At 30.3% G+C, this 66,917-nt stretch overlaps 2 protein-coding genes and 1 long non-coding RNA gene across 3 annotated transcripts in view; all 3 read left to right on the top strand.

The window, feature by feature from the left end:
* Positions 1 to 399, top strand: part of LOC108452326 (uncharacterized) — a 970-nt gene extending 571 nt beyond the window's left edge. The window contains exons 1-2 of the long non-coding RNA XR_001866374.2: positions 1 to 207; positions 282 to 399. The exon at positions 1 to 207 is cut by the window's left edge and continues 571 nt beyond it. This is a non-coding gene — a long non-coding RNA (uncharacterized LOC108452326). The remainder of the gene's footprint in view (positions 208 to 281) is intronic.
* A 13,448-nt stretch (positions 400 to 13,847) lies between these two features.
* On the top strand, positions 13,848 to 20,125 carry LOC108450154 (chorismate synthase, chloroplastic-like). Its single transcript, XM_017747654.2, has 13 exons — positions 13,848 to 14,165; positions 15,137 to 15,287; positions 15,536 to 15,612; positions 15,698 to 15,756; positions 16,203 to 16,286; positions 16,394 to 16,486; positions 16,881 to 16,961; positions 17,206 to 17,337; positions 17,506 to 17,608; positions 17,778 to 17,872; positions 18,397 to 18,462; positions 19,427 to 19,511; positions 19,754 to 20,125. The coding sequence occupies exons 1-13, from the start codon at positions 14,033 to 14,035 to the stop codon at positions 19,900 to 19,902; spliced, it is 1,308 nt and encodes a 435-aa protein (XP_017603143.1). The 5' UTR covers positions 13,848 to 14,032; the 3' UTR covers positions 19,903 to 20,125.
* A 30,626-nt stretch (positions 20,126 to 50,751) lies between these two features.
* LOC108451671 (probable LRR receptor-like serine/threonine-protein kinase At3g47570) lies at positions 50,752 to 54,420 on the top strand. The gene is made up of 2 exons (XM_017749334.2): positions 50,752 to 53,570; positions 53,704 to 54,420. Exons 1-2 carry the CDS (start codon positions 50,870 to 50,872, stop codon positions 54,117 to 54,119), a joined length of 3,117 nt encoding a protein of 1,038 aa, XP_017604823.2. The 5' UTR covers positions 50,752 to 50,869; the 3' UTR covers positions 54,120 to 54,420.
* Positions 54,421 to 66,917: the final 12,497 nt, after the last annotated feature.

Here is a 66,917-nt window from a genome sequence, read left to right as displayed (position 1 = left end):
GAGGAGCCATGCATGTATTCTATGTATTTCATATTTATATATGTATTCCATGTATTTTACACATATATATGATATACATATATGTATGTATATCAATGAATATTCTTCTTTTGCAGGCTTTTCTTTACTCCTTTGCTTGCTTTCCGGCCTGAAGGACACCATTTTTCTGGTCTTCTATTTTTCCCCTACTTCTCTAAGAATCAAAAGGTACATCAACTTCTTCTTTAATCATTAAATCTGTTTTTAGGTTTTCTTCTCACATTTTCTCGAATTTTTTGCAGAGAATAAAAACATTAAAGACCTTTTGGGAAGATTTTGATTTCTTTTTTTCATTAATTACCAAGTTTCCATGTAAATATTATGAGCTAAATATCAAATTACGCCGCTTTTGTAAGAAAATCTGTAGCTTAATTACAGTGAGAATCTTATTTAATTATTTTTAAAAAAAGTAACTGTTCCTGACAATATGGAAGTTACATAAAACATAACATAAGTTGTCTTATCATTTTTATAATTTGTTATTTAGTACTCTACTCTTGTCTGAAGGATCTTTTATTTGACCTCTGGTAATAATATCATTTTATGTAATTAAAATTAAATAAATGTTACCCATTAATATCAGCTAAAATTAATTTTTATACTAACTAGATTATTTTTTATTAAATTAAGAATAATTAACGCTTTTATTATATATACTCCTTAAACAAATAAAAGTTTCTTTACTTAACAAAGTTTCTCTACCAGGATCATGCCATTAAGCTTAGCAAAATTACAAGTAAAAACAGAAAAATTCTTAGAGATAAAACATGGGTTTATTCATTTCATTCATTTTTGCTTATATTATTTATATTAAATTTAGGTTTGTATGACTGAAAATAAGTTATATAAATAATATATATATTTAGTGACTACCATACTTATACCACATTTTACTTTTCTACAAGAGCTGAAATACTACATTTTCATACCCCTATAAGAGCATTCTTCAAATATATTAAAGAAGGTATACTGCAAATATAATCAAATTTCAAGTGTTTAACAAAAGTGTTTATGATTTTTTTTTTAAAGAAAAATTTTATTAAAATTTCCAATCTTATCAATTATGAAAGTATCCATACTCCCAATGCCTAAAGTTGGAAAAGCCTAAAAGAAAGAAACAATGTTTTGTGCATCTTTATTATATGAACAGTGATTTGGGGGGCAAAAAAGAATTTGAATGCAAAATAAGTAAATGTGAAAATCTATTAGTCATCTTTATTCCTTTCTTGTTCCTTTTCAAACAAAGGAAATGATGAAACCTTTCTGAAAAGAAAAAGAAAATGATGAAACCAAAGTATTTCCTTTTTCCTTTTTATCTTTTTTTAATAAATAAATAAATAGTGTTTATCGTCTGGCCGGGGATTTTAAAAAAAAAAAGTGAAAGAATAATAATGGGCACTCTCTTTATTCTTTTTGGTAAAAAAAAAAAATGGACATTCTAGGGTTTGGCAAAAGTTAAAAAGCAAAGCATTAGTAGTAAAGGGAATCTAATACATGAAATATACAGAGCCCTTTACGTTTTCTTTTTTTTTTTATTTTTTTCCTTTAAATTTGGTAAATGATAATATTAAATAAATGTTAAGATATTAATTGTGAATAATACATTAATGTGGTATAATATAATATATGTAATTACTTTTTGGTGGTATGATTTGTTTGAGTGGAGCCAGTTTCAAAGTGTTTGGTTTGTGATTGGTCAGTAGGGAATAAAGCTATACTGTCAAAGTAAGTCAAAAAGGTGATTTGGGTCAGGCATAATCTTAGGGACCATTTTAAGGAGGTCTCAATTTACTAGATATTTTATTCTTTTCATGATTTCATTCATCTTTTGTTTTTTGTAATGACCAGAGCTAGAGAGTAATTATTATATATATATTAAACTCATGATTTAATCGATTATTATATTAACTTATTATTAATAATTTTGATTTTTGTCAAATAAGAGAAACATAAAATTATCATTTAAAAAATAATTTTATATTAATTCAAGAAATGCCGAGAGTTTTACCTTAAAATGCCAGAGATAATTTGGACTTTTGGGTCCAATATGACTTGGGATTCTGAAGTAGCAAAATATATTAATATATTTTATAATCAAATTTAAATAATATTTTTAAAATAATATAAATTAAATCAATTTAACTCTCTTCAAATGAAAAATATTTTTACTTATCGATCAGATTTTATCAAGGGTGAATTAATAATAAAATTATTTTTTGCTAAAATATTAATTTATAAAAGTTCAATCTTAATTGTTTATGTTGTCTATTTTAACCGAATTTAACCAAAAAAAAAAATCCATTTCACTGTACTTGAATGGTTATTTCAACACTCCTATCTTCCATGACTTAGGATCGATTCTTCATTGCTTTTGAAAAGTACTTTTGAGAAGTGCTTTGGAAAAATTTAAGTGTTTGATATTCTTTGTCAAAAGTATTTTTGAAAAGTAAAATGTCTATTTTAGACATAATATTATAAAGTAACAAATATGTATTTAAATAATGTTCAAATTAGTTAATATTATGATATTTTAGTAAAAATATAAAAATAATTTATTATAACTTATTGTTAATATTTTAATATATAATATTAATTTTAAATATTTCTAAGTAATTAATATTAATTATTTATTAAATTTAATTAGAATATATAAACTATATTTAAATATTTAAATATAATAATTAAATATTTGTAATTAGGTATTGGTACAATTGTATTATTTTAAAAAATATTTTTTATTTTTAATTAATGCTTTTAACACATTTATAAAACTCATATTAAATAACCAAGAAAGAGAACACAAAATAATAGCATCAAACACATTTTAAGTCAAAAAGTACGGTTAAAAAGGTAAAATAACAGCCAAAAATGCTTTTTTGACTGAAAAAGCTAAAATTTACTGCTTTTTCATCTCTAAAAAAGCTCATCCCAAAAGTTAAAAAAGTTGCCCCAATGATATATATTCAAAGTTGCCCCAATGTAATGTATTCTTCATTGCTTTTAAGAGAAAAACACTTTTTTTAGCAAAAGTTCATCCCAAAAGTAATGGAGAACACACCCTTAGATAGAAACTATTTATTCTAGTTTTACAAAGATATGAAATGAGTAAGTATAGAAAACCACTAAGTTTAAACTCGTTAAATGATAAAGTTAAGCTCTCTACTTATATTTTCACTTGTATGTTGAACTCTTACTTATTTGAGTATTTTTTTAAGTGTTTTATACAAAAAAAAAGTTTTTAATTGTGCATAGTAGTTGGGGATGTAAAACAACCATTAAAAATGTATAACTTTATATTTTAGAATTGCAGAAAAAAAGAATGAACCTTAAATACAGAGAATCGAATGAGGCTTCGATTTTTGTTGCGAGATGGTCATTCATACAATAGCTCGCACATTTGGCGAACAGGTTAAATGTGAGAAGAATGGCGATCTGTCAAGTTGGTGAACTATTGAGCAAATAGGTCTTGGCGAACAATTTGACAGACAGTCTAAAGTGGCGGACAACCTAAGTACCAGCCAAAGTGGCGGACAGTCCGAGTGGAAGTCAAAGTGGCGGATAGTCTTGCCACGAACTGGCGCGAAGCTTTTGATAGGTTAAAACAAGTCATCAACTTGTTTAGATTATTTTATTCATCTTTAATTTGATAGGTTAACTTAAACGGTGTTTATTAGACAGAAATCAACCAATGAGTGATCTCATGTACTTAGACATGCCAACTTGTCAAGTTGCAGTTGGTAAAATTTTTCTATTTAAGTGTATATTTGTATGTAAACAAATACATTAAAATGAAAAAAGAAAAAAGAACAGCAAGTCAATTTTGATTGCTAAAGTTTGATCTATCCATCTTTTCTTTCTTAGAAAAAAGAACCAACAATTGGTATCTAGAGCCAGCCGTCTTTGATGGCCTTTGAGTTGTTAAGAAAGAAAGAACAACCTCTGTTTTCTTGTTATTTTTTCTATAATATCTTTAACTAGCTTTACACCTTCTCCACCACCAGTTTTTAATAATGGAAACTACCATATTTGGGTAGTTAAAATGAAGACCTACCTATAAGCTTTATGACTTATGAGAGGTTGTGAATACGGATGTAGAGCCACCACCATTGAGAGCCAATCTGACAATAATACAGATCAGGCAACATAGTGATGATTGTGCTAAAAAATTCAATGCGAAGTCATGTATTCAGAATAGTGCTTTTGATGTAATTTTCACCAGAATTATGGCTTGTGAGACTCCAAAACAAACTTGGGACAAGCTAAAGGAAGAGTTTCAAGGTACAAATAAGATAAGGTAGTAGCAAATTATCAACTTGAAGAGGAATTTTGAGAACCTAAAGATGAAAGAGTCTAAAATTGTTAAACAGTGTTCTGATAGAACCATGGATGTCGTAAACAACATAAGATTGCTTGGAGATCAGTTTTCTGATAGCAGGGTAGTCGAGAAGGTGATCATTACACTTCCTAAGAGGTACGAATCAAAAATATATCTTGAAGACTCGAGAGACCTGTTTGCGATCTCTCTATTAAAGGTGATAAATGATATGTACACTCAAGAACAGAGGAAAGCTACAAGGGAGGAGGAGCATGTTGAAAGAACTTTTCAAGTAAAAAAAAAAAAAGAAGGGAATATTTGAGCTCCTTAAATAAAAAAGAAAAAAACATGGTCAGATAAAATAGAGAAGTCGATAAGAGAGGGTCGAAAAATGAAATATCCATAATGCTCTCACTATTAAAAGACTACTCATTTGGAGAAGTATTTTTGGTACAAACCAAACATACAATGCAAGTCCACCAAGCAATTTGGACACATAAAGAAGGTTTGCAAAAATAAGGCACAAACTCAACAGCCATAGTCACACCAGAATATCCAGCCTTAGGTAGTTGAAGGAAATCATGCTCAAGAGGAGCAAGTGTTCTCAGCCTCTTGTTTTTGCACCTAAAAGTATAGTCGCAAAAGGTTGGTTAATCAACAGTGGATGCACCAACCATATGGCCACAGATGAATGCATTTTCAAAAAGGCTGATAGAAGCTGTATTTCATAAATGAGGGTTGGAAATGACGAACTCATACAAGCCAAAGGCAAATGTGGTATACTAATCAATACGCTATCAGGTACTAAAGTAATTTCAGATGTTCTTTTAGTGTCTGAAATAGATTATAATCTTCTTAGCATTGGTCAACTGCTTGAGAAAAATTATAGTGTTGTTTTCAAATATAATGACTGCACTATATTAGACTTGTTGGGACTAGAATTTATTACAATCTCAATGAAAGATAGGAGCTTTGTATTGGACCAGAGCCTGGCGAACCCAAGAGCTTATATCAGTTTAGTTGATGAAACAAAAACTTTGGTATAGAAGATTGGAAGTTTAAAGTACAAGTTGACATTAGAGTAACAACAAGCTAAAAATGATCATATTTGATAATGGAACCAAGTAAACTTCAGATAAGTTTGAAAGCTACTATGAAAAAGTTGGGATTCATCGCCAACTCATTAACATTTACACTTCGCAACAAAATGGAGTGTGTAAAAAGAAAAACATGACTGCGATGGACATAGCGAGGTGCCTGTTGTTCAGAAGTAAGTTGCCGAAAGATTTTTAGGCTGAGGTAGTAAACACTTCAGTCTATTTGTTGAACAGGTTGCTAACCAAGGCTGTGAAGGAGAAGACTCTATTTAAAGCTTGGTATGGGTATAAACATTTTGTTTCTCATTTGAAAGTATTTGGCTATATTTTGTTCATGTGCCTCAAGTGAAAAGAAGCAAATTGGAGAAGAGATTGCAATTTGAGATTTCTCTTGGTTATAATAGTAATAAACAGGGATATAGAATTTATGATCCATTCTCCAAGAAGATTGTTGTAAGCAAGGATGTCGTGTTCGATGAAGAAAAAATATGGAAATGAGATGTTACTGAAGCTGAAATGTTTAATCAATGAGAGCTTGAGTTAGGGTCGTAACCTGTGGATAATGAAGTTGAAGAAGAATACTTCGATGACATACCGGTTAGGGGTACGCGACTAATTGTTGAAATTTATTAGAAAGTAGAAGTAACAGTTATTGAACCTGCAAACTTTGAAGAAGCTAAAATAACAAAAAGGTTGAAAAGAAACTATGCAAGCTGAGTTGAATATGATTCGCAAAAACCAGACTTAGGAACTTGTTGATAGGCCATCATACAAAAAGGTTATTAGCGTCAAATGAGTGTTCAGAACCAAATTCACTGTCGATGGTTCGCTCAACAGACTCAAGCTAAGGCTGATTGTGAAAGGTTTCAATCAACAATATGTAATTAATTACTTGGAGACATTTGCAACAGTGGCAAGGTTGGATATGATTAGACTATTGATAGTTTTAGCCGCACATAAGGGATGGAAAATCCATCAACTGGATGTTAAGTCAACATTTCTGGATGGTTACTTGCAAGAAGAAATTAATGTGGAGGAGCTTCTTGACTTCATTGTTAAAGAAAAAGAAAATAAGGTATATAAGCTTAAAAAAGCTTTATACGGGTTAAAACAGGCTAGAAAGGCTTGGTACACAAGAATTGATAATTACTTGCAGAAGTTGGGATTTGAGAAAAGCCTTAGCAAGCCAACTCTCTATGTAAAGAAGCTTGAAAAAGTCACATCATTGATAGTCTCTTTGTATGTTGATGACCTGCTGGTAGTTAGGAGTGTGATGATTTGGTGAAGGAATTCAAGCTACAAATGGAGAAAATGCTTAACCTCAGAAAAATGAAATACTTTTTGGGCATAAAAGTGGAACAAGTTCAGGAAGGTATATTCATCAGTTAGCAAAGCTTTGCCTCGAAGATCTTAGAATGGTTTTGCATGGAAAGGTGCAAATCAGCAGGCACGCCTGTGGCACTTGGTGAAAAGCTTATCAACAAAGAAGACTTTGAGAGCTCGATGAGAGGAATTACAAAAGTCTCATTGGTTGCTTGTTGTATTTGACAGTAAGTTGACCTGATATTATGCACGTAGTAGGTTTACTGTCAAGGTTCATGTAATGTTGCAATATGACACATTTTAAGGCTACTAAGAAATGCTAAGATATACCAAAGGAACTGTCAATTTTAAGGTTTGGTTTGCGAAGGTGAACTTATTGAAGCTTGTTGAGTACTCTGATAGTGATTGGGCATGATCAGTAGATGATATCGAAGTACCTCTTGATATTTTTTCTCATTAGGGTTTGGTGTCTTCTCTTAGAGTTCAATTAAGCAACCAATTGTTGTGCAATCAACAGTTGAGGCAAGAGTATATGGTAGCAGCAACAACAATCAACTAATCAATTTGGCTAAGAAAACTTTTAAATGACTTAAATCTTGTACAGGTTGAAGCAATACAAATTTTCTGCGATAATCACTCTGTTGTGGCAATTGCTAAGAATCTTGTCTTCCATGGAAAGAGAAAATATTTCAAGATTAAATACCATTTTGTGAGGAAAATCGAACAGAGCGAAGAAGTCACTCTAGTTCATTGCAATATAGAAAGCCAGCTGGCAGACATTTCTAACCAAGCCTCTTGGAAAAACGAGGTTTAAGAAGCTAAGAAATGAAATTGGTGTTCGCTGCATGAAGGCCAATGAGGAGTGTTGCGAGATGGTCATTTATACAATAGCTCGCACATTTGGCGAGCAGGTTAAACGTGAGAAGAATGATGAACTGTCAAGTTGGCGAACTATCGAGCATATAGATCTTGGCGGACAGTCCAAGTACAAGCCAAAGCGGGGGATAGTTTAAGTACAAGCCAAAGTGGTGGACAGGCTAACCGCGAATTGTCACGAAGCTTTTAATACAAGCTAACAAGTTGTTTAGAAAAACTGTTTAAATTATTTTATTTATCTTTAATTTGATAGGTTAACTTAAACGGTGCTGATTAGACAAAAATTAGTCAATGAGTAATCTCTTGTACCTAGACATATCAACTTGTCAAGTTGCAATTGGTAAAATTTTCCTATTTAAATATATACTTTATATGTAAACAAATGTATTGAAATTAAAAGAAAAAAACAACAAATCAAATTTGATTGCTAAATTTTGATCTATCCATCTTTCTTTGTTTCTTAGACAAAAAAACCAACAAATTTTCGCCCTTTTCAAAACCTCATTTAACTATTGATTTCCATGATTGATATTGTGTTTAAAAATTCAATCTCTTCTATATGAAAATGTCTAAAACTAATCATGTTGAGAATGTTTCAAACCAATTAATATTACGCCAATTACTAATCAAACCCATTAATATTTCTTAGAAATAAATATTAAAAAAAATATTATATTTAAAAAATTGATAAATGAAAAGTCAAAACTAACCAAAAGATTAGATTTTGGGCTTCCAGCATGATTTCATGTTTTCAAAAAGTAAAATTGCATGCATTTTGTATGAAATATTACCCTTTATTTTTCCTTTTCCTTTTGTTGATTATTATGACTTTTACTTTTGAGCTATGGCAGGCACACTTATATAATTGTCTGTCATATCAATAATTGGGTAACTCAACATGAATAGGTCAAAAAGCATTATTTTAATTTATTTTTAAGCCCCTCTTTCTTCTTTTCATTACTTTTTTCTTTTGATTTCACATGCAGATAATGTTTATCTGATCTTAAACAGGAAAAGCCATGGAATATTACAATGTATTTTCCTCTCTCTCTTTTTTCTTAAAAAAATAAAGTAATTAAAGAAACTCTAGTACATTTAATTATAACATCTCAAATTTGCATCAAAATAAATTAAAATAATCCTTGACCTTTAATTTATATATATCTAAATAAATTTTTAGTTTGAATCAATTTTTATTTAAAATAAAGGCTAGTTTGAATACAAATAAAAAATAAGACTTGATTTACATAAATATAAAATATGAAAAGTTGCTTTAAAAGTGAAATAATTCAAAGAATTGTTTTAATATTTTAGTTTGAAAATTGATTTTCTCATTAATAAAATAACTAATCACTTTTGAATTTTTATAATCAAGATAAAGTTGATTGTACTTCACATGCATGCCATTTTTTATATAGGAAACATTTATTGAGAATAATTAAGATCTTGAAAGGTTGGACCAATGAAATTATATCTTTAAAGAACGGAATAGGGTAGATTTTACGGATTTTATTAATGTCAAAAATGTGGGTTCCAACATTTAATTCTATATATTGCTTAAAAAATATCTTTTGATAAATTAAAAGATAATAAATGTTAAATTTTAATACAAAATTTTATAAATATTGAATTTGTTTTAGGAAATTGTTTGAAAAATTAATAAATATTAAATATTAAATATTAAATATAACTATGTTATTTAATAGAAATGAATAATTTTTTAAAATTTTTATTTTAATAATACAATATTTTATATCATTTTGAGTAAAAATTAAATACGGCAAATGCGATTTAAATATCTCAAAATTTTTTAGAGAAAAACGATATGTAGGTATGGTTAATTGGATTAGGAATTTTGCATTGGGCCTTAGAGCCCAAGTGCATTGTTCTCATGGAGAGTAATACATATTGGGCCTTAGATCATTTAAATGTCAATAGTGTGTTTATTTGTTAAAAGCACATTTCTAGTCTCGATCAATATCGAGTGAATTGGTCTTTCTATAAAAAAAAAGAAAAAATTTAATCCTTTTCAAATTTAAAAGTGAGCAGATAACAATAATTAATCACAACAATTAATATTTTTTTATAAATTGTAAATATTTTTATTGGTATAATAACAAATCAAGTACTCAATATCTACATATTCTTTGAATATGTTCTTGATTCTAAAAAAATTATATGAAAAAATATACATGATTTAAAAAGTTTGAAATTAAAAAGAACATATAGACTAACTTTAGTTTCAAAAAATATAAAATAAACAAATGTATAAACATTGAGGGATAAATTTGTTTTATACCAATTAAAATTATATAAAATTGACAAAAATATTAATGTTGTGATTAATTGTCCTTAGATGCTCAGTTTTGAAATTGATGAGGATTAAATTGCTCCATTTTTTTAAATAAGAACCAATTTGTGCAATATAAAATTGAAAGAGACCGGAAAAGCCTTTTTACCCATTAATTTTAATGTTTAGTAAATATCTATATCTATATTTTGTAATATATATATATATATATATGCTTGACTAAATTGGTGTCCTATTAACATCAACTTGAAGGAAAAGGGCTAAAATCCTTTTTGGAAAGCAATAAATATTATTATAAAAGTCTTTTATCTTTTTATATTTTATATAAAATCTATAAAATTCAATTCAACCAACACATAACAAGATTTAAACCTAAGACATCATCAACTCCAACATTTTAACCAAATTCTTATTTGTTTTCAATTATTTTATAAATATATTTGTTATAATAGTTTTTCACCCATATTGTATATAATCTAACTACTTTATAAAAAATTTACAAAGTTGGTGCATGAATTAACTAAACACCGACTTAATTTGAAAAAGATTTAAAAACTCAAATTTTAAAAGTAATAAAATTTTATTATAATAAAATTTATATTTTTCAATTAATTTTATAACTTAATTTTAAATTAAATGGATTAAACTGCAATATTATAAAATAAAAGAAAATCTCAAAATGGCTGGTAAAATTGGTAGATTTAAATTCTTGGGAGGGAAGTTGAATTGTAAGGGTTGACTTTTTATATATTTATATTTATGTTTCCTACAAAAATGCTTTCTTCTAAGCCATAATAACTAACAGATTTAAATTCTTTGGAGGCAACTTCAATTGATTTGATTGAATTTAAGGGCTTTTGACATTCAACTTTGAATGCCACTTTATTCACAACTCTTATGGTGTTTTTAAGGATTCCTTCAATTTTTTTTTTTAATTTCTTCAAATTTTTCTTAAGATCTTGGAAAGGTTTTCTGACATTTCTTAATTTGTGAAGGTGTATTGAATGGTATAGAGTTGAACTCCTTTTATAGTTTCAATTAGAGGTATTTATGAGTCGAATCAAGTTTAAGCATGATATTTTAATATATTTTATGTTTGTTTAAGTTTGGCTTGACTCAAAATCTCGGATTAAAATTTTATTTAAATCTGTTTATATTTATAAAAGACTAATTCAAACCCATTTTAGGCCCAATTTTTTTAAAAATATTTATATTGTTTTATTTTAATATTTAATAAATTTACACATTTTTATTTATTAAAAATTTTATATACTCATCTTAATATTTTTTAATGTTTACATTAGAGTGATATTATATATTTGGTATAAATTTATTTTTTAATGTGTTATAAATTACATAATATATAAAATAACATACTATAAAGTATTATAAACTTAAAACGAGCCGTGCTTGGACCTTTAACATATTTTAAATGGCCTAATTGTTTTGCTCAAGCCCATTTTTCCGATCTAATTTTTTACTCAAACCTTTTCAAATTTTAGGTGGGTCTTTAGATCAGGACGGGGTAGCCCTATTCATGCACAGGTCTAGTTCCAATCAATCAAGTAAAAGATAGTATAATCTCTTCATTTGAGATAAAATAATTTATAAAAATACAATTATTAATAATTATTATTATCTCATATTATTAATTAAACCCTATTAATTTTGATTATCTCATATTATTTTAGATTAATTGAGATAAAATAATTTATAAAAATACAATTATTAATAATTATTATTATCTCATATTATTAATTAAACCCTATTAATTTTGATTATCTCATATTATTTTAGATTAATTGAGATAAAATAATTTATAAAAAATACAATTATTTTAATAAAAGAGTTATAAAATTTCATGTTTTTCAAATATAGAAGAAAGGAAGGCTTGTTTTCAAAGCTGGAAGAATTTATTTTGGGTATTTCTCTTTTTTTCTTAAATTATGTAATATTTTACATTTATATTTTAGAAAAATTTTAGGAATAAATGTTAGAAAAATGTTACTGAAATATCATCATCAGTAACCACCTGAATGGCGAAGTTATTTATAGATTATTCATATTTTAAAAAATTATTTTCCAACAATTTCTATTACAAAATTAAACTATTTTTTTATTTATGAAACTATTTCTTATCATTCAAATTCAATTTAAAATTGTAGTAAGCAAAAATTTAATTACAATTTTTAATAATTACAAGGAGTGTAATTCAATTTAAATTCTATCGGTCAAATAAGTCTAATGAATTATAATTATATAGATTTGTGCGTTTGTTTTACGAAAAATAATTTACGGAAAATATTTTCTACATTTTCATATGTTTGTTTAATGAAAATAACTTAACCAATAGAAAATGACTTATAGGTCGATAGAAAATAAACTCATTTTCCTATAAATTGACTTACTCTTTCGAAAATTATAAGTTATTTTAGAAAACAAAGCTCAATTGGGAGTAATTTTATATTTTATATAAAATTTAACTTGAATTAAGCCTAATATTATTATATTAATTAATATTTTATTTAATTTTTAAAACATTTAAAATGTTAAAATACTAAACATACATATTTAATTATTTATATTATTAAATATAAATAATTATTAATAAAATTTTAAAAATAATTATTTTAACAATTTATTTAATATTACAATTTTATTTTTATAATAAATTTTAACAATAACAAACTTAAATTTGAAAACAACATTCTTAATATATTATAGAAAATATTTATACTAATTTTTAAATAATAAATATATATTACAATTTATAAATATTTAATAATAAATGTTTTACAATATGATTATTTTAATTATATAAATATAAATATTTAAGTAAATCATTCTTTGCTTCATTTATCCCGTCTAACTCTAATGTTTCACTATCTACTCTCGTATATTTAATATATGTAATTTAGATTAAGTTTTAATTAGATATTATTTATTATTAAATTTATATATAATATTTATATATTATACAATATTATTCCTATTAGAAAATAAATTTTGATTCTCAAAATAAAATTCGTATAATATTTTATAACAAATATAATAATATTGTGTTTATTTGACTAATTTTTTAGAAAATGATTTAAAAATTATCAAATAACAAAAAATATTTTACATATAATCATCTAAATATTAACTTCTCCAAAAATTTCAAATCACTTTTAAAAGTCATTTTCCAAATTTCTTTACCAATCAATTGCAACCTTAAATTTATTTAAGAAAGATTAATTAATATTTTTATGGCTTAATATTAAATTTGACCACTAATATTTACATATTTTGTTAAAATAACCCTAATTATATTTTTGAATTTTTTGGCCATCAATTTTGTTTTTTTTCAAGCTGTTTTTTCTAACAAATTTGATGAAAGTACCACTAAAAATAATTACATGAAAAATAAAAATAAAAAATCATCCATGAAATTTAAAAAAACTATTTAAATTTTTTTTCAAAATGAATGCATACGTTTGCTTCTTGAGAGGTAATAATTAATAAATTAAACCGAAAATGTTGAATGTGTGCATTTATTTTGAAACATTTTTAAATAATTATGTTTATTTATTTAAATTAAGAGTTATTTTTTAACTTCATGAATTATTTATTTATTTTCCACATATAATTATTTTATTAAGTTATCTAAGTAATAAATTACATCTCATTAAAAATATTAAAGATATGAAATTTCACATCCCGATTAACTTTTTTAACTGTACTTTCATCAAATTTGTTAAAAAAGTAAGTAGAAAAAAGTTGATGGTCAAAAAAGGCTTAAAATTATAATTAGGATTATTTTGACAAAATATGTAAAAATTAATATCCAAATCTACAATTAAACATTTTTATTAAAATTGATTTTTTTTTTTTTTCAAATGGAGGGTAGTTGAGAATAAAATCCAACCACCAAAGCCTACCAACCCACTCTTCCCTCCCTTCCCCAAAAGCCTTCTATTTCTATTGAATCTTCCAGTTTTATTTGCTCAAATCTCTTCATTTCCTTCCAATTCTACCCTCTTTCTTTTATTTGTTTCTTTTCTTCTCTTAGTTTAATTTTTCAAAGCTGTTATGGCTTCTTCCATTACATCTAAGCCTTTCCTTGGAGCTACTAAACCCAACTCTTCTCTTTCTTCTGATCTTCAAAGACTCTCTTTTGCCTCTCTTCATATCTCAATCAAACCAAGAACCCTCAAAAAGCTTCGTAAGTTTTCTTCTTTTATCTTCAATTTCAATTGGGTTTCTGTATTCTCTTTAAAGATTTGTTTTTGACATTGGGTTTTTTTTTTCTTTTGTTTTTAACTTCGTTTCTTTTTTTGGGTATTGCTTTTTTTTTTAGTTGTTTCTGTTGAAATTAGCAGTTTATTGCATTATTTGGTCTGGGAATAGAGAAAATGATTTTTAATGTTGAATTTGAATTCTTAAAAATTATCAACTTCAAGTTTTGTGTGTATTTTGAACTTAGGACTCAAGTTAATTACGGTTTTGAATTTTGAGCAATACTGATAGACCATTGCCATCAGGTTTCTATATTGTTTGCTGTCATTTTATGTTTTGTTACAGAAATTCTGTTGTTATCATGTAAAAAGACAATCATGAATGTCTATACAATTTTACAATGTTATGTACAGATAAATGGTCACACATGTCGACTTTATGCGATATTTTTGTGTCAGCATTGATCCATCTATTCGACATTTCGGCTGAAGCTTGATTTCAGGTTTAGATGACTGTAGTAGCAATAGAAGTTATGTTAATGTGTTTTGACCTGGGAGATTTTTAAGATCAATAAACACTATAGGCTGAGATGCACGTAGGAATCTATACTTTTACATACCAGTGAATTGATTTGACTCGAGAATTTTCATCATTGAAATCAACACTAACATTTTGCCATTATGTCAAAACATCTTGGAGTGTCTCTAAACTGTGTAATTCGTCTGTGCTTGCATCAGCTTTATGCGGAGTGTAGGAGTTACCGGTTTTCTACATTGAAAAACCAATATTTTTAGGATGTGGTTCTTTTAAGGTTCTGGTAGAAGCTTAAATTTATTAGACATTGCACATCCTTATTGTGTCTTTCTGATTCCTATAATATTTAGAAATAATTTCTACATAAAGAACATTGGGATTGAGTTGAGCTTTTGAAGCCTGACAAAATGTGTTGCCCAACAGAGATACAGGCAGCTGGGAGCACATTTGGAAATTATTTCCGTGTTACAACATTTGGAGAATCTCATGGAGGTGGTGTTGGTTGTATAGTTGATGGATGTCCTCCTAGGATTCCTCTCTCAGAATCTGATTTGCAAGTTGATCTTGACCGAAGGTACTTCATCATGAGAACTTAGCATTATCGCTTTAATCCTATTGCTCACCTTTAGATGAAGATTTGTCCATCCTTGTAGCATCTTTCTGTTCATTTTCATTGCATGTTGATCTAGTGATAGTTCTTGCGAATCGGGTTTCCCTATAAATGAAAGAATGCAGTAGTACAAGTTGTAGTCATATAGCTTTCATCTCAATTGATGCAAATTGCTTCATCATTGTGGGTTAACTGTGAAGAGTTGTTTGCAGGAGGCCAGGTCAGAGCCGAATTACTACCCCTAGGAAAGAGACTGACACATGCCGAATATATTCTGGAGTTTCAGAAGGTTATATATATTTTTAACCCTGGACATTTGATGTTTCTTATCTCCTTTCTTTGTCTTTAAATGGACATTCGTTGACAATCTGCAGGAGTGACTACTGGAACACCAATCCATGTTTTTGTACCAAATACTGATCAGAGAGGACATGTGAGTATATACTTATAATATTTTCTTGGGGGGTCTAAAATGGGAAAACTAAAATGAGGTTTAACAACCCTTTGGTTGGTGTTTTAATTCTGGCATAGAATTTTAAATGATCAAAATCTAGTTTGAATTATCTTTAGAAGTTAATAATGTAATTCGCACCTCTCAAGCCTCATTAAGGAATACTTGGGCTGGCACTGCTTCTGGACAGTGAATGAGACCTCATTAATAAAAGCAATGATGTAACCATATAAACAGTAGTCGTCAAGTAGAGTCATGCGTACTAATTTCAAGGCAATCTAGTGAACAGTTTCAGTTTAGGATCACAGTTTTAACCTGTGAGCTAATTTCAAGAATATCGCATATGTTAGGGACGTTCTCGATTTTGAATTAATTATTTGTTTTTTTGGCTCTAGAAGGATTCTTTAATGATGTCACTCTGCTTTCAGGATTACAAGGAAATGTCGATAGCTTATAGGCCCTCTCATGCTGATGCCACTTATGACATGAAATATGGTGTCAGAGCAGTGCAGGTAATGCCTTTTATTATCATCATTGCAGTACCATGGATTCTGCCATCTCTTTAAGAGATGCAGATTTGTTTATACCCAATTTATCTGATTTCAATTTGTAACTGAAGGGTGGTGGTAGATCTTCTGCCAGAGAAACCATTGGAAGAGTTGCCTCCGGAGCTATTGCTAAGAAAATCCTCAAGCAGTTCTCAGGAACTGAGGTATGTTTCATGCTGGAGGATTGATCTCTCTATTGTTTCTTTTTATATGTGATCATAATTCATTGCATTTGTTCTATGAATTTATAATAATGCCTGTACTTGGTGCAGAGTATTTGTTTAATTTGTTTGCACTTGCAAATGATTAATGTCTGATTTACACTAACAAATCATAAAGGAAAAGGGGGAAAAAAAAGCTAATTCTGAGCCCGACCCTCTGTTCCATGCTGCAAACATCTGTCTTGTGTCAAATGTTTAGAATCACTCTAGCACAGCTTTAACTACATTTTCATGATTCAAATCGTACAAGCAACTCTAGCTTCCATTATTGAGTCATATTTGTCGATTTATCTTTCTGTTTTTTTTGGTTTCTTATTATGGTTCAATTTTTCTTCAGGTTCTCGCTTATGTCTCACAAGTTCACCAGGTTGTGTTTCCAGACGGTCCAGTTGACCATGCTACTGTAACTCTTGATCAGGTTTGAGCTCAGCTCAATTATTTTAGTCTTGATTTCAAACTAATTATGGTTGGTTATGAGAGTTTTTGTTCCCCATTTCCTCTGATTTGGTTTCAGAAGTTCTGAAAGGCATTCATTCCAAGATACATTATGCATTTTGATCTACTTTCACCGTTGTACTTACTCTAGATTGCTACTCCCCTTTCAATACTGATCAATTTATATTATAGCAATTATTTATCCATTTTCAACTAAATGTTGCCAGATAGAAAGTAATATTGTAAGGTGCCCACATCCTGAATATGCTGAGAAAATGATTGCTGCTATTGATGCTGTTCGAACGAGAGGAGATTCTATTGGTGGTGTTGTCACATGCATAGTGAGGAATGCCCCACGTGTATGAACCCTCTCTCTCATATTTGTGTTTCATGTGCATGGCCGGTATTAATTTTCTTGAAGTTTCTGTTTTCTTTTGACCTTAAAATAATGGAAATGCTTTAACTTGTAGCAGCCGGAGTCAAATAGAAGTTTCCTGCAGAACTGAAAATATGTATTTTTGTGTCAGGGGCTTGGTTCACCAGTTTTTGATAAGCTTGAAGCAGAGCTTGCTAAGGCTGTAATGTCATTACCTGCAACTAAAGGATTTGAATTTGGCAGTGGATTTGCAGGTTAAGAGATTTTTTTACTTTTGGTGCTACTGCTGTATTTCATAAAATGCTCTTGAATTGAGTTGGCCAATTGGTGAAAATATGCTCTAAAACTATTACTTGCGAGGTTATTTCTTGGTTACTTCTGTTTCAAGTTTGTTATAACTGCTGGTCTGTAAAATCCTTGCAGGTACTTTTCTAACTGGCAGTGAACATAATGACGAGTTCTTTACTGATGAACATGGAACAGTAAGGACTAGAACAAACCGCTCCGGTGGGATACAGGTAGTTATTTTCTCTGTTATTCTCAGTCTCTCTATCTGTCTGCCTAGTAATGCTTACTTGGAGTCGAGTGTTGGATATGGCATGTGCTCGACAAGGGTGTTAGCAAATTTTAAAATTTTTTCATTTATATAAACATAGTGATATATCTATGTCCGAATATGTTGGGCACAAGTGTTGGACATGATTTCTTTAAGGAAAATGAAGAGTTCAGGTAATATAGCACTTTGTTGGGCTTTCGTCACCAATGTACGAAATACTACCTGTTTATTTGTAGCCTTCAAATTTTTAATTGTTGGGTAAACTGTGTTGCTCGGACTCTTCATTATTCTTTAAGCACTCATTTCCGACAAATATTCGGACATGGATATGTGGATATGACCCTCCAAATACATGAAAAAACTTTCAAAAATTGAACCTACTCGTGTAGGACACATATCCAACGTTCATACCTGAATCCAAGTAATATGGGAGCTAAGTCCATGAGTTGGGTGTGAGAATTGTGAGATTATAATGTTGACTTACAGGGAGGAATATCCAATGGGGAAATTATAAATATGAGAGTTGCTTTCAAGCCAACAGCCACTATCAGTGTAAGTTTGATCTCCTTTTGCCTTCTTATATGCTTTCTGGCTATTATGACTTGTTTTATATATCATTGTAGGATGAGCGATCGATTGAATTGAGTGAAAATTTTTTGAATTAATCAAGTTGACGAGTCTATTTTGTCATTCTAACTCGATTTGAAATTTTTTCGAATTGAGTCGACTAAAATGAAATTCTAAGTCGAGTAGAATTGAGCGAAATTGTTCGAGTGAGATAAAAAATCAAACATGTAAAATTAAAATTTTGTTACAGTATAACTAGTTCCATATTAGAGCTCATAAATTTGAAATGAATTTTTTTCAAAGCAAAATAAAATAAGATACTTTAGTATGCTAAACTTAATCATTAATTAACTTATTTAGTTCCCAAAATTATTATTTTAGAAAAAATTAAAATTTTAACTTTATATATATATTTTAATTTTTATAATTTTTTAAAATATAAAATTTGGAATTTTTATAAATATTTTGAATTTTAAAATTATTTTGAATTTTTTAATTTTTGTTGAAAGATAAATCAATTTGCACATTTTCAAAATTAACAGAGAGGCCTATTAGAATTGTAAAATTCAACTCGGTTCAAACTACTTATTTGAATTTACTCGAATAATTCAAACGACTCGATTTGATTAACTCGAAATTCGAGTTTTTTTTTCAAATCTAATTGAATTTCAATCATTCCTATATCTTATGAGAATTTTTGGGTGCAGTGCTGGGAACAGAATTTTCTTTTTGGGCAAAAAAAGGTAGCTATGTTTAGGACATAGTAATAAAAAAAACCTCTTAAGATTATACAAAATGACAACCATACTCGAAAAACATTATATAATAAAATTTAAGAGAATGGCTAAAAAATATGAAGTAACTATAACAGTTTTGTCGTAAAGAACAAAGTATATTTTGGCTTATTAATGCAGTTAAGATTGGTGTCGTTTTGTGATATTTTCTGCAGAAAAAGCAGCATACAGTGACTCGAGAAAAGGAAGAGATCGAACTGTTGGCTCGCGGTCGTCATGATCCTTGTGTTGTCCCTCGAGGTATTTCTTTGGAAAATGGTTTTCCCTTGCTTTCTTCTCATCTCTGTAAGTTTTAGTTTAGAATCTTCCCATGGTTGCCATTTTCCAAAGACGGCTGGATTCCTTGGAAACTACAATGAATGCCATTATCGAATTTGAAAGTTGTATCAAGCATATTTCATCTTCATATCTTTTACATTATTTTCAAACAATGTATCTCATCTCCAGTTTGCTTTGTCTTTGGTTTAATTTGGACGATGCAGCTGTGCCGATGGTGGAAGCCATGGTAGCAATGGTTCTGGCGGACCAGTTGATGGCACAACATGGACAGTGTAACTTGTTCCCGATCAACCCCGAATTACAGGAGCCTTTGAGCTTTAGTTTCCCCAACTTTGAGCCGGCAAATATCTAAACCTGAATGGTGGCAAAGTCACTGTTGAGTTTTCATAATACCAAGTGTTTTGAATGAGAATGTTGTGGTCTCTATACCCCATTGCTGTTTCTTTTGTATTTGTTATGTGGTTTTCTTGATAATTACATGATAATTTAGTATTTTATATTTACTACTATCTGATTTATTTTCCCCTTAGCTTGTAAACAACTTATAACAGTAAAAAATGTTTAGATTTTTCGTTTCTCGGTGTTTATGTTTGATATATTTGAATATACGAAAAATCTAAACATTTTTCACGTCAATCATATAAATATATATAAATATAAAATATAAATTATTAAATACAAATATAATAATCATATCATATATTAAATGTATACTAATTTTATATTTACTAGTAAGCCTCTCCGTTATACCAGGAATCTTTAAAATGTTAATTGCAATTTTATATATCTTCTATGTTGTGTTTTTTTTAGAAGTGTAACATGTTTTTAAATTGCAGGCAACATTAATTAATTTTATTTAATTAATATTAAACAATTAAATATTAAAGTTAAAATATGGAGAAGTTTTACTTGAATACTACTTGGATTTGAACAAGACTAAACTCAAGTCGTAAAATGGGGAAGAATCATGTAGTTTTATAAAAAATTATTAAACAATTAAAAACAATCTTAAGTTGATTTTTATTAAGTAGTAAATATTTATTTAAATTTTAATAAAAATAAAATTAGTATAATTAATATGATATTATTTTTAGGAATAAATTATGTTAGGATGATCCTAAAAGTATTGTTTTTAGGCACCAATAAAATAGTGCTACGCCATTAAATTTTAAAGATAACAAAGTATTATTATACACTTATCTATATTTACTATCTTCTCCAACTTAATTTAACTTTAAATAAATTACTTAAAATAATTGATTTTTAAATTATAAACAAACATCTTTTCTTCTTTTACAAATTTTAATCATTTTATTTTTTCCATAAGTTAATATTTTTTACAACCAATTTAAAAAAAAATTTGTGCAATTTTTCCATATCATTGACACATACTTTTAGTAATTATTTTATCATGAACCCCAAACCTTGAACTCAAACCCTGATTTAAGGTTTTGGTTTGGGATTTAAGGTTTAAGGTTTAGGATTTAAGATTACGAGTTTGGGTTCAAGGATTTAGGGTTACGTGTTATGAGTTTGGGTTCAGGTTTTGATTTAGGATTCAAGGGTTTGGGGTTACGAGTTTGGTGTTCAAGTTTAGGATTTTGGGACCAGTGTTCGAGATTCTAGATTTAGTATTCGTGGTTTTGAGTTTGGAGTTCAAGGTAAAAAAAAATTACCTAATTTATGTGTTAATCACATGGAAAAAATTGTTGAAATATTATTAAATAATTCGAAATGGACTATGAATAGTGTGGTGGAAAGAGTCCATAAAATAAATTTTCTATGAATGAGTGTATAATAATAATTTGATGTCTTTAAAATTCGATTATGTGACAAAATTTTATTGGTGTCTAAAAACCTTAATTTTTAGAACCATCCTAGTGTAAGTTATTCCCTTGTATTTAAATTGACTCTCTAAGTTAAATTGTTTTTTTTTCTTCTAATAGTAGGTCGTATATAGATATATATATACCAATCTATATTGAAAGTGAAAATGTGAACTAACTATTTTAAATACATATTTTTAAATCCACCTAGAAACGAATGTACTAGAAAACCTTTCAAATACATATTTTTAAATGGCATAATATAAAAAAAAATAGCCCCTAACGTTTGGTTGTTTGGTCACTTTGGTCCTTTATGATTTTTTTGAAACATTTAACTCCTAATATTTTTTTAGTTAAATTGGTCTATTTTTAACGGATATGATGACGTGGCTGTAAGTTAACTAATGGTCAACATTAATCGCACTGACGTGGTAGTCCAAATGTAATTAAATGTTGACATGACACTATTTTGTCTTATATACCACATCAACAAACAATTTTAAAATTATTAAATGTAAATAATTTCTATTTTTCACAATTTCTTCTTCCCCACTGTTTCTTTCTATCATTCACCATCATCATCGTTGTCTTCAATCATCTTCCACATTATTTTTTCTTTCTCATTGTTTATTTGAAAACCTCAAAAATTCATCATTGAGCCTCGACCTTTCTTGTCTCCGATAACAACCACCATAAACTAACCTAAACATAACCCCATCAATACCATTGTGCACCCTTCAATAACCATACCCAAAATCTTTACAACCCAAATCCTTATTACTTAGTAAAAATAAAAAAAAGCCCCAAATCGAAAGTTTGAAAAAAAAAAGTCAAAAAAGAGAAAGAAGAAAAAAAAGCAGAGAAAAAACATAAAAAGAAAATAAAACGCATAAAAGGAAACACATCTAATAGAATCAAAGCCTCCAGTGGTCTCCTTCCAATTTCGGACAATGGGTTCGACACCAATACTATGAAGAACACCATACTTCTGAACCGAGACAATCAAACAATCTAAGAAAAGATCAAAAGACATTAACTCCTAATTTCAAGGCAAGATTTGAAGAGTATTTATTTGCACTTTAGTTGTTCTTCTTTCAGGTAACATGGAGATATCTCAATCGTCGACTCCTTTCACTCTTTTTTTCTTTTTTCGTTTCTTTACTCCTCATTTCATGATCTTTACCGTTCCCATCAACTTCCTCAATCATTGAATCAAAATCTAACGCCCATTTAGCTACTTATGTAAGTGATTTATTTTTAACTTCTTCCCTAATTGGTCAGATTTAATCTTAAGTTAATCCACAACTCAACATGTGGACCAACTAATTTAAATATATCATTTAAAAATAGAATAAATTAAAAATTAATTTTCTCTAAATTGATCACCATAACAAATTATTTAAGTAATCTAAATAATTTGATATATTTAAGTAAATAAATGAGATAAAGTGATAAATGACATAAAAACAACATATATAAAAAAAATTATAATATGAATACAATACAAATATGCAAACATATTAAAATGTAAAAAATTATTAATATGTAAAAGAATAAAGATTATAAAAAACAAACTTTTTCTAATTTTCTTTTCTGTTCTCTCCATATTTTTCTCTTCTTTCCTTTCTCTCTTTCCTCTCTTCCCAACCAATCCTCCCACATATGGAAATAATAATAATAATAATAATAATAATAACCATAATCTATACTATTTGTTAAGTGTTTTATTGAGTTAGTGTTATCTTCAACTGAATCGTCAACTCAGAAAAATTATAAAAATACCTTTATGTAATTAAATTAAGTTATATTATTTGAGGATAATTTAGACTTTTATTTAAAAATCAATAAAATGCATATTATGAAATTTACCACTTAACTAAAGCTTCATTTTAGTATATTTATACAATTTCAATTTTTAATCAATTGTATATATTTATATTAGATATTAAGTGTTTTATTGAGTTGGTGTCACCCTCAATCGGGTCACCAACTTGATTAGAAAAAATACAAAATACCTTTTTGTAATTAAAATAAATTATATTATTCAAAGGTAATTTATTTATTTTTATTTAAATACTAAAAAAATATACATATATTAATATTTAAACCCAATCAAATTGCTTTAGAAAAACCTTAATTTATTGCTTTACTAAAGTTTTATTTTGATTTTTATACATTTCAATTTTTATTATATATACATACATACATATATATATTAATGTATTTGATTGAGATGGTATCACAAATTAACTCAACACCAACTTAGGATTGATGACAATACTATGATAAACAATTGTATTCATTTAATATTATTAATATGATATATTCACGTGTTTAAAATTTGTTTTACTTATAATTTAATTCATTTTTATTTTAAGTTGTACATATTTATATAATATTATTATTAATAATAATTTTCAAACAATATTTTAATTATTTATTACATATTTTAAAATACACATCTATAATTTGTATACGTAATTCCTACACACATACTAATTTTATAGAATATCTAATAATAATAATAATAATAATAATAATAATAATCTCTACACCATATAAAAGTAGTGTCCATCCATTCCTCCTTTGCACCTGTCCAAACAGCAAAGCTTTTTCTTTGAGATTTTAAAACAATGGTATAATTTTAGTTTTAGTCCTTAGGATAAGCTCAAAATATAAATCTATATCTATAAACTAAATATGAAAGGATGGCCTTAGGGCATTCCAACAAGACACGAGTTCAGCTTTTTACATCATAAAATAATGGTTTAACAGCAATTATGATCCTTTACCTTTTTAATTTATATTTAATTTTTAACATAATTTATTATCTCAAGGGACATGTTCTGCTGTTCACTTTCTCTCTCTCCATTATAAGATGATGGTCCAATTTCAAGTTTGGTCCCTTTACTTTTTATTATTATAAAACAACGGTTAAATTTTAGTTTTAATCTTTATACTATGCTAAAATTTGAGATTTTATCTCTATATTTAATTTTGACATAATTTGGTACTTTTCAAAGAATTATTTATATAATTTATATATTAATTGTATACATACAAATATATTTTATTACTTCATTTATTTTTAATTATATTATAAAGTGATTGATCCGCAAATAAAACAACGTGCCATGTTTTAATTTTATCACATTATATCTTTGATCTCAAATTATTTCATATCTTGTTAATTTATCTTAATGTAATTCCAAATTTAATTTCATAAAATATTAAAGATATAAAATATTATTTTGGTTAAAAAATTTAAAAGGTATTTTAATTGACAATTATTCATTATATTAAAAATTTTAAATTAATTATTTAAATCCCCAACATAGTTGGGTGTACAATCTAATAATAATAATAATAATAATAATAATAATAATAATAATAATAATACGTGTATATAATTTACACGTGGGTCACCTCTCTGTTTTCCTTTTCCTTTTCGCATTATAAAGGAAATTGGTAAAATTTTAATTTTGGTCCCTATCCTATATACATATATATAAAACACGTGGGTAACCTTTCTTTTCTTTTCTTTGCATTATAAAAAAATTTCAATTTTGGTCTTTATACTTCACTTTTTTGATAAATTTTGGTACCTTAACTTTTACAATGTGATTGATTAGCCCAATACTTTATTTTGATAAAATGCTTATGTAACTTTTAACAGTTGTAAACATTGTTAAATTTATTGGTTAAATTCAAGTCCATTGCGATGCCACATTTTATTACATGGATACTAAGTATTTTTTAAAATTTCAAAATGTTACACTAATAAATTAAACAGAGAAATTTAATGATGTTAACAATTAGATTTGAATTTTAAATTCAAAAATAGACACTAAATTTGTAAAACTAAAAATATAAAAACTAAATTTTAAACGTACAAATAATACAAATATTTAGAATATATTTTAATTTTTAAATATTTAAGTCTATAATTTAATAAAAAATTAACCTAATACGAAATGTAGTAGAAACATACTAGTAATAATATAAAGGCACATCTATAATGTCAATGTACCCTCTTTTTAGTTGTTTAAAGATTTATATCGTATTTTTGCCATATGTTTAGATAAATTGAAGTTTTTATGTTTTTGTTTGCCTACTTATTGACTCTGTTTATTATTTGTGCTGGTAAAAGTTTTTATAATAATTTTCAATTCTGTTTCCTTCATGATAGAGTGTCATCTAACTCCTTCAATATGTAACACCCTTTGCTCGTATCCAATGCTTGGACAAGACTTAAGGTGCTACCGAACTTAGACTCAACCAATGTTAGAAAATTGGCCATAAAATTTTGATCAATTTAAAACTTTTCATTTCATATGCAATCTGTCCCTCAATTGGGCTTACGGGGCCCAAAACATATATTCAAGATGGTTCGGGACCAAACCGAGGGCTTAAGAAAAACTTGTAAAATTTCATACTTAAAGGCTCCATCCGCCTATGTGGGTACAAGGCACACGTCCGTGTGCTTGGGACACGCCCATGTCTTGTACTTATGTGGCCAATTTAATTTTTACAATTTTTCACAAAACAAGTGTAGACTTCACACGACCTGGACACACGCCCGTGTCATTTCACACGGCCACAACACGCCAGTGGCGCAGCTCGTGTGCAAAAACTTGGGTATTCTGTTTCTGACGTCAGCATCACACGACCATAGTACACACCGGTGTACTAGGCCGTGCCCTCCACATGGCTGAGACACACGATCGTGTCTCTGCCCGTGTGACCCTTACCATGCATCCTGACTTGAAATTTCTAGGTGCAGGGGACGCACAACCTTCTCACACGTCCATGGGGCTGACTGTGTGTTATACATGTCCTAGACACACGTCCGTCTGTCTACCCGTATGGACAATATGAGGCTATCTACCAAGCTTCTTTGTCACTCTAGTGTACCTATTTTCATGTCAATACCATCCAATACCAAAACCAGCATAATAGACATTCATTCAACCATGAAGATGCATCTTTTATAGACTCAAAATGAAAGCCCTCACTCAAGGCTCAATGTAAATAGTAGAATCTATTCTAGACCAACACATTTGGTCAATTCTCAAAGACACAAAATAATAAGGTCTAGCCCTATACATGCCATAATAAAAAATATAAATCCAACTATACCGAGTATTACGGCTGATAGTGTGATCAATATCTTTGACTTCAAGGGATCCTTGAGCAAATAAACTGGCACTGAAAGAAAAGGGAAAAGAAAGAGAGTAAGCATAAAGCTTAGTAAGTTGCATATAAATAAATATACAACAACAATTTCACCTCTAGTCATCATACTTATAGCACAAAGATAGGCATAAGCTTGACTTACTCATTACCGTCTACTCTAGTCACATTTTCTATTTGTGCTCATTCTTATGCATACCAAACAGGTACCTGTAACACTCACAACACTATTATACTTTTCTTACTATCTTACTTTCATAACTTTAAAGTTGAACCTTTCAGAATACTACCAGATATTCTATAAGCTTCAAATGTGGGTCAAGTTACCGATGCCATGTCCCATACATGTCTTACACTGACATGTCTCGTAGCCGATGCATGTCCTATACATGTCTTACACTGGCTTACATCTAGAGGCCGATGCATGTCCCAGATATGTCTTACACTAGCACTCATCTCTACGTCGATGCCATGTCCCAAACATGATCTTACACTGGCACACATCTCTACGCCGATGCCATGTCCCAGACATGGTCTTACACTGGCACACATCTGGCACACATCTCTACGCCGATGCCATGTCCCAGACATGGTCTTACACTGGCACACATCTAACCCAAACGTCATGGCATGAATACCCGGTTTGTTTCCTAGGGTTCCAACTAGATCTTTCTACTATCTCAATCATTAATATGTATTCTCAGTTCGCAATCTAGCAATTCATACTATATCAATTCAATGACAATTCCAATGCATGTGTTAACAATGTAGTTATATTATTTACATACAACTTACCTCGGATTACAAAATGTACTCGACTAGTCGGTTTAGTCGATTTGCTTGGCTTTCTCCCAGTTTAGGTTCGGATTCGGTAATCTTGATCTATAATAGCAAAATGTACTCATTTAGTGACTAATTACATTTAGGAAATCATAAATTCATATTTTTGGTAAAATGACTATTTTGCCCCTAAACTTTGGCAATTTGACCATTTTACCCTTATGTTCAAAATTTGATTTTTATCGAATTTCCTCTTATCTTAGGCCTAGCCGGCCCATTTTTACTCTTATAGCAACCCCAAATTCTCACTATTTCACACACTTACCACCTATTTTGCAACTTATGCAAAATAGTCCCTTTAGGTGTTTTCATGCTAACACCTTTCACAAAAGTTGTTTAGAACTCTTCTAATATTCCTTTTCTTCCATAAAATTTCAGAAAACAACATAAACTCTCTCATGATAAATCCCTAGACTTATCACCATTTTTCAAAACAGTCCTCTCATTTGAAAGCCCATGATACAAGTATGCCAAAAATGCAAAAATTATCAAGAAAAACAACAAAATTACTTACATTATGAGAGGAATAAGTTGCTGCAAATTTTCAACTTTCAAACCTCCATATTTGCTGATATTTTTGGTGGGGAGAAGAGATAGAGAAGAAAGAAATTGATAGCTAAGCTCATAGGTATTATTTTTTCACAAGATTATGTCATCAAGTCACTTAACATTGACCTTTTGACTAAATTTGCTTCCTATGGCCGCCCACCTTGTTTCTATGGGTCTAATTGCTCTTTAAAAGCCCAAAAATTTAATTCTCTAGCTAATTGACACATTTGGGTACTAAAATGCGACTTTTTTCTTTTATGCAATTTAGTCATTTTTTGCAATCGGGCTCACAAACATTAAAATTAACTCACCAAATTTTTCATATACTAATATAATCATGTCATGACTTCATAACAATAATAAAATAAATTTTCTAACTTCGGATTTCTGGTCCCGAGACCACTATTTCGACAAGGCCCTAAATCGGGCTATTACATAATAAACATTTTTTTATACAAACAATCTGTGGCAAGTTCGAATAATGACACTTCTAGTTCAATCCGGTTTGAAAAAGGTTGTTACCGGAAAAAAATCTAAGAATCTAGATCAAACAAAATGAGAAGAGCTTAATGAAAAGACCTTATTTGCAATCCAATTATGCCTCGTGAATAAGGTATTGTTGGAGGTATTGATGGAAAAAACCTCATCCGCCTTGTGGAAAAGGTTAAAAACTCTTTATGCGACTAAGTCTCTGGCTAACCATTTAGTGTAGAAATAACGTCTATTTACGTTTCGTATAAACGAATGTGAGCTTCTTAGAGATCACATCAGTCAATTCATTACTCTTTTGAATGATTTAAATAATGTTGAGGTTCAGATTGACGATAAGGATTAGACTATGTTATTGTTGGCTCTTTACCCCCTTCATACAAGTCTTTTAGGGAAACTATGATTTATGGCTGAGACAATCTCTCGTTTGATGATGTGAAGGGTCATTTGTTGAGTAAAGACAAACTCGACAATGAGTTTGGTTCGGATAGTAAGACAGATAGGCAAACTTCCGTTTTGGTAGCATTAAGGAAGTGAGAAAAAAGATGTCGCTATTGTAAGAAGTTAGGTCACGTCAAGGTAGCTTGTTATAAACTACGGAATAAAAGGACTATTGAGAGCAACAAAGAAAATGTAGTTGGTGCTAATTTAGCCAACAAAAGGGGTGATGGTTTCTTGTTAGTGTCAACAACCGAAAGCTTCGAGCTTATGTCCGATTCGATCCTAGATTTTAGATGTTCTTTCCACATACCTCTCAACAAAGAATGGTTCTCCACCTAAAGCTTGGTTGAAGGTGGAGTTGTGTGCATGAGAAATAATTCATCCAATAAGGTTATCAGTATTGATACTATCAAAATTAGGATGCACGATGTGTAACAGCCAAATTTTTCAGTGGTGTCGGAAACAGTGATTCGAGATCACTAAATCCGATGAGTAAGTTTAGAAATTTTAACAAATAATAATTATAGGCCAAGCGCGAACTTAAAATAATTATTTTTAATTTGTGAATTTTGCGATTTTAAAAGAATTAATCAGGTAAATTAGGTTAAAAACTAGGTATCGAGACCTCGGATTCATAAACCGAGCCATAAATATTTTTATAAATACTTATGGAGTGTTATTAAGTTAGTATTAAAGTTTCGTTAGAAAATTTTAACATTTGGTTAGTCAATTAATTAAAAAGGACTAAATTGAAAATAGTGTGAAATTTATTAAATTGTGATTAAATAGTCTAAGTGATTAAAAAGGAGTGATTTAAAAGGCAATTGGAACCAAATTGTATGGGCTGGACGGTTGGGCAAGAAAATCAGCAAAAAAAGACAAGGAGAAACAAGGGCAAAATGAGAAATTTTGCAAATTAAACATATAAAACAAGAAAAATTTGAAAAATATAGAGATATCATCATTTTTCTTCAGAAAAAATGCCATGGGAGGTCTGAAAGCTGCTGGTTTTTCATACTTTGACATATGTGAGTTCAATTCTTGCCCTTTTCTTTGAGATTTTTATATTTTGTGACTTTTACAATTAGGTCCAAGTGTTTAATTCATTAGTTTTTGATTTTATGAACAAAATTAAAAGCTATCATTGATAAGTATTGGCTGTTTATGATGAAATAAAATGAATTTGAAGCTTTGATTTTGTTTTTTTTTGATGATTTTATCAAGTAATTTCAATAGAAATCAATTTTAGGACCTAATTGTGAAAAAGTTGTGAATTAAAGTTTAGTGTTAAAATTCTGATTTTCAAAGGTTGTGTAATAGTTTATAATGATGGAATAAAATGTTAATTGAGAAAAATTAGCTTAATAGATGGGCTAATTGAGTAAGGACTGAATTCTATGACCTGTGAAATTTAGAGGAAAAATGGTAATAAACATCTTGAACTAAAATAGTTTTGGACATCAGCAGTAGGTTGATTTTGAAAAATCACCATAAATTGTAAAAATCGAATTAGAGGATGAATAATAAATGAAATTAAAGCTTATTGAGTCTAGTTTCTCATAGAAGAAACGATGTAAGCAATTGAATTGTAAATTATGAGATATAATGAATTTTGTGAGACAAGGTTAGAATGAATTCGGGTTCCCCTGTTTTGACTTTGGAAAATCACCAAAAATTGGAGAAAATTAATTAGAGACTAAAATTTATATTCTTAGAATCCTTAATGAGTCTATTTTCAATAGAAATCAACGGGAACATTATCTGAGTTCTTTACTGTGATATAATTAATTTTTAGCGAAGAGAGGTCAGAACTGTCAGATAGTGAAACAGGGGAAGTTTAAATGAATAAACTGTACTAATTGGCTAAACCAAAAAATTTTAAAATTTTATAGTGGAATGATATGTGAGTCTAGTTTCAGGGAAAATTTACGGATCTTAATTTGGAGCTCTGTAACTCGAATTATAAATAATTGAGTGACTATGACTTGTATGAACAGCTTGATGTGAGCATTAATAATTAAATTGTGAAATTATACTCACAAGAATGTTATATACATTAAGGATGTGGAATGGAGAGGAGGAGGAGGAAAACAAATGATATATGTTTATAAGAAAACAGTATGAGAATGATACATATCATGACATGTATATATATGACTAGTTTCAATATGATGCTTGTTGGGTATGAAGTTGGATTGAAATGTCTAAGGCAAGTATTTTATTCCGCGTATCTGAAACGTGGTATTTTATAAAGATATGATCTAGCTTTAAATATAAATGCTTGATGATTAAGCTGAAAATATTTGGTAAGATGATAATCATGGTATAAAAGTATAAGTGGTACCATAATAGACAAGGTAAAATGAGTATGAGAGACACATGTATGATGACATACAAATGCTATGTTTGTAGTTTAATTGAGAATGTTTAATCATTAAATGAATACCATGTTATATGCTTTTGATTTTGTATAAGTGCGTAAGAGATTAAGATTGACCAAGGCTTGGAAATAGCTTAGATATTGACCACACAGGCAGAGACACGGCCGTGTGTCTCAGCCGTATATGGAACACGACTTTAGGACACGGGCGTGCGATGTGGCTTTGTACCCCTAAATTGATGATGATGTCATAAACAGAAAGCTCCACGGACAAGGGACACGGGCGTGTCCCAAGCCACACGGGCGTGTGGAATCCACACGGCCTAATCACACGGGCGTGTGGGTATTGTTCACAAGTAAATTTTTTTTTACAAAAAATTAAGCGAAAAATTTTATGAGAAATCAGTTGAGCTCCGACTTGATTTTAATGTTCATGTTGGGCTTCGAGGGCCCAAATAAAGTTTGTTATATATATATATATATATATATGATCTCAGAAAGTGAATAGTAATGTTTCGATTAATCTATAAATGTTCTGTATGTACTGGTAACACTCTGTAACCCTGTTTCGGTGATGGATACGGGATAGGGGTGTTACACGATGAGATAACTAGAACACTGCCAGATGTCAGGTATGTATCTGATTTAAGAAAGAATCTCATCTCCTTATATATTTTAGACTTGAAAAGTTATAGGATCAACATTGAGTTAAACGACATTAAGGTATCTTGTGAGGCTCTCGTTTTGATGAAAGGTAAAATGATCAACAATCTTTATGTTCTAGAAGGCTCTATGGTGACCGGTGAAACCGGATGTCCCTTGTTCGTTGTAGAAGCGAAGTAAACTCATTTGGAGCGGAGACAATTTGGTCATAGGAGGGGAAAATGTATGATCGTTTCGTTGAAAAAAGGTTCTCTTTTGAATGCATGTTTTGGAAAATTAGGGCAGTACTATGTTCGTGAAAGTTAGACCCGATTTATTTTTGATTTGGCAGTGCACAAGTCAAAGGCTAGAAGTCTTCCAACTTCTAAGCACAAATTTGACTTAGTAGATTTCCTGCATAGTTCGATATAGGCTCGTGGCGGGCTTTGACAAAGAAAGCATTGTGGAAATATGAGTCAAGGTGGACGTTTGTGGAGTGATGCCTCGTATTTTTCGGCTTTTATTCTCCCAGTTAAATTCTATTTTTAATTTCCTACTTAAACTCTGTTTTTAGTTTCACACTTAAACTTTGATAAGTGTAGGTTATTTTAATATTATTTGACCTACAAATTTAGCCTATAAATAGGCTCTTTTCCACCTTAGAAAAATAACCCATTACACATTTAGGTATTAACTTTTATAAGCTTTCAGAGAATGTTGTGTTTACGTTTTGTGGGTTCTTATTTTCAAGTTTTAGAGTTTAGTTTTATCTCCATCTTTTGTACTCTTTGTTTTTGCCGTTTTAGTGAAATTATCTTTACCCATGATATTTTATCCTCTTCAGAAAAGTTTTTCCACATAAAATATTTATATTCGATTTTTTCAATTTTTTTATTATTTTACTTATTCGTTATTTAATCGAATTTAACCCAACCAAACAAATCTTAAAATGTTATTGAAAATCTAACTTGATAAATAAATTAAGTAAAAATTTTAAAGTTCTAAGAATTGGATCCTTCTGGGCCAATCTTGTTTAGACTTCTTATTCTTGTTTTAAATATCACTGTCTGACATGTATATTGGTAAAAGAAATTTAAAAAAAAATCAAATGTACTTGTGTCAAATATAAGTTTACAGTCAACTCACACTTGAGTTTAAATTAATATACTTTTCAAAAACAATTTAAAATTAATATAAGTATTCTCAAACACATTTTCAAGCATTCATATTAAATAATGAGCTTCCAATGAAGCTCAAAATATAAAGAAAAAATTACAAATTAAATATATCCATAACAACAAGGGTGAATTCAAGAAATTTTGATTGAAGAACAGAATAAGAGTATAAATTATTGGAGAACTTAAAATTCTAACGCTAAAAAGATTAAATTGTATTGCTTAATAAGAAGAGGGTCTAAACTTGGAATATACCTATTTTATTAAGGGTAAGGGCTCCCACTTTGGATTTGCCCCTAAATTTTTATTCTACACTTACACTCGAATATGAATAACATAAATTCGAGCAATGCTATAAAGATCAAGCTCATGGAGGTGGTTCACAAGGGGCAAAATCAAAGAGTCTACGATAGTGACAACCTATCGGTGGCATCGGACCCTGCCGAGCTTCAAGAGGCTTCGTCAATATAAACAATAGGGTTGAAATGACGACAACTAGTTTGGCAATACACAACGGAGTTTTCATTGTCGTCGCCTTTTATACAACACTAAAAATGGGGAATTAGCGACTATATATTTGTAGCCTTAAGTTGGGTGATTGAGAAACAAGGCAGCACCGCTCCCTTATATACAAGTTTCGAAGGAGTTGGATTACGATTATACCACACATTTTCTCATCATTTTTCTTGGTTTTTTTTTTTTTTTGATAATTTTATGTCATGACTTCGATGAATAAACGTATGCATTAGAATAGTCTCGTTCATATGGTAAAAGAATAAGACTTTTCTATTGCTAAAATACTAAAAAAAATCTTAAATTTTATTATTCTATTTAGGTGTTAAAAAATATTGGACCTAAACTCTAAGTTTTGATTTATTGGTTGAGTGTTCATTTTTTCAAGAGTAATTTGAGTTTGAATTATTTTTGTAAAGAAAAGAAGAAGACTTCTAAATAAACTTGTTAATGTAATTGACAACTAGATTTACTTTGTTATTGTAATTTTTTGATTTACTTTGATATAGAGGTGTTTATGAGTTGAGCTAGACAAGGACCATGTTCAAATGGACTTAAGCACGATATTAGCATATTTTATGCTTTTTCAAGTTCGGCTTGACAAAAAATGTGACCTTAAAATTTTACCTAAGCTTGCTAATTTTTGTACATGGTTAATTCAAACCCATTTTAAGTCTTGCTCATATTACTTTTAAAAAATTTTGAAAAATATTTTTATTATTTTTTAGAAAGAATATTTATATTATTATTTTAATATTTAATAATTTTATATAATTTTTAGTTATTAAAATTATATATATAAGCATCTTTAACATTTTTAATGTTTAGATTGTAGTATTATATATTATTATAGATTTGATTTTTATATATTATAAGTTACATAATATATAAAAACATTACAAATTAGAAAATGAGGCAAACTAAGCTTGAGCATGTTTGAATCTGAAACCATACCCATATTTTAAATTGATCTAATTTTTTTGTTCAGACCCATTTTTCAAGTATAGTATTTTTGTCCAAATCCTCTCAAAATTAAGATAAGCCTTTGGTCTTGAGTGGATAACCCAACCCATAAGCATGGCTACTTTAGTATTTAAACTTGACAACTAGGTCTATTATGGTATTTGAATTTGGATTTCGTGAAAGTGTAATGACACACAATTTTGTGACTATGCTTTTAAAAAATATATTTTAAAAATTTTAAATTTTATTTAATTTTTAAGTGGAATCTTAGCTCAATGACTGAAATAAAAAAAGATGCCAATTTCAAATACCAAATAGACAAAAAAAAATACAAATATTAAAGTGGACTTAATACAACGTTCACAAGAAACAAAAAATAACATTAATAATTTAATATTTAATATTTTTATGAAGAAAACCATAGTTTGGAGTTCCTAAAATGTTTTTTAAATATTAGAGAGAGTTTGCTAAACAACCTTTTGATTTAGTGATAAAAGCTTAATTTGTTTTTCAATAAAACTTAACTTTAATCTTCATCAGCCTTTACCACTAATTTATATATATATATATATATATATATTCAACTTTAATCTTTTAAAAATAATTTAGTTACAATTTTAAATTTTTTTATCAAGAAGAGGTTCTAATTTGAAAATAATGAAAAGAGCTAATCTATTTAATATTAAACCCTTAATTGAGTTGGTGACACAAGAATACAAGATATTTGGATATGAATTTAGTAGAAATATTATTAAAAAGAATTATATACAAAATAATATATATTAATAAAAGGGTTTTTTTATAGTTTTAAATAAAATAATAAAATAATATCATAAAAGGATTTGAACTTAGATACTTGTTCGTATATTAAACTTTTAACTTTATCATTTCAATAAAAAATATTTAATTTTTGTATAAATTTTTATTAAATACATTTGTTATATAAAATTTTTCACTTTATATCATACATGTACCATAAATCTAATAGATATTTATATTTAAACTCTATATTCAAAGAATAACTATTAGGTGGTTTTAAAGAAATAAAGATTAGGATTGTAACTCTAAAGTCTAAACTTTGAATTTAATATTTTAAAAGTGATGGCATGTATAAACTTTTCAAAAGGGTTAGGTAAGTAGGAGTGACTTATGTCTCTTATAATGTGGGCTAACTTGGCTCCAAATACAACATAAGACTTGTTCGATTATTGTATTATTTACTACGTCACTATTACATAATTTATAAATAAAGTGTAAATTAATACATCAATTTTTTTTATATGCAAGTTAAGTAATATTTACCACTAATGTAGAGATGGTATTTTATTTAACGCAGGTGTTTTTGTGAGTTGATTCTAATTCTTTTTCCAATTACACCCTTATATAATTAAACAAATTACAACTCTCATCCTTATTCTAAAATTTCTCATATTTATTAAAATCTCTTCAATTATACAACATTTCTAACTTACACCAATACTCAAATTTATCACCAAAGCGTGAGAAATTTTGGTGTGAGCTTTGAATAAATAATAGAAATCCCTACAACTTCTCATCTACTCTTCTCTTCTCAACCCAATTCAAGACAAGGTAAGGAATCTGAATCCCATTTCTTTACTTTAATTTTGTTTATTTTCATGAGATAAATTAAATTTTAAAAAAACTCATTTGTATTTTTTGATTTTAACTGTAACTCCCTGACCTAGACTTACAAAGAAATTACTTTGAAAATTTCAACCTTTTGTAATTAAAGTTCAAATGATCCAAATCACTTGAACAAACATAAGCAAATCGTAGAGAAATTCCATTTAAAAAACAACAATTCGAAAAGCTTGTAAAAATATAAATCCAAAATAAACAATAAAAAGTCTAAACAAAATGACCGAGCTCCTAGTACACTGACCTGCCTAAGCCTGAGGATTTCCTGAAATTCAAGAAAACAGATAAAATGAATTTACAACTCAATGTGTAACCTATCTAATCAATTAAACGGAATAATGACAGACATGCTTTCAGATATTATTATTCAGGCAATTTCCCGATTTAGTATCAGAAACAAAAACGGAGTATGTCGAAGGTAGATATAGATACATATACAGAGCTTATCAAATACAGATGTAGAAGCCTACCCCCAATCGCTACACATCATCTCCATCCATCCCTACACACCAAACAAGTTATCAAGTACCCATCTATCCCTACACACCACATAGTGACTATATGTCACGTTTCAGAATAATTCCAGACTGGTTGCCAGATTAAAGTGCAATAAATCGCCAAAATAAAAAAAAATATATATGTGGCTTAGCCACTAAAATCGGCAAATTATTAAACTGCCACATTTCCTCCTTCATACAAATCCCAACCCAATGTAGATAAAGAGCTATCAGATATCAGAAATGCATATACAATTATACAGATTCAGATCATATTCAGATAGTGCAGATCATACTCATTTAGTAGGTATCACATTAGATATACATACAGATAACATAATTTTCAACATCAAATCATCAAAGATCAAGTTATATAGCCTAATTCAGATCATATGGGCCCTACGAAAGGCCCTTATTCGATTCGAACGATGATTACGACCCTAAACAAAAATTTAGACTTTTAGCCCACAAGCTTGTGTAACACCCCTTACCCATATTCAATGCCGAAATAGGGTTTCGGAGCATTATCGGACTTATAACACAATATTTATACATTTCACATACATTTCTCAATTTCATAGCAAACATTACTTATTTCAATCACATTGTCCCTAATATGAGCCTACGAGGCTTTAAACATGCTTTATGAGCGGTTCGGGACTAAATCGATAACTTTAGAAACTTTTTGGATACTTAGAAAATTTTTTCAAAAACAGGGGACACACGCCCGTGTGGCCCAACTGTGTGTCTCACACGGCCACAGACACGCCCGTGTCATAAGCTGTGTGGACATTCGAAATGGGAGCACATGGTCGTGTCCCAGCCCGTGTCCAACCCCGTGTAACTCTCTGACTTAGGTCACATGGCCAACACACACACCCGTGTGCCCTACAAATGGCCATACACACTCGTGTGCCCTACAAATGGCCATACACACTTATGCCACATGGCCAAGTCATACGCCTGTGTGTGAGGCCGTGTGGAGCATACTGACTTGGTTTCTAATTCAACACCAGGGGACACACAGCCGTGTAACATAACTGTGTGTCACACACGGTTGAGACACACGCTCATGTCTCTGCCCGTGTGGACAAAAATATGCTATTTACCAAGCCAATTTTCCACCCAATCTTATGCACACCTACACCAAACTTAATGGCACCAAAACATAACATCAATAGACATTCTTCTAAACTCATCCAATATAAATCATACCATTTTATTACTAACAACAACAAGGCACACATAAACCACAATATGCCAATCAATTTCATACCAATACCCATAATCTCAAATCATCAATATGGACACATTCAAACATGCATTAGTATACCTAATATCACAAACATATCATTCTTCAAACATGGACTATTTCATACTCTAAATACTAATTCAAAAATAACCCATCACTACTAGCATTTATAGGGAAATTACCAAACTCGGAACAAAGGTCATTTGCACACTTATATACATCATCAAATTCATCAATATAAGCCAACTCACATGGCTATATATACAAACCAAACATAATCTTATACATGCCATATAACCAAAAAATAAGCTCAAAAGTACCAAATTGATAGTTGGATAGTGTGACAAAGCCTCCGACAATCCCCGAATCTGAGCTAGCTTTGGAATCACTATAAAACATGGTAAAATGCACAAAGTAAGCTTTATAGCTTAGTAAGCTCGTATGAAATAAACTCAATTTAATCATAGATATACAATTCAACAAATTTAATATAACAATATATAGATCATTTAACTAACAAAACTTTCACATATTCAATCATAATCTTATATAAGAACTTCACAACTTTTTCGTTTTAAGCTTATACATTTCATGTACATACCTGTACCACCTCGTATCAATCTCATACTCAACCACGTCTTTCATTTACCCATTAAACCATTCAGAATACTATCGGATACTTGAGAAACTTGCACCGAAGTGCCACATATATATCCAATGCGATCTCAATCTCATATCACATATATGCTCGCTCTCGAGCTATCAACGGGCCTACTTACACAAGCTATGGGTCAAGACATAGCTACACGGTGCTGCTCACACAAGTTGTCACGTAACCACAAAACATGCCGGTATACTCAGCCACCAGTAGGACATATAGGACCAACACTCGGTCCCATAATCACAATAAGCCCTAATGACGTGTCATTCGTATCCTAATCTATTCCTAAGGTTCAACAAGGATTTCACACTTGCCGAATCGTCATCGAATCATTTTTGAACATGTCCATAGTCTTGTATTCACAGTTTATGCAATATCAAAGCATTAAAAACATAATTATAACAATTCTTAGTACATACGGACTTACCTCGGATGTAAAAACGGCTAAACTAGTCAATTAGTCGAGAATTTTGTTTTTCCCTCGATCTAGATCTGAGTTTCGCTTTTCTTGATCTATATGTAATCAAAATTAACTTATTTAATTATCTCTCTATTCAACTTAGTCCATATCACATTTTAAAGCACTTTTACACATTTACCCCTAAATTTCACAACTTTTACAATTTAGTCCTTATTTCATAAAAACACAAATTCATGCAATTCAATCAAAACCCATGTTAGCTGAATTTCATTTAGGTCTCTAGCAGCCCATATTTTTCAATTATTTCACATTTTAACCACAAAGTTTCCCCATTTCACAATTTAATCCCTAATTTGCATTTTCACTAAAAATTACTTAACAAAACTTGTATGACTATTATCAAACATTCATAATCTATTACACAGTCTGACACATAGCCTGGTACACGCCCGTGTAACTCAAGTCAGAGAGTTACACGGTTCAGGCACACAGCCGTGTCATTCCCCCTTTTGACTCACAATCAAAATAGTCTCTCACATGACCTGGACACACGCCCGTGTGGCCCAAGTCAGTGTTTTGCATAGCCTACCACATGGATGTGTGGCTCATACGGCCTACCACACGATCGTGTAGCATCAATAACAATGGATTTTGACTTCGTCATTCATAAAATTCTCAGGTTTCGTTACAAAACTGATATGGATTTGACGTAGCAGCAATAAAGATGTTCTTGAAACCTAAAAATGACAACCAATTGACCAAATACACGATTTAATTGAACCCAAAATGCTAAAATTAACATTCAAAACTGACATACGTCGAAGAATTTTGACGCAACTCCCCCAAATCAAAATTATTTGCTTGCCGGTAACTGAAATACAATTACTCGAATCCTAAGTCGTTGGAGGAACGTTAAACGTCATTCAATCCTCTCCTAAAATGCATCAAATCAAATAGGTAATACGAAAAATGAATTTCAACACAACCTTATCGAAAGCTCAAAGTTCCCAAACATCCAACAACAACAACAACAACAACAAACACATTAAAAAGAATGATGAGATCTTAGCTTTAAAATTACAACCCACCAGACAGAATGATGGCGTCCGAAACAATTTGAAATCTATAGAAAATCAAAATCAAAACACAAGAATGGAAGAAGCAAAAAGAAAAAGAGAAAGCGATAGTAGTTTGGGAAAAAAACAATGTGAACAGAGGGAAATTTGGAAAAAGAGAAAAATTAATTAAATCATTTTAAAATAACTAATTTTACTAATCAACATAAAAATAGTTTTGTATGGCTTTCACAAAGACTCGAATACAAGACTAAAGAATATACTACAAGCTCATTCTTAACATAAATTCACACAGAATCAAAATTAAACGAAAGTTCAAGGATAAATGTTAAGTTAAAACAAATAGCAAAATTCACAAAAGTGAGAGTTGAACCCCTGATCTCAAACATACATCAAAACACTTAGCCACTGAAACAAATACATATTGATAATAAAATTTAACAAAAAAAAGTCAAATATTTTGGGTGTTACATTAACTCCATAGTTCACATTAGTTTTTTTTAGATAAATCACATGTTCACGTTACTTTTCTTGCACTAATATCTTTTTGATTTTGATTTTTTTTTAGGTTTTGTTTATTTTGTCAAAGAGTTAACCTTTCTTTGTTGTTTCTAGGTTTATTTTTTTAATCTTATAATTTTATCTCAAACTCAATATAAAATTCTAGGATTTGTTCTAATTGGTGTGAATGATGCTCCATATACTTAAAAGAGGTTAGGGAAAGAGAACTTGATCACTCAAAGGTCTTTGCAACTTTGGGATGAGTTGATGAAAATTATAGGATTGCCCCAAGTAGAAAAACTTGTTGCTACAAGGAAGATCCCTAGTAATCCAATTAATATGCTCGTTTTCTTCACTATCCTAGATAAACAAAAAGAAATGGGGGCGAGAGAATTGTTATTCGAAGGAAATTAATTATCTAGAATTTCAAGTAAATGAACTAACTTTTGTGTTATCTTTTCATAAGTCTTTTCTTAGAGGTGGGTGATATTTAATATGCTTTTGCCAAGCAAATTTGTTAGGAAACTAGCATTAGATATGCTACATAAGTTAAATATTGAAATATTGTGAAGGTAATATTATCTAATTAATCCGTTCATGTATCACTTTTAAGTTACTTTTCTTAAAAGCAACTTTTAAGTTTCTTAAATTCTATTTTTATATTAAAAGTATATTTATTGGATCAATAAATTAAAGCATATGAACATAAGAATTTAGTAATTTATTTAATTTTTATTAGAATGAATATTTATTGATGTTAGATATTTATGTAAAGATGTTACCATTTTAGGTTGATTATTTGAAAAGTAATGTGGATAATGATTTTATTTTAATTACTGATAGATTTTTAATGTAAATGTAATTTTACTAATAAACATTAGTTGGTAATGTAAATGTAATTTTACAATAAACATTAGTTGATAACAAGTATAAAGATTCTTTTTTATTAGGACTATTTTGAATTATATATTTTGAATCATGATTTATTGTAAATTATTGTTACTTTGTGCAAAAAATGATTACATTGGTTAAATACAATTTTAGTTACATTATAATAAAATGTATTATTTTTAAAATTTATAAATATCATAGTGTTGTTAAGAAAATATAATAATCATAATGAAAAAATGAAATAAATATGAAACTAAAATATTTTAATGTTAAGATGGTACATTTATAAATGACACTTATCTTGTAATCCTTACCAAACACAAGAAAGAAGAGTAATAAATATCACAATTTTATACAACCAAACACCTTGAGTAACACCCCTTACCCGACCTGATTGTCAGATCCGAGATACGGGATGCCAAAACCGTTACTTGAACAGTTTTAGTTAAACAAAACATATATTCCATAAATACAATAATTTATTCCAAATATACAATTATCGAACCATTATACCATATCAAATTATAAATTGAATTTTATACAAGCTTACAAAAGCTGTATTGTTAACTTAGGATTATTGTAGGACTAAAATGTAACCTTTTAAAAGTTTTCAAATTGATGTCGTGACATCAAGGGATCAATGTCGTGACTTATAAGACAATATACAAGCTTCACAATTCAAGGGCCATTTTGCAAAGTTTTACAAACTATACCTAACGGATGTTGCGACCTTAGAGTTCATCGCCATGACTTCAAAAGTTAGCGTCACAACATCCAATGGGAGATGTCGTGACCTTAAAGACAGTAAGCAACTTCCCAACCCGAAGACAAAATTATAAAACTTTCAAACATTATAGAGTTGACAATGAAACATCAATCAGATGACGTTGTGACGAGATAGCCTGGTGTCGCAACATTCACAATAGTCCACTATGTTCCAATTATATACATTTCCAAGCTAACATAAGATATGCAAGGGTTAGCTATAAGACCCCAACTTGACCTCCATACACCTATGATAGTTCATTATACAAACTCAATTTCATGCATGACTAATACCATTTCCATATATCCACAATCAGAACACCATCATTCCATACCAGTCTATACCAATTCAAGATTATGACATTTATACCTATGCAATTTGAGTATCAAGAACTCACATAACCTTAGCATGGACCAAAGCAAAGCATAAACTAACTATATTTCAAGGACAAAATTCAAAAATACCATTCCCAAACCATTCATCCACTTGGTTAACCAAACTACCTCACTTTAGAACCTTTAACATGCCAAATCATACAAAATTAAGATCATCCTTCATGCTAGCATTAGACATAACCAAAAAATCATGCATTAAAAAGTCACAAGGCAAACTTATTACACAAGATCAACCATAATCATAATAGCCATGATTAAACATCCAAAAATGACCATTTGCACACGAAGATGTCCCTATATACATGCTACAATATTTAGACTCAAAACAAGTATAACTCTACTATCCAAAAATGACCATTTGCATCACTACCTTTCTAATGGGAACAATTGAGTGACAAAAATGTAACAATTTGACAAAGTTAGTGACTATTATGTAACTTTTGAAAGTTGGGCGATCGAAATATAATTTAAAAAAAACTGTGATTCCACGTCATCCTTATCCCTTTTTAATAGGATAATGACAAATCAAAATTTTCCTCCTGATTTTCGGCTTTTTTATTGGATTTGAATTATTTTCATGAGGAAAAGTCTGATTTGTCATTCTCCTATTAGAAAGGGATAAGGATGACGTAGAATCATAGTTTCATACAATCCCTTCTCAAAAAGCAAATGGTGAGTTAAAGGATAAAAATGATTTAATTATTTTTTAACTTTTTAGAATTAGAATTAAATTGAAAAATTTTGTAAATGTTGAGAGCTAAATTATTTGATGATTTTAGAATTTGAACTAAAATATCAAATTTGTAAACATTAAGGGCTAAATTTGTTAAATTTTTTATATTTAGAATCAAATTGAAAGAATGTATAAACATTGGAGAATTAAGTTTTTTATTAGATTGTAACACCCTAAACCCGACCTAGATGGTGTGGCCAAATCTGGAGAGTTACATTAGTCATTTTAGAAAAATTTAATTTTTAATAAGCAAATATTCAAACGATCCACAAACATTTAAAAGCTTATAAATAGAACATAAAATCCAATATTTAAAGACAACAATCTTGAAAAAGTAGTAACAGTTTAAATCCAGATAACATGATAAATTGGTTAAGCGGAATGACAGAGAGACCCGATCAAGTTTAAGGGTTACCTGAAATTCAAACAGATAGAATAAATGAGCTAACGACTCAGCGTGTAACTTATGAAGCAATTAAGTAAAAACAATCTCAATCTTACTTTTAGGTCGTATTGAGTCAGATATCAGAATTAAAAATGAATACGAAATATATTAAATACAAATACATATACAATTATAGTTACAGAACATATTAGATATAGATGCAGAATCCTACCCCTATCTGCTACACACCATCTCCGACCACCCTTACACCCCTATCAAGTACCCATCCATCCCTACACACCGCATAGTGACTTTATGTCACATTTCAGAATGTCGTAGACAAGTTGCCAGATCAAAGGGAGATATATCGCCAAAATCAAATATGCATGTGGCTTAGCCACCAGAATCAACAGATTGTTAACTACCCATACTTCTTCCTTTATCACAATTCCTACCCCAATGCAGATGCAAAATTAACATATATCATATATACGTATACAGTGATACAAATTTAGATCATGCTCAGGTAAAACATATCATATTTACTTATCAGATTTCACATCAGATATATGCTTAGATAACAGATAATACAATAACAAATCATCATATAACAGGTTTTATAGCCTAATTCAAATTATACGAACCCTACGGTAAGCCTACATTCAATTCAAACAACATTTATGGCCTTAGGGAAAAATTTTCTATTTTTGGCTCACACGCTCGTATGGATTCACATGGCCTGGATGGCTAGCCCTTATGGTCCACACAGCTTGGTACACGCATGGTGGCCTATCACAGTGTCTCACATAGCTTGGCACACGACTTGACACATGGCCGTGTGGCTCAAGTCAGTCCTTCACACGGCCTGGACACACGTCCGTGTCCCTAGCCCGTGTGACTCGAAACAAGTTAGTCTTTCACACGGCCGTGCCACATGCCTGTATGACTCAAGCTAGTGCCTTACACGGTTTACCACAAGGCTTGACACACGGACATGTGGCTCATACGACCTACCACACGACTGTGTAGTGTCAACAACCATAGATTCTGGCTTTTGCCGTTCGTCGTTTTTCATTCACAGAATCTCAAATTTTCGTTACACACCTGGTACGAGTTTGACGTAGAAGCAATAGAGATGATCCCTAAACCTAAAAACAATAATCAATTGTCCAAGTAAATGACTTAATCGAACTAAAACATTAATTTAACATTCAAACTAAACTGCGTTGAAAAATTTGACCCAAAACCCCAACTTCAAAAACATCCACTCGCTCTTGTAAGAAATAGCAATACATGGAACTAACTCGTTGGAGGGATGTAACACCCAAATCCTGTCCTAAAAGTTAGACCGAATTCCAGATGTCACATTGGTTACCGAAGTAACCGTAGTTAAAATTTCACAAAACAAGTTCTCAAATTACATCGGAATATTTGACCGTTTCAAACCCAGTATGTAAAGTTACAATTAAGAAAAACATAAAACCCATTTTAAATAAACGAATAAGAATCAAAACGAAGATTGTACCAAAGCTTTTAAAAATCTTACATTTCAAAAATCGTTTACCATATATAATTAAAAATATAAACCGATTGTTCTTTATTTCTACCGAGACTGTCTGAGACCTCCGCATGCCGAGTCCAGCGTTAGAATTCAGGAAAGGCACCTGAAAAGAAAACTAAGAGGGGGTGAGCTACTTGAGCTTAGTGTGAGTCCGAACAGGTCTAAAACAGAGATACATAATTCAAAATAGTAGCATAATAGATTTTCAGTTACTCACGGAGTTAGAACGCATACTTGAGACTAGTGTCCCAACAGAACATAACAAACAGAGAAAATCAAATTCACAAAAAAACTCAGCACATGTGCCGTGCAGGCAACAGTATACAAATAACAAATCTGACAGTCAGAACCCACAGACCGATGCGGATGAAATGCAGTCGGATAAATATAACCTACCCATCCAGTCGACATACCTCTCTGTCCCCCAATCACACCTCATAAGAGCTGTTAAATCTCATTCAACCAATCACGCCAATTAGGACTTTGGAAGGCCCATCCAACCTTACACTTCGTATATATAGACTCAACCACTCAGATAATAATATGTAGCAGGGCTAGCGTATGTCCTGTACTGTGCAATGCGGTAGACTGCGGTACAAGCCAAATCAGATGACAGTACGCAGCAAAGCTGATGTACGTACAGTATTGTCCAATGCGGTAATTCACTGTACAGTCATGTATCAGTTAAACTACCAGATTAGAAATAGTATGCAGCAAAGCTGACGCATGTAAGGTACAGTGCGATAAATTCTGTACGTATAAGTTGCAGTAGAACTACCAAATCAGAACAGATACAGTCTTCCTTCTCTTCACAACCCAACCCAAAATATTTTATGCAAATGCATGAATACATTCAAGCTAACAGAACAGATACACATTAACAGACAGTCAGTCAGAATAGTTACATAGCATACTCTTCAGACCAGATTCAAAATCATACATCACACAACCATCACAGATATCTAATCTAGAACACCCTTACTAAACTTAGCTAAGGGTCGAACAAACACAAGCACATATTCAAATCAGAAATGCATACAAAACCAATACAAGTGACTTAAGACCACATGCCCGTGTGTTCTGGCCGTGTGGTAATACCTAGGCTGTATGGGAGATCAAAAGCTTGTGTGAGGAGGGGCACACGGCCGTGTGACAAAGGAACACACTCGTGTGAAGAGAGGCACACGACCGTGTGACTAAGACACACACCCGTGTGGACCAGGGACATGGCCGTGTACCTCTATGTCTATTAGCGTTAATATTTGAGTACAGGACTGACACGGCAGTGTGAGGGTCTCACACGCCCGTGTGCCCACCAGACACTTCCGTGTGTCTCGAAACACACATCCGTATGGAATCCCTAAATCCCAAATTAGCCACACGGCCGTGTGACCAGGCCATGTGACACCAAATCACTCAAACCCTAATCCCCAATCTCACATGCTTGTGTGCCTAAGGAGCATGGCCGTGTGAGAAATGAGAAAATCCCCTAATCGGCCACATGGCCATGTGGCACCAAAATATGCTCAGAAAGCATAATTCTCAGAGGCATACGGCCATGTGAACTAGCACACGCCCGTGTGGAAACCTTAGTGGCCACGAAACCACTTCGAAACAGGCCAAAAAGTACCATTTCAGCCATCGTAACAGCCCCAACCATTGCAATGACAGTAGAGGTTGGGATAAATTGTATTTCCCAAACCTTTTTCAGGCACTAACACCCAAATTCAACAATTTAGAACACAACTGAGAGTTGACGAAACAACAGTTCATAAAAGTAAAAGTAGAGATTCGAATCCTACACCTGATTGCGATCCACGACGCCCCAAAACTTGCCCCATCGAACATGAAATCAATAGCCCTTCGAAAGCCCCACGCCCACGTTTCCAAAAGGAAAAGAAAAGAAAAGAGCTAGAGGAAAAAAAATAGGACGTTTTCCCGGAGAAAAGAAAGAAAAAAGAATAATAATAATAATAATAATAAAAATAAAATAAAAAAGAACAAAATAAATATAAATTATTAATATCAACAATAAATAAAATAAATCATTCCTTCAAGCGTACACACGAGACTCAAACCCAGAACCTTAAGGCAAACTAACGCTCCACCAACCAACAAACCAGCAAGCCCATTCTGTCACTTAAACACATAGCCAAACACAATAGCATGACCTTCTCACTGACTCTAACCACAAAACCCCAAAACTTCTAGCCCCACAATTCGGGGCGTTATAAGGGATGATACTGTCAAGATCTTCACCTAAAAGAAAACCAATAGAAACTTAGATAAAGAAATCAAACAACATAGGTAAAAAACCAATTTTGACAAAAACGAACGAAAACGAACATTAATAGAAATTCAACAACAAAACTTACGCGATTAACCTTTTAGTTGAAAAACAACGAGATACGCAATCCCCTTCGACAGAACAACAACAAGAATTAACAAAAAGAAATAAAAGAAAAGTAACCGAAGAATAAATGTAAACGACAGGAACAATACAAAAGAGAAACATAAAAAGAGAAAGAGGGAGAAAAAAGAAACAATTCAATTAATTTAAAATAAACAAATTTTATGGAGTAGTATAAAAAATCTATTTCCTCTTCGCTTATGTAGAGACTCAAACACAATATAAAAAATATACAAATACTTAACCATTGAACCAATAGAATCATTCTTAACATAAGTTAACACAGAATAAGAGTTAAGTCACAAGTTCAAGGATAAAGGTTTAGTAAAAACAAGATAGCAAAATTTTCCAGGAGTGGGACTTGAACCCCTGATCTCAAACATATTAGCAGAGCATTTATCCCCCAAAAAAGAGACTTAATTATGACAAATTTTAACAAACAAACATTTAAAATTTGAGGTGTTACATAGACCAATAAAAAAAAGCTCACGCCAATTTTCTATTACTCATCTAATGACAATTAACAGAAGAATGAATAAAATATTTAAATTTGAAAAATTTAATAACTAAATCGAAAAAATTACTAAATAAAGGATTAAAATAGAGCTAAAACAACTTTATTTATTGTTTACTAAAAATAAAATATATAAATATTTGATTATTTTATAAATAATAATTCCACCCTGAGTATAAAAACTTAAAATATTTTCAAACCACACACAACTGAAAACATAAAGAACGCGCATAGTTTCAAAAAGGTGAAGATCAACATTCAAGACTATAATTTTCAAACTAAGTATTTTCAATAACTTAAATTGCACGCTAAGACTTTTTTCTCTTAAATTGGATGAAATATTTTACTAGTAAGAAACCGTAACTCAAAAAAGGCAGATTTTGTCTTATACCAAAAGGACAGATTTTGTCAAAAAATTGTAGGTTAGGAAGGTTTGATGGTTTCATATTGAATTCACGCCAACACAATGTCAATGTGAATACCCAATTTTGTCCCATGGACCAAAGAAATATATTGTATGCGATTCATGTAGGGGAAGTGTAATGGATTTGTATAATCAATATGTTTAATTATTGAATTTATATTTTTTAATTATTTTATAAGTTAATATTGGTTTGCTTTTTAAATTTGTTTAAAAGTATTTAGTTAATACTTAAATTTGTATTCCATCACTATAATACTCTAAATCTGATTCGGTCGTCGACACGAACTATAACGATTTAACCATTTCAACAAGTTTATAAGTATAAAATAATTTCACTATATGCAATGCATTTTTACTAAACAAATTTACTAAAAACTAGCATTAGATATGCTACATAAGTTAAATATTAATAAATTGTGAAGCTAATAGTATTTTATAGTTAGTACATGTATTATTTTTAAGTTAATTTTTAAAACTCACTTTTAAATTACTTAAACTCTATTTTTATATTAAATAATTTATTTATTGGATTAATATATTGAAGCATGTGAACATATAAATTTATTATTTTTTTCTTGGAATGAATATTTATTTTATATTAGATATTTATGCGAAGATATTACCATCTTTAGATGGTTTCATATTGAATTCACGCCAACACAATGTGGATAGTCAATCTTGTCCCATCCACAATATGGACGGAAGAAATATATTGTATGATATTCATGTAGGGAAGGTAATTTATGTATTAATACTAATAATATATTTAATTATTGGATTTATAATATTTAATTATTTTATAAGTTAATATGTAGTTTATTTTTGGGTTTGTTTAAAAGTATTTAGTTGGTATTTAATTTTATATTTTGATATCTAGGTTGATATTTCGCATTAATATTATTTTTATCTTGACGTGATATTAATGGCTAATTTAATGGTGATATGTGATAGCTTTTAATACGACACATGCTATACATAAATGATAAGTTTTTTAAAACATAAATTAATTTAAAAATATAATGTTTTTAATAAGTTTAAGTATCAACTAAATATTTTAGATAAATTCAAGGGATAAATTACATATTAATCTTTAAAAATTAATATAGTTAACAAATTAGAATAATGTGTGAGACATATTTCAAATTCAATTACTAATTAAGTTTTAAACTTAATTATAGGTTTCACACTTAATTATTTTTATAGCATGAATTGCAATTTCTCTTAAAATGGATGAAATATTTTCATAATAAGGGCATGTTTGGGGATTAATAAAACATGTATTTTAGAGAAGATCGTTATTCAAAAAAGGCAGATTTTGTCATATACCAAGAAAGGCAAAAGTTGGTCAAAAATTATGGGTTAGGAAGATTAGATGGTTTCGTATAGAATTCACGCCAACACAATGTCAATGTGGATACTCAATTTTGTCCCATGGACCAAAGAAATATATTTTATGGTCTTCATGTAGGTGAAGGGGGTAATGAATTTATATCTTAATTGTTTTACGGGTTAATATGCATTTTATGTTTTGAATTTTTTCAAAAATACGTAATTAGTGCTTAAATTTATATTTTATTATTTAGGTTGGTACTTTCGCACTAATATTATTATTTTGCATTGATGTGACATTGATGACTAATTTGATGTGACATGTGATTAAACTTTTAATATGACACGTGATAGATATAAATTAAAAAGAAAATCTTTTAAAAATATAAGTTAATTTAAACAAATAAACTTTTTAAACAAGTTTAAATGCAAATAAAATATTTTGTAATAAATTTAGACAACAAATTATATATTAATCATTAAAATATTAACTGTGAGACATTTCAAATTCAGGTTGCTAGTAAAAAATAGTATGTACCAACTAGGCCACCGCTGTAACAATTCAAAACATAGCCTTTGAAAATGTATCAATGGCTCAACTCCAATTGCTGTCCCTGTCCTAACACTTTAACGATTAATGGAATCAGGTGTTGAATTTCAGTTCCCTGCAATTGCATCTAAATGTTGAGCTCTGACGAAATATCTTACTAATAATTTTCCTTTTAATTATTTTGATGGATTGACTTTTTTTACTTGTTTATAAAAACGGAGCAGGTTAGCTTGATTAGGATTCAACTAAAGAGTTTAACTTTCGACTGCACAATCAGTTTCATATGTATTCAATGGAGAAATCACGTATCAAATTCCTATTTTGCATTGTTGCAGCAATCACCTTGGCGTCTATGTCCTTCAAACCTGCAATGGCGGCCATGGGGAACGAAACAGACAGACTAGCATTGCTTGCTTTGAAAGATGAGCTTCTTGGTGGCTCTCACGGTGGTCCGCTACTTTCATGGAATGCTTCACTCCATTTTTGCGAGTGGCAAGGTGTTGGATGCGGTCAGCAGCAGCAAAGGGTCATCAGTTTGAGCCTGCCTGGTCTCAAACTCGGTGGCACCATATCTCCATCAATAGGGAACTTAAGTTTCCTGAGAGAGGCAAACCTTTTCAACAATAGCTTGAAAGGCAATATTCCCAGGGAATTTGGCCATTTGAGACAGCTTCGTTCACTGAATCTAAGTCGCAATAATCTCCAAGGTAACATCCCTGTAGAGCTCAACAATTGCTCCAACCTGCAATTTCTTAATTTAAGTGACAACAGTTTTTCCGGGAAAATTCCATTTCAATTGGGGGATACTATGAAGAATCTGATTAAACTCTCTCTTGCCGGCAACGATTTTATTGGGACAATCCCATCTTCTTTAGGAAACCTTTCATCTTTGGATTATCTCCAACTTGGGAATAATCATTTGGAAGGTAATATACCCATTTCTCAAGGCAGATTATCAAACTTGAAAATACTTGTTCTTAGTCGAAATAACCTCTCTGGAATTATACCTCCTTCGTTTTACAATCTTTCCGCCGTGAAAGATATTAGGATGAGTACAAATAACATACATGGTAGCCTTGAACCTGAACTGGGTTTTGCTTTTCCGGAACTTGAGATACTACATCTCGGAGGCAACCACTTGAGTGGGAGAATTCCAGTATCAGTGACTAATATCTCTAGCTTGAAACAGTTTGATATCCATTCAAATGGTTTCAGTGGATTAGTCCCAGGAGATATGGGAAAGTTTCAGAATCTTGAACTGTTTTCCATTAATTACAACGAGCTTGGGAATGGCGAAGAAGGAGACTTGGATTTCCTTTCTTCTTTAACCAACTGCAGTCGATTGAAGCTTTTGGCCATCCATATGAATAAGCTAAGTGGGGTATTACCAGATTCAATGGCAAATTTATCAACTCAGCTTGAAACTCTTTATATAGGAGGGAATCAGATTTCAGGAAACATTCCTGAAGGAATTGGCAATCTTGTTAAACTCACACAGATTCATGTAGGGGAAAACTTGTTAACAGGAGAAGTTCCGACTTCAATAGGAAAGCTTCGAAATGTTGGACGATTCGACCTCTCTTTGAATCGTTTATCCGGTGAAATCCCATCCTGTATTGGCAATCTGTCTTTATTGTCTCATCTTTATTTAAATGGAAACAGTTTTGAAGGAAGGATTCCGTTGACGCTCGAGAAATGCAAAAGCATGCAGATAATGGATCTTTCGACCAATAAACTCAGTGGTGGCATACCGGATCAACTGATTGCTGGTTTTGAACGTTTGGTTACATTGAATTTGTCCCACAACTCTTTCAATGGCAGCTTTCCATCAAGCGTTAGTAACTCCAAGAATCTTGTAGAGTTATTTGCTGATAACAATGATTTCTCAGGCGAAATTCCAGAGAGATTTGGTGAGATTTCTGAACTAAGAATTTTGCACATGCAGGGAAACTACTTTCACGGTAGCATTCCTCAATCCCTTGCCTCTCTAAGAGGTCTCGAAAGCTTAGATCTCTCTAGTAACAACTTGTCTGGCACAATACCGCTTGAGCTTCGAAATCTTCCATTTTTGGTGAGTTTAAACCTTTCTTTCAACCTGTTAGAAGGTGAAGTTCCAGAAGAAGGGGTTTTCAAAAATATCAGTCAATTCTCTATTGTCGGGAACAAGGATCTTTGTGGGGGAATTCCTGAAATAGAGCTTCCAAAATGCTTGAACCAGGCAGCAAAGGGAAAACGAAATGGTTTATCGACCAAATCCATCATCGTTATCGTTGTTAGCCTTTCGCTCGCCTTGGCTTCGGTTGCGTTCATTGCTATCCTTTGTTGGCGAAAACGCTTTGGAAAAAAGATGATACCTTTGGCTTTGGAGCGAGTTAACTTGATACAAGTTTCTTACAAGGAACTTGTTCAAGCCACGAATGGTTTCGCAACCTCGAACATCGTTGGTGAGGGCAGTTTTGGTTCTGTTTATAAAGGGTTTCTTGATCAACAAGAAAACCCTGTTGCAATCAAAGTATTGAATCTTCAAAACCTTGGGGCTGTAAAGAGTTTTGCAGTTGAATGCGAGGCTTTAAGAAATGTTCGACACCGGAATCTTGTCAAGTTGATAACTTGTTGCTCAAGCATAGATTACCAAGGCAATGATTTCAAGGCTATAGTTTTGGAATTCATGGCAAACGGAAGTTTAGAGAGCTGGCTTCATCATGAGCATGATCGAGATCACTCATCACACCATCTCAAATTTGCTCAAATGTTAGACATCGCTATAGATGTGGCCAATGCATTAGATTACCTTCACCATCGTTGTCAAATACCAATAGTTCATCGGGATCTAAAGCCAACCAATGTTCTACTTGATGACGATATGGTTGCACATGTTGGTGACTTTGGCATGGCTAAATTCCTTTTTGATGTTGCAAGTAATTTGGATAATGAGCAAGCAACTTCCTCAATCATTAAAGGGACAATAGGCTATCTCGCCCCGGGTAATTTTCATATCTTTTGATCTTATTTTGTATTTATGTTGTGAAAACAATATTTACTTCATTTTAATCATTTAACTTGTTTCTTAGACGTTTTTTCATCTTTTATTTGTATTGTGCAATTGTATCGTTGTAGAATATGGAATGGGTAGTTTGACGTCCCCTGAAGGCGATATCTATAGCTACGGGATTCTCGTCTTGGAGATGATAACTAGAAAGAGGCCAACAGATGATATGTTTGATGATGAGATGAGCCTCCATAGTTATTGTAAGATGGCATTTCCAGAAAAATTGGAGGAGATTTTAGATTTTCGATTGCTTGAACAAATCAGAGAGAAAAGTCAAAAAATAAGAGGAGATCAGAACATAGATTGTAATATGTTGGATTGTTTGGTTTCATTCACTAATGTGGGTGTTGCATGCTCTGTTGAGGTTCCTGTTGAGAGAATGAAGATTGAAGATGCTGTCAATGAATTGCATGCAATTAAGGCAAGACTGCATGCAAGGAATCGAATTGATCCACAGCAAGAGATTAAAGAACTAGAAGTTTAACCTAGTTTTGTCCAGGGAGCAAGGCGCACTCTACGCACTAAAAAAACTTATATTGCATCCAGAACAACAGTCCAAGCAGAGTAAAGCGACAATGTGTATATGTGTAAATCGATGTGTTGAGCATGAGAATGATGAGATTGTAATGTTGAGCTACAGGGTGGAATATCCAATGGGGAAATCATAAAGACCTTGAGTGTAAGTAGGATCTCCTTTTGCCTTATTTGTTTAGTATGCTTCGCAGCTATTATGATTTGTTTCATATAAATCACTATATTCACTCAGAAGACTAAGTTCCAGAAAATGACTCATCTTATGCACAATAAGGCAGCACCGATTATTCCTAGGTAGCTTCTATTGAGTCTCAAGAATAGTAATTCACCAAAACATAAACAATATATGACAATGTAAAGCAATGCAAAGCAATCCAGAACTGCAAAATCTTTTGGGGAAAGACTAGAATTATGAACGTAATAAGATATTCCCACTCTTTTAATCTAAGGCAAAGTAGAAATTGTAATATGTTTTATTGTTATAAGAGTTGAATAATTAATCTAACTCTTCAATTCAACCTTGAATTTCACATATAAAAAGGATTTAAACCAAGTACTAACATAATTGTCCAATCTAGAATCTAAGTACAACTGCCAGTTAAAGCTTAAGCCGCACTGCCCAAACACAGCCAACATCTCTCAAGCATTTTAACGAACAGATGAAATGTTTTCAGCTCCTACTTTATATAATATAATTAGATAAACATAGCAGATCTTAACGTCATTCATAGGAAGATATTTTAAAAAGGCTGGAAATACAGATGATGAATTCTGGTTATTTATCCATATCATATCTATAATTGCAAATATTAACGAATTAGATATTTTCTGTTGATATTTTTTCAATTAAGTATTCAAACCGTAATTATATCATTCATAATTTTAAATTTTCAAAACTTAATTAATTCTATTTTTATTAAAGTAACATATTAATTAATCTTATTGATTGTATTTTTTTATTAAAATTCATATTAATTTAAAATTCATTTATTTAATATTTTTAATTATACTTTCCTTTTGATTGTATATATGATTTAAATTAGGTTTTTTTACTTAAAAATTATCGACTTAATAATTTTAAATTTATATCAAAATAAATTTTAAAATTAAATATTCAAATGGTAAGTAATTTATTTATTTTACTAAATTAACATATTAATGAATTTTATTGTTATTTCATCAAAATTTTTTATTAATGTGAAATTCTACTAATTAATATTTGTAATTGTGGCCAACTGAATCCTACTTCGTTGTTGTCGAAACCATTCTTTTGAAAACGGGATTGACTTTGTTTGAAAGTGAAAATTAAAACGGAGTCGCCACCAATCTTTTATCGTGTGATCGGATCACCTTTGTTTTAATAAATCAATTTTAGTTTACTAAAACAGGCCTTTGGTCTCTGAAACTTGAGAGAATGAGTTCGGGAGTCGGTTACGTGCAAGGAAGGATTAGCACCTCGACACGCCCAAAAATTGGTACCGAATTGATTAGTTAGTGTCTTAATGTCGAAAATTAAAAATCGGAAGGATTTGAAATACGATCTTTTCTATTAATACTGATTTTAAAATTCTTGAATTAGCTTAAATCGATTTGTTTAAAGATTTCCTTATCTCGAGATATCGGAGTATCACATCCCGTAAGTTAGGACACAATACCATGAATTCCCGAGCACAAGGTCATCTTTTAATTTAAATTGCAAATCCGTGCATTTCAAAACTCAAAAGGATATTTAGCTATTTTGAACCAACAAGAGAACCGAAACCCCGTAAGTTAGGGCACAATTCTTCAATGTTCCAAAATGCGAAACATTGCCTTATTTATTGAAATTAGTAAAAATATGAATAAAAATCTTTAAAGTAATGAACAATGTAATGATATAAAATAGGCGGAGACAAAAATAAACAAGTTGGAAATACATTGAAACAAATAATAAATATGACAACAATATTAAAACAATAACAATACATGCGATATATTAAACGTAATAATAGTATCCAATGTGAAATAAAAACAACGAATATATACATAATAAAGATATTAAGAGTATGTACGTAAAATATATATATATATATATTTATAAATAGTAATAGTGTTAGAAATATACTATATATAGTGTTTGAAGTATATACATAAAATAGTGAAAATATAACTAGTAATGTTAAGATATATATAATATATACATATGTATGAAATAGATATAAAAAATATGTACATAATATAGTGTAAAAATACATACATAATATAATTAAAATATATACATAAGATAACATGTAGGAAAAAATATATATAAATAATATAGTATTAAAGATATATACATAAAATAGTATAATATATATATACGTAATATAGAATTTAGAATATACCTAATATATTAAAAGAATATATATATAATATAATATTAAAAATATAATAATAACAAAAAAAGAGAGGGAGAGTGGGTGATTTCCGACCACAAGGTCGGTCATTGTCAGGTCATTGGACCATCGTCATGGCTACTGCTCGGTGCCACCATGCACTGCAAAATGACCTCAAAAAAACTTTTTCGTAAAAATGGGAAAGCTTCCTCCTTTTATTTTTACTTTCAGATAAAAAAACAAAATAAAACTGAAAGGAAAATAATAAGCAAACAAAGAACTTAAAACGAGAATAGACCAAGAAACCTCTTTTGCTTTGATATTTGATTAATCTCCAAAAAAAAAAAAACTAGCCTATCCAAAAACTAGCCTTTACAATAACTCTTCTCCTTGATTATTCTAAAAAAACCTCTAAAAAATCCTTTACAATAACTTTCTCCCACAAAACTTCTTCCTCTCCTAAATACAAAATATGAGAAGACTTATATAGCCATTTACCAAATATTTTTTATTGTTTATGTCTTCATTTGTAGGTATAAGTGATGGTGGAGCAAGTGTGGCTAGTGGAGTAGGTAGTGGAGCAAGTGTGGCTAGTGGAGTTGGTGGTGGAGCAAGTGTGGCTAGTGGAGTTGGTGGTAGCAAAGGCTAGGATATAGTTGAGAAAAGTTTAGCTTGTGGGCTAGGGTTTTTTTATTTTGATTTGGGTTTAGGGTTTGGGCCACTGGGGTTTTGATGTAAATTGGGCTTTGGGTAGTTAAGATTTTGGGTTTTGGGTTTAATTTTGGTGGGTTAGGTAAGGTTAAATTGGATTTTGATGTAAATGGGTTAAAATTGGCCTACAACAGCTGTCATTAAAATTTTTTATTAGCATTGTTTTATTGTTAATTTTACTATTATTTTATAGGTATTTATTTGTTAAGTTACACCATATCTTAGTGTTATTTAAATATAAAGGCTTTTTTTATTTTGAATTTGATGGGAAACATTTATTTCAATGTTTTAAGTGTTTTTGATGTATTGCATTTTTCAATTTTTTATATAAAAAGTAAAATAAAAAATTTATATAGGTTGGACTCAAGTGTAGCATATATAATCCAGGCTTGGCTTGGGTAAAAATTTAAGCCCGTTTTGTAACGCCCCAATTTTCGAGAATCTTGTGAATGTTGGCATAGGTTTAATTATGTTAGTGGGGCTCTAGAAAGCCCAAACTTAAGATAGAACCCAACAATTTTAGTTAATTTTTGTTCCATAACAAAAAGGGGGTGAAATTATGAAATAGAACCTATGTGAAAATGTTTGAAAATGCTATAGGCTAAATTGAAGTGACCAAATAAATAGGAGTGCAAAATAGGAGGATTTGCATGACAAACCTCCCATTTTACATGAAGTGGCCAGCCATCATGTTGTTGTAGACAAAATGTGCACTTGATATCCATAATTTATGGTACAAATTGATACAAATTGATAATAGGTTAGGTAAATGTTCCATGATAATAGGTTAGGTAAATGTTCCATGATAATGGGTTAGGTAAATGTTTCATGATAAGAATTTCATGTCTTTTGTATTAAAGAATTAAATGGATGAAATATGAAGTTTTATTAAAAGAAAAGGGGTGAAAAGAATAAAGTTTTGTCCATCTTTGTTCATCATAACTGAAAGTTAGAGAAGAGAAAGGAGAGGAGAAAGCTCTTGAGTATTCGGTCATTAGGAGGAGGAAAATTGAAGGTAAGTTCTTGGTACCTTGCTTCTATTTTGAGGTTCATGAGTTCTTCTTGATTCTACCTTAACTCTTGAAGTATATTTTGATTTTTAGTTGTGTTGTGAGCATTTAGTCATGAGGTTCATGAGTTCTGTTAGTACGTGAAAAGTAGGAATATGCATGAAAAACCCTAAAATAGATAAATTACTGAAATACCTTTAAAAATAGAAAATTTACAGTTTTACTCTTAGGAGATAAATTACCGAAATACCCCTAGGGTTAAATTGACTTAAATGCATGTTTGACTGTTGTTATTTACTGCATGCCATGTTGTTATTATTTGATGCATGGGATTGGGATATTGATGGAGGAAGTACTGAAAGTGGCTTGTCCATGTACTGGAGGCTTTGCCTCAATTTATGATAACCGAGCAAAGAAGGTCAAGAATCGTGGAGTGTTAATGGGTGGGTTGAGCTATTCCCACATGGAGTGTATGGCTGGTACGGGTGGAGTGTAGTGGTTGGTGGGTTGAGTAGTCTCCCAAATGGGCTTGCATATGTTTACCGATGTTGCATGTATTTTGAAATGGGCCTATGGGCCATCTCATTATCTGAATAAAGGGCTAAGGCCCGCTTTATTGTAATCTGAAAGGGCTCGCCCAAGACCACTGATTACTGAATGGGCTTAGGCCCAATAGGCTTGAGCTGACTTGGGCTTTGAATGGGTTTTCCTTACACACCGAGTTTCCCCAAACTCACCCCTTTTATTTTCATCCACGCAGAAATCCCCAACCATAGTGGGCTTGGAGTCGTGAGGGAATTCGAGTGGCCACCCGCTTTGAAAGTTTGATTTTCTTCGGTGAATGGACATCCTTTCATTTACATTTGAAGTTTTGGGTTTTAAATGTAATAAGGCCGCTTAATTATTTTTGATGGTTTTAATATGTATTACTAAGATAGGTATTACTTATTTTAAATGTTGAAATTGGATAGCTTTAGGGCGCGTTTTCAAAAACAACAGTTGATTTCAAAATAACACGACAACAAGCAAAGCTTCCGCAATGAAAGTATTTTCCAAAATTAATCACTTTTCCTAAAAATAACTTAATCAAATCGGTTTCCTAGAAATATCCATGACGTTAAGGTGTGGCAATGGCGGTATGCATGTCTAGTATTAGATCCGAAGGGAGCTTGGTACTTAAGCAGTCCGATGGACTCACCACCTCTTTTCCGGTTTCCTACCTGGTGCACAGCTTCCATTCACTTTAACCCTTAATGAATTAATCTTTTGAACATCAAGTAAGATTTTCTGGACTTAGAATGGAAAATTTTTTTACGTTTTTGATGTGGCATACCGGATCTGGCCATAACTTCTGGGCCAAGTTTGGGGTGCTACACGTTTTTCTAGTTGTGCTTGGACCTATCAAACGGGCCTAGAATTTTGTTAGGGACTGATCTGACCCAGCCCATGGACAAGTCTAATTAAAGTGCATTTATCTCCTATTGAAGGGTTAGGAAGGCAATTTGGATAATTTTTTTTTGGTAATTGTACTTTTTTGTCTAAACATTAAAGAAAGGTATAATGACAAATTTGATCCTTAATATTTACGTATTTTGTCAATTTAGCACTTGTTATGATTTTCATTAAATTTGGCCCTCAATATTTTAAAAAGGGTCAAATTTGACTATCAACTTTTTAAAAAGAGTCGAATTGCTATTTTTTAACAAAAATATTGACTAAAGTATTAAATTTTTAAATATGGTAACCGACATGGCCATCCACGTATACTCCACAATAATTTTTTTGAATTTTGAGTTATTTTATTTTTGAATATTTTTATAATTATTAAATTATTGTTGACATGGCATACATGACAAACAGTCATGTTAGCATGAAGCACACACAGGTGCCACGCCAACATCATTAACAAATTAATATTTTAATCAACATTTTCGTTAAAAATGATTTGACTATTTTATAAAAGATTAATAGCTAAATTTAGTTAGAAATGAATAAAACCAAATTAACAAATAATGTAAATGTTGAGGGCTAAAATTATCATTATACCTTAAAGATGATAGTTTTTTATTTAGTAAACCTAAATATTAATGAAAATAAAATTAATAACTTTCTATCCTAAAATCACTTAACTCTTTCTATAATTCAAGTTAAGAGTTTAAAGAAATAAAATGCAATTTACCAAATCCTAAAGGACTTATCCATCTCTCTCTATATTGTTTCTTGATCGGTTGCATACTTATACATGCTTCTCGAAATTTTAATTTTATGATTCCATGCTTGATCGCATATTTACATTTATTTGCTCAAATTTATATTAGTTACACAAATCACTGCAAGTATGATCATTGTTATACATATTTCACTTTTTTTATATATGCTCATAATTTATTTTCATTATTTGTAGTTAAAGCTTCCCAATCAAAATTATATATATATATATATATATATAGAAAATGCAACACACTAAAATTGAATTGTTGTATTTATCTCATTTATTTACTACACAATCTATATATATTTGTTAGATATTTAAATCATGCACTATAAATATATTTTCAAAAATACAAAAATCATCGTGTAGAACTTACAATTATATTCAAGCAATTCAACCATTAAAGTCGAACTACACGAAGAAAACAGAAAAAGAATAAATGGTTTTTTTTTCTGAGTTAATTTTTTTAAAATTTCGAAATAATAATAGCTTGAGTGATAAGTTTATAGATGAAAAATTGGAATGTATCATTGTAAGGAGAATATTATACACACAATTTCTTCTTCAGTTTCAAGTGGATGTGATTAAAAAAATGTTTCTTAAAGAGGGGATCAGATTGGACTAGATATTGATCCTGATTTGAAGAGGCTGAATTATCAATGCATTGGACTATATGAAACACTGTTGATCTATGGGAAGAAATAGTATCAACGAAAGAATCACTCATAGAAAGTTATGATTAGAATAAAATGACTAGGAAAATTTTAACTAATAGAGTAAGTCATATTGAGAGGGGTTTTGATACTAAATTGTTATCGCATTCAATTTCCGATTTTCAAATTAAGAGAAGTATTGGCATTAGTTAAGTGATTTTTTTTTAGAAAATTATTTTAATAATCCTTATCTGGAATGTCACCCGATGTTGAATCAAGTGGCTTTGTTGATCAAAGAAAGAAAAACTGAAAAAGAAAGGAACATGTTTGTGTAAGTGGTACAAATAATAAAAAAAAAGATGTGTGTACAAGCCCAATTTAGCCCTATCCTAACCCAAACAAAAATTAAACCTAATTCAATTACAATAGGCCCAAACTCAAACCATTCAGCCTAACCCTAGCCCAAAATTCCAAGAATTTTTAGAAACAAAAAACAAAAAAAAAACCCTAAGTGTGCCGCACCTAGGTCTGCCACCACCACTTGCCGCCACTCCTCTGTCAGCCACCTGCTCCTCCACTTGCTCCACCGCTTGCAAGGAGAAAAGACAAGTAATAAAAAATAATGTAAAAAAGCTATAAAAACCATCAAGAAACACAATGTAAGGGCCCTTTTTTTTAGAGATCAATAAAAAATATAGGTTTTCAAACGTAAAAACCAAGCAAAAAATATAAACACAAAGATTCAACAATCAAGTATACTAAAAATCGAAAAAACAGTCAGCAGTTGAAGAAAGGATCGGCTCATTACTAAGGTTATTTATTTATTTATTTTTTATTTTTCTATTTTCGTACCTATTTCCTCATATATATATGGGCATATTAAAAATATATCAAAAAATAAAAAAAATTTACCCTTTTTTGGAGTTTGCGGTGGCCAGGGCTGTCGGCGGGCCACGGTGGCAATCGGTCGAAGACCTCGCCGGACCCTTTGCCCCTGCAGAGAAGAAAAAGGGAGGGGAGGGGTGAGGTGTTTTTTTTTTTGAAACAAATGAAAATGAATTTTTTTTTTTAAAATCTGTCTTTTATAGGCCCTCAAAATGACGTCGTTTTGGAGCTGGCCTTAAACACCCAAAACGACGTCGTTTTGCCCTTGGTCCAACCCAAACCGCTCCAGTCTAGGGTCCGCGTGTTTTTTAACGAAAGGGCTAGTTGCACTTTTAGCCCTTCCGCTTTTTTTATTGTTTTAAAATCAAGTTTTGTTTGTTTTTAACTGTGCCCTGTAATTTATTTTGGTTTTCATTTTGGTCCTCTCTTATGCTGCGCGTTTCAGAAGGGAGGGAATATTGCGCTTTTGGCCCCCCACCTCTTTTGCGCATTGCAAAATGGACCTTACCCTTTCATTCATTTCCAGATTTGCCCCGAAATTTCGTTTTATGTCCAATTTAGCCCTTTTTTTAGTTATTTTTACAACATTATGATTAAAATTGATTAAAATTGATTATTATTATTATTATTATTATTATTATTACTATTAACATTAGTATTATTATCATTTTACTTTATTATCATTTTTAATTATTATTACTATTATTTTTTATTATTATTACTATTATATATATATTTACCTATTTCTTTTAAATATACTCATTTTATTTTTATTCCTCACTCACATTATATATTATTTATTTATTTATATATCTTCTTATATCATTTCAAACTTTAAATATTTATTAATTTATATTATTACCATTATTATTATTATTATTATTATTATTATTATTATTATTATTATTATTATTATTATTATTATATTTTCTATTATCACTTATATCCGTTAGTATCATTATTAATTTTATCTTTATTTTCTTTACTATTATTTTATCATCATTATTTATTTATTATTTTATTATTATTGTCATATTATTATATATGTTTTATTACAAATTGTACTTTAAATATTATTCATTTTAATTTAGTTCTTTACTTCCAATATTTTTAAACATTTTCCTTATATTTATTTATTATTATTTCCCTCACTGTTATTTATTTATTTCATCTTTACTTATTCATATTCATATGTATTACTATTGTAATTTGTTTGTTAATATTACTATGGCTATTATAGTACATTAGTATTATCATATCATTTATTTATCACATATTTTTGACTTGTATAGGTTTTTATATTATTGCATTATTATTCCCCATGAACAATGTTTAAATATAATCGGTTATCTTTGAATCAAATTTCGAATAAGCCCATGTCGTTTTAGTTTACGTTTGATAATTATTTAAAAAGAAAAATTTAAAAATAAAGGCAATATTCTGTTTTTTGGGGATTCGAGAGATCGTGCCCTAACGTACTGAGTTTTGATTTTTCTCGTTTGATCCAAATGACCGAATATCCTTTTAAAATTAAAACACGTGAGTTTTGAAAATCAAAAGACCAACTTATTCTCGAGGGTCTGAAATGTTGTGTCCTAACGTACTGGATGTGATATTTTATTACTTCGGGACAAGAAGGTCTTCCATTTTGATTTACTCAAGCAAATTCCTCATATAGATTAACATAGAAAAGGAATCAAATTCTTAATTCTTTTCGAGTTTTTAAATTTCGACATTAAGACATTAATTAATCAATTAGGTACCAATTTTGAGCGTTACGAGGGTGCTACTCCTTCCTCGTACGTAACCGATTTCCGAACCCGTTTTCTTAAATTTCGTAGACCAAAATCGTTGTTTTAGTAAATCAAAATATTTTATTAAAATGACCAAATTTCTAAGTGATCCGATCACACCTAAACAAAAAAAGAATTGGTGGTGACTCATATTCTTTCATTTTCAAAATTAAAGTCTGATCATTGTTTTAAAAAAAATGGTTTCGACAATGTGCACATTTAATGAATTAACTTTGGGAATTTTTATGTTGAACATAACAATAAAAAACAGGAGCATAATATCAAGCATGATCATGTATGGTGTAAAGCGTAGATATTGAGTATCCATGTGGAAGCAATTATCAAGAAACAATATTAAGTGAAATGATCAATGGATATGAAGGAAGATTAATACGCCAACACTGGACAATAATAATTCACGGACTTTTTCAATTAATATGGGCACAAATTACTAGAGTCGATTTAATTAACGTGATTATGACCAATTTTTTGGAGAACAAAAATAGATATAATAGTCTTGAGATTAATGGAACATATAGTGATTCTCAAACTCAAAAAAGAATTGAAGAGGATAATGGTCTATAAATAAAAACAAAGAAAGCTAAAGCTCTTGTAGAGATCGAGGATGCACTTCAGTCAAGAGTGACCGTCAAAAACTTGAGAACAAAAGAAAAAAAAAGCAAACAAAGGAGAGAGGTGCAATTGTAGCGACGTAAAGATTCGTTTGGTTTCGGTCGCTAATTGTGGCCATCTATTGAAAATTTAGAAGCTAAAATTTGATTTTTAAAATAAACAGGGAGTCGTCACCGATCCTTTTTATTAGGTGTGACCGGACACCTGTTAGACTTCTTTTAAAACAAATAAAAGGGTGAGTTTAGGTCTACATTAAAAGCCAGAGAAAAATTAGGGTTCGGGAGTCGGTTATGCGCGAGGAAGGTATTAGCACCCTCGCGACGCCCAAAAATTAGTATCTCATAAACACAGGTTGTCTTGATTTTCAAAAATACGGGTTCAATGTAAAATTTAGTCGTGATCCGATTAAAAAACGAGAAATTTTAGTTTATTCCGTTTTTCTTTTATAAGGGTATATCGCTTTAACACGAGTCAATTGACGTTCACCCAACATAGCGATGAACTCGATGACTTAATGTTAAATCGATATATTGCCTTGACTATTGAAATTAATTAGAAAATCGGAACGTAATTTTCAAGAGAATGCAAGACATAATTGATACGAAATGAAAATAAGCAAATGAAACGGCTTGATACATTTGAAACAAATAACAAACATAACAATAATATTAGAAAATAATAACCGTGCATGCAAGATCAAATGCAATGTTAGCATTGAATACGAGAACGTAATAAGAATACAATGAATACACATATGAAGATAATTAAGAGTATATACGTAAAATATGTATATAAATAGTAGTAGTGTTAGAAATATACTATACGTATAGTGTTTGAAGTACATATAAGATAGTAAAAAGTACATAACTAGCAACAATAAAATAAAATATATACATATATGTGTAAAAATAATATTACAAAAGGGTATGTATACATGTATATAAAAAAATAAATGTATTAACAATAAATATAATAGGGTAAGAAAACAAGTATATACACAATATATATGTAACGTGGTACTAAGGATATATATATATACAATATAGTATTTAAAATAATATTTACATAATATAAAAATATAATATTAAAAGGTATATGTACATACGTAATATATATAAATACATATATAATATAATGTTAAAATATTTACATAATATATATATCATAATAATGTGGAAAACGAATATTAATAATGTTACATAAATATATGCCTATATATATATATATTAAAGATATATATATAAACATATACTAATATCAATACAAATAATAAGGATAACATATAAAAATACATACATGAAATAGTATATATAAAAAATACATAACTAATAATAAAAAATATACATACAACGACATAAAAGTATATGAACAGTAAGAAATATACAATACATAACATTAAAATATATATAATAATATACACAAATATATAATATATATATATATATATATTAAAATAATAATATGAAAAGAAAAGCATCGGTACATTATATAAATACATACATGAAGAAACATGTATAAATACTAAGTGAAAATCAATAACATTAATAATGAATATAATAATAATAGTAAATACATATATATATATATATGTAATAGTAAAATGTGACATTTTAAAGTAATTATACACATATATGTAACTAAATATCATATAATAATAATAACAAAATATTGATGATGTTAATAAAATATAGTAATAGATATAATACAAATAATATCTAAAATACAGTAAAACAACGAAGGTAATATAAAACAACTTAAATTTTTCAAAAAAAGGACTAAATTCGAATTAAAAATGAAATTTGGGGCGAATTCGGAATGAAAAACAGAAGAAGGGGACTAATTCGAACGCGCACTAAACATTGAGGGGCCAAGAGCGCAATATCCCCGTTTATTAAAACACTGCGTAGCAAAGGGGGGACCAAATCGAACGCGGAGCAAAACAACAGGGCCAAATTATAATTAAAACCGAACTTGATTTAAAATATTGAAAATGCGGAAGGGCCGATTGCGCAAATAGCCCTTCCGCTTTTAAAAACACGCGGATCCTTGCTGGGGCGGGTAGGGTCGACCCGACCCACCCCTGAAATGGCGCCGTTTTATTGGTTAAAGGGGGGGACCAAAACGCACCGTTTTGGTCCCCTATATAAGTTAATTTTTTTTTATTTTTTTCATTTGAAACAGCTGAAAGAAAAAAAAAGAAAGAAGGGAGAGAGGGGAGAAGGAAGAGAGGGGAAAGGGGAGAGCTCCGGCCATGGGCGATCCACCGACGGCAATGGGAGGTCTGCCTGACGCCACGCGCCACCACCATTGAAAGGTAAAAATCTTATTTTTTTATTCTTTTTTTATTATTTATATATATATTTTAATTTGTATAAGTTAGAAAATAAACCTAAAAATGTAAATGAAATGAAAAAGGGAATGAATGTAAATCACCTTCGCTCACCGATTTCACTGTTTTGTTCTCTGTTTTTTGTTTGGTGTTTGATTTGGGGTTATT

Source organism: Gossypium arboreum, chromosome 5 (genome assembly GCF_025698485.1).
Source record: "Gossypium arboreum isolate Shixiya-1 chromosome 5, ASM2569848v2, whole genome shotgun sequence".
NCBI lineage: Eukaryota > Viridiplantae > Streptophyta > Magnoliopsida > Malvales > Malvaceae > Gossypium > Gossypium arboreum.
The sequence above is the reverse complement of the archived record's forward strand: the minus strand, read 5'-3'. Positions and strand labels throughout refer to the sequence as shown.

Bases quoted from the DNA above. Each gene is read 5' to 3' on its own strand.
- LOC108450154 (XM_017747654.2), top strand. From the start codon at position 14,033: ATGGCTTCTTCCATTACATCTAAGCCTTTCCTTGGAGCTACTAAACCC. The intron at 15,613-15,697 runs GTTATATATATT...GACAATCTGCAG, and splicing joins ATATTCTGGAGTTTCAGAAG to GAGTGACTACTGGAACACCA. The intron at 15,757-16,202 runs GTGAGTATATAC...CTCTGCTTTCAG, and splicing joins ATACTGATCAGAGAGGACAT to GATTACAAGGAAATGTCGAT.
- LOC108451671 (XM_017749334.2), top strand. From the start codon at position 50,870: ATGTATTCAATGGAGAAATCACGTATCAAATTCCTATTTTGCATTGTT. The intron at 53,571-53,703 runs GTAATTTTCATA...GTATCGTTGTAG, and splicing joins AATAGGCTATCTCGCCCCGG to AATATGGAATGGGTAGTTTG.